This window comes from Schistocerca americana, chromosome 9 (assembly GCF_021461395.2).
Source record: "Schistocerca americana isolate TAMUIC-IGC-003095 chromosome 9, iqSchAmer2.1, whole genome shotgun sequence".
NCBI lineage: Eukaryota > Metazoa > Arthropoda > Insecta > Orthoptera > Acrididae > Schistocerca > Schistocerca americana.
Genome location: NC_060127.1, coordinates 169,600,088 through 169,672,176, shown reverse-complemented (window position 1 = coordinate 169,672,176; position 72,089 = coordinate 169,600,088). Strand labels below are relative to the sequence as shown.

The 72,089-nt window shown below is 44.4% G+C and overlaps 1 non-coding gene across 1 annotated transcript; it reads left to right on the top strand.

Moving 5' to 3' along the window:
* Nucleotides 1–49,359: 49,359 nt before the first annotated feature.
* Nucleotides 49,360–49,433, top strand: Trnai-uau. Its single transcript has one exon. It is a non-coding gene; the product is annotated as a tRNA-Ile (tRNA).
* The last annotated feature ends 22,656 nt before the right edge of the window (nt 49,434–72,089 follow it).

The following is a 72,089-nucleotide window of genomic DNA, read 5'->3' as shown; positions in this document are numbered from 1 at the left end:
GCAACCGCCTCTAAGATCGTATGAAACCCGGTCAGGCTCCGAAATTAATTGTGGACTGTGACTTTCGATTTCTCTGTGTTCTTACTGGAAATAAGTCCGTCACGATAGCTGAGCGGTCAGCGCGGCGGTTTGTCGCGCCAAGGGCCAGGATTCGATTCCCGGCTGGATCGGAGATTTTCTTCGCTCAGTGACTGGGTGTTGTGTTGTCCTCGTTATCATTTCATTCTCATCAGTGGAAGTCAACGGGAAACCACCAAGACGCTCATGCGGTGGACCTCTCTGTTGAAGCTCCCCCATGACAAGACCTGCCGTAAGGCAGAACACAAAGAAGTTTTTACTGCAAATAAAATCGAATTTGTAAAACTTTAAAACATACGTGAGTGCGTACGTGATTTTTGCATAAAAAATCCCACTTGCATTTGTATTAAATACCTTTGTGAAACATTGGGTACATTGCGACGAATGTGAATTGGCACCCCATAGGCGAAACGTAGCCAAACTTGTGAAGTCCAGTCACATTTACGAGGGCCCATTGAAATGTTTATCCTGTGTAATGTGTGGGTAAATCTTTTCGTGCAGTAGCACATGGGGGCTCCGAACTGATATAAAATTTGTGAACAATTTAGAACTTTGATTTTCAGCTAGTTGGTGGGAGAGATAGTATTTGATTTCGTCATACCCATCACATGCACACTGCCATACAACCCGTACGATCGCAATGCTCTACGTTTCGTGGCTCTCGGGATCTAATGGTTAATAGCTGGCTTCAGCTGGATGTGGAATATCTTGTGAGGCTCCTGTTTTGGAGTGTGTTTATTTTGCCACTTTTCACATTTACTGGATCTCGGCAGATAGCTGAAATCAACTTGCTGCCTTAAGCAGTGCTGCGGTACATGACGAGAACGAGTATGAAGCTGTTTGCCACCGAGACTGTGATAATTACTGGCGTGGTTTTGAATCACGATATTTGCCGGAGGAACGCAAACCTTTAGAACGGTTGTTGCTCGTCAGTCAATACGTAGGGGAACCAACGGTGTTCTGGGACAAAATGCGAATTTCACTTTGTTAAACATTAATCGTTGAAGTCTACTTTTCATATAACTGGTACTACGAGGAGCCTAAGGATTAGAGTGCTGCAACGCTCCATGTTTGACCGGTCACGGCTCGCCTGTTGACGGGGGGACCGAGCCGCTCGTGTCCTGCCCCATACGACTCGGCTCGGTCACGTACTCGCCCCGTGTCTGTTGTCCGGATTCCGGACACGCGGATAACCGAGCATGACCGGTCACCGCTGACGTCTCACCTCGCCTCGCCCCGGCTCGCTGCACTGTACTGCACTGTACAAATCCAACGCCTCTCTCTCTCTCTCTCTCTCTCTCTCTCTCTCTCTCTCTCTTTTAATACAAAAGTAACGTTTCCAAGAACGGGTACGTTACACAGCTAAATTCATAGAGCACTTTCTTTTATAGTATTTACTCCCGTCTTCCTAACGTCCGGGAATTTTGTTGTAAATAAAACATTGATCACAAGAGACCAATCTGTGTTAATGTAATGAAATGTAAGCGTCAAATAGTGCACCTGATTATGCGAATCAGTCCACATATCAACTGTCGCAGCACATGTTTTATTAGTAACTTCCGCAATAACAGAAGGCATTATACTGTTTCGTATTGCATCAGCTTGTTCTTTGACATGTCTGCTTATAGTAGAGGGATGTGGCATGGCATCTGCCACGTTAACTTTTCCATAATGCGCATCTAGACGCATTAATTCTTGGCCTAGTTCTCTGAAACCTTCACCGCAAACAGCATTAAAAGGTCTCATATCTTTAGCACACATTGCAACACACTTTGCTGTAATAGTATTTTTTATTACTGCCGGTATTCCTGAAGGAGCTGTATCTTTGTGAGGTTTCTTGCAACTGTGTTTCTTTAAAAGACTGGTTCGCGATTGGAAACACAATAATGTGGAGCAGTTTATGCACGATACGTACCCAGTAGACGCACTGTTTTCGTCTACAACCAACAAAAATATGCTCCGTACTTGGCTTTTTAGACCTTTTCGTCTCTTCAATGTGTAAACATTGGTTTCAATCTTACGTCTTACTGCACTGGATTCCTCGCACTGCATGATTACAGAGAGAGAGAGACACAACAAATGAGAAGCCCGTACTGGCTGCAGTCTCACACGGATAATGACACGTGTAATGTGTTTGAAGTTACGTGCTACGTATTCGGTCACGGCTTCTATGCTCGGTCACTAGAACTAGCGCGGGCAGCCTATCCAGTTAGGGTGTGCTCGCCCCATCTCGTATTTTGTGCTCGCTTACTCGGTCATGCAGGACTCTACTAAGGATCATCGGAGTTTTTCTACGATCAAAAAGTTGTGCAGCAAACCAGTATATTCAGTTAAGAAATTAATATACCGAAGACGTACAGAGAGCTACGAATCCTTGCGATGTAAGCCAGAGACTTCGGCTGCACGCCAATCACACGAGTCGCTGATGAGGCGTACTCGGAACTTGTTCTTGCGCGAGAGACAGCATTATCGTTCGCTCGGATTTTTATTGACCGTTTGACAAGAATCGTTCCATAATACTAAACTGTTACTAATTTATGGTGTTCGCAAGTAAACGCATCGTAATGGCATCCCGAGACTCATTTTATACAAACTTATTGCATTCACATCACCAATTAGAATGAAAGATCCCTTGCTTGCATCTTCTGAAAATCCAAAGCATTACAGAAGTTTCGTCGAGGGATGACATCTACGAGATCTTCACAGGGAACAGTTGGAAGGCAATCATACGACCGATCCACTAACGTAATCCATGAAGGATTAGCTTGTGCAGCGCAGTCTCTGGCGGGAAGTCTTGGTCAGTATACTGTATCCCACCCATACCAGTTTCTGCTGGATCGCGGCTAAGTGAGAAATTTGTATGGAGGTTTAGTAACGCGAGGGTACTTTGCTACCGAACTAAATGTGTGGGCTCTCTTTCTCGCCGAATCCAGGTCACTATGAAGGCTACATGCAGTGCCCCTAGTGTCACCTACGAGGGATTAATTTTTCTGCCTGGCGTGCTTAGCTCTGATTACGTTTTGCTATATGGCCCTGAGAATATGTGAACACAAGTACAATTCCGCACTGTGCATATACTGTGTCGAACTTGTACAACAAAATCTTCTCAATGGGACAAATTCATTGTTTCCTGTACATTAGGTAACATTGCGTTGTACGCTCTGTTCGACAATGACTGTAGAACACCATAGCCACCAAGTAGTTGATGTGATTGCGTGGGATATCATTGTTAACTTTCATAGTTTTGACTGCTTCCAGTACATTGGCGCCAGAAATTACAAGAGCGTTTTTCGGCACAGTTCTACCAACTTACCCCAATACTGGTCCTAAGAATGTATTGCCCAGAATGAACACGCCTTCTTCGGCTCTCAGTCTATGCATTTACATTTTCTTAGGAGTCAGATTATAGTGGTCCAGTCGAGCAGTGTAGCTTACAAACCACCCCCTTCTCGTACATCCATATCAGACTTTGTGCTTATTACAGGATTTAGAAAATACAGCTGGTGTTTCCACACATGTCACATTCACAGCCACTTAAGGATCCCAGCTTAAAGTATAATGCTATGGGTCCCACTTTCAAGATGTCCATAGCATTTGTCAAAGACCAATAAGAAAGTTAAAACGTTTACTTCACACCGTCTGCTTGTTGAAACAATATAATACAATAATTTTCACATATTTTTGCGTATGGAGAGTTCTTCACATTTTAATGCCCGCACGAGGAACTATGTAGACGTAAAACGTATTGGTCTGTTACATGTCCACAGAAGTTTTATCAGGCTCCCTGAAACAGAGAAACGAAATGTTATGTACACATCAGACAGACTTCATACTGCAACACATCAGAAACGTGATAGGCAATGAGTTATACTCTAGTTTTTATTTTTCTTCAAGTATTTCTTCTTTCATCCCAGGTTTACTTATAAGGTATTTAGTGATAAGATGACGCAGTTGATATCCAGTCAAAAACTGAACACAGATAAAGCATGAAAACAAGAAGAAGTTGTACTGAACTCTGAAAAAAAGCAAAATAAAAACAGTGAACTATCCAAGCTTAACAAGTGCAATATCAAGAGATATTGAAGAGTCGCCACGTCGTAGGTAAGTGATCACGATGCTGAACTATAAACCGGACAAGACGTGTTCAAAACTCTCTCGTGCCATTTTTTTTCACAACATTATGAAGTACTCATCTGGTCACTGAAATGTTTCTTCCCTTTCTGTAGTCTTTTTTCGCACTTGTCATACTACTCATGGGTTATAGAATATGAGTCATGCGATAAGAATACGTCACCGTCGCAAGTAAATGCAATATATAGTGAGGGCAGGCAAGATACCACATAGACGTCTCACAGAAATGGAAACAACAAATAAATGGGTGTGTACTATGTTACAACAAAGGAAATCAAGAGTCAGAACTTCCAAAACGGAAAGCAACTTCAAAAACATTAAAAACGAATGTTTTGACAGAACACAGAGATACTGTGTGACTGTGAAACTGTTGTGTTCATTTGTTGCAGCTTATGTGACAAACTATTATGTTTTCATCATTTCCTTGGAAGTGAACACGTTCACAATTCGCATTTATACGAACACCTAAATCGGTCAAGGAGGCATATCTGACTCACTTATAGGCGTACAAATTAGGAGCGTCGGTAAGAGATTCCTGCTATATGACACACGTACTGTCACAAATTCCATGTATGACACACCAGACGCCTTTTCCGGTGGAGGATTCGGTTAACTTGTCGCCTTTCATGCAACGTTTGCAGTTCTGCAGAATCAACCGTCTTTATAGGTCCCTACCTTACACCTCGCTGTTGCAAACGATACATGCAAATTTGAATACAGCGAAAAAAAAATTCATCTTGAGGGAGGTTTGAAAACGGCTCGGCCGCTTGACAGTCCAACACAGTCACCAGAATGAGATTTTCACTCTGCAGCGGAGTGTGCGCTGATATGAAACTTCCTGTCAGATTAAAACTGTGAGCCGGACCGAGACTCGAACTCGCGACCTTTGCCTTTCGCGGGCAAGTGCTTGGGTGCTTGGGTAGCTCAGTCGGTAGATCACTTTCCCACGAAAGGCAAAGGTCCCGAGTTCGAGTCTCGGTCCGGCACACAGTTTTAATCTGCCACGAAGTTTCACAGTCACCATTTATCCAGACGCCGTTGCTGTTCGAGTCTTCTCTTTATAGCAATTCTTGTCCTACTACTGTTCATTGTTTCTATTTTGCTGTTTTCACAGTTCCGTTCACCTTCTTCCAATTTTCATGCTTTATCTGTGTTCAGTTTTTGACGGGCTGTCCACTGCGCCTTCTTACCATTAAATCTGATGGGGATGCAATGGGGAGTTTCCCAAACGAACTACACAAGTAGTTGGGTTGAAATGTTGCAGTGAGCAGGTAGTGCAATGCAACAACAACGTGACTTACCCGAAGCTATGGCATGGAGAGACATAGCGTGGTTGGAAGTGGGAGAGACACAGAGGGAGATGGCTGCGGCTATTGGGATGACCCAAATGGTTCAAATGGCTCTGAGTTCTATGGGTCTTAACATCTGAGTTCATCAGCCCCCTAGAACTTAGAACTACCTAAACCTAACTAACCTAAGGACATCACAGCCATCCATGCCCGAGGTAGGATTCGAACCCACGACCGTAGCGGTCGCGGGAGTGACCCAAAGCGTAGTTTCCGGGACCTGGACGCGATTTCAGACAACAGGAACCGTTGAAAGAAATGCTTGAAACTATTGTCCATGTGAATTAAACCGTTCGGAAATATTTTATTATACTCCCAGAGATCACTCATATAGTGGAAATACAGTATCTGATCAAAGGCATCCGGACACCTATTAGTATACAGTAATATGGGGTGTGTCCACCTTTCGCCTTTATGACAGCTTGAACTCTGCTGGAGACACTTTCAATGAAGTGTCTGAATGTCTGTGGAGAAACTGCAGCCAGTTCTTCCACAAGAGATGAAGCCAGAGAAGAGGATAAGGTTGTGATGCTGGACACCAGCTCTAGAGCAAAGTCGACGTTCTCACTCATTCCAGAGGTGTTCCATTGGGTTCAGGTTGGGATCTGTGTCAGGCAAGTCCATTTCGTGAATATTATTGTCCACAAATGATTGCTCAGCCGTCGTACACCTCTTTTTTTTAACTCCATACGCAGAATCATTGTGTTAGGTGGACTGCTGGCAGCACTTTGTGATCCCTTCCGCTGATTTCGTGCGACGTTTTACAAACATCCTCCATAATGCTAGACGGTCCATGTCCGTCAGATCACGAGGTCTACCTGGTCTTGCTTTATCTGTGATTGTTCCTTCGCCTCTCCACTTCACCGTAGCATTCCCAACAGTCGACGTGGGCAGCTTTTGAAGGGTTAAAATGTCCCTCTTGGATTTGCTACTCTCGTGTCGACCAGTGACTTGTCAACGTTCGAAGTCGATGAGCTTTCTTGACCGACCCATTCTGCTGTTACTGCATCTACACAATACTTCCCGCCTACTTTCATAACGGCGTGTCCGTCCCTCGTGGCATCTGGTGCCATTCTGCATTACGTAATGGTGGTTGGTACGTCTGATCGGACATCGTATGTGTAAATGGTCACTAATGGAAAGTTGTTGGACTACGACATTTTGGAGACTTGCAACAGAAACTCCCCATCGGACTCCACTCTTATTTAGTGATGAATTGGTCCTGCGGACAGCCCATCGAAGAATGAACACAGATCAAGCACGAAAGTTGGAAGAAGGTGTACTGAAATGTGAAAAAGAAACCAAAACAGAAACAGTGAACGATCTCTGGAACAGCTCTGAAGCGAATGCTACGAAGTGGTTCCTTCATCTTCGCAATCAAATCAAAGGCACAAGGACTGAAGTCCTAGGAGTATGGTGGATGGTACACTACTTCCCAATCCCATCGACCGAACAGAGCAGCCACAGCTTGCGCTGTATGTTCCCGCGTATTGTCGTGCAAAATGATGGGTGGATTGCGCAGAAAGTGCGTCTGAGCTGCGTCGTAACACATCGATTTCTGAATTTCTTTCAAGTCATGCGGAACCCATTGTCATACAGTTTTTCGCATGCCCAGGCGTTCCTTCAGGATGCGAACCACAGTCGTATGCGATAATCCGGTTTCGTGGGCGAGCTCACGAATCGTGTGGCGTCGATCACTGTCCACTAACGCGCCAACAGTATGCACTTCTTCAGAGCCGCTAGGACGACCTGCCCGATGCACGTCTGCCACAGTTTGCCGACCTTCGTTGAAGGCTTTTACCCAACGTGCCACTGTTCTGTACGGCAATGCCGATTCTCCGCACGCCTCTTGAAGACCTTGATGACACAGTCGTGCTGTACGATATCTGGCATATTCAGTCTTGATCCATCTCCATTGTTCCTGTTTCGATAACGTAATGACACCGTTACTTTAGACCACTCGCTCACAAGTGACTGTGTTTCCCTCGATTATGCGCACGCCGTTGACGTGGGACGGGCGGTGGTAAGGTAGGTATGTCAACAACGTGTGCTATCAGCGACAATAGTAGATTCCATTGCATATATATATATATATATATATATATATATATATATATATATATATATATATCACAAACTTATGAAGTTTCCGTCCGATCAATGACGTGTCTGTAGGCGTACTCAAATTTGTCTCTGTGCCGTAGGGTAACGTCCGTTTACAACAGCAAGATGTGAGGAAGAGACCTCAAGACGTACCAGTTTTGACTCTTGGCCGGCCGCTGTGACCGAGAGGTTCTAGGCACTTCAGTCCGGAACCTTGCTGCTGCTACTGTCGCAGGTTCGAATCCTCCTTCGGGCATGGATGTGTGTGATGTCCTTAGGTTAGTTAGGTTTAACTAGTTCTAAGTCTAGGGGACTGATGACCTCAGATGTTAAGTCCCATAGTGCTCAGAGCCATTTGAATTTGACTCTTGTTTTCCTTCGTCGCAACATAGTTCACATCCGTGCATTCGTCGTTTTCATTTCTGCAAGAGGTCTATGCGACATCCCGTCTGCTCTCAGTATTCATCACATTTATTTGGAACGGCTAAATATTCTTACACATGACTCATATTCTGTAACCAGTCTATAATATGACAAGTGCCAAGACTACAGAAGGAGAATAGACACGTCATTGAACAGACGGAAAGTTCATAATTTTGTGGAAAAAGAAAACTGGGCACGAGGGAGATGTGAACAGTGATCTCCTGCGTTGCATTGCAATATCGTGACCACACAATCACGACCCTGTGATTTTGGCAATTCGCTCGATGTTGTATATCTTGAGCTAGGACCGTTCTCTGTTTCTTTCTTGCTTCTTTTTCGTAGTTCTGTACATCTTCTTCCTGTTCTCATGTTTGATGTAAATGGAAGGTGGGGGATGGGGGGTGGGGAGGTGGGGGGGAAATCGCTAGGAAACTAAAGCTATTCCTGCTCATAGTATCGGCGAACGTTTTGCCACTAGCCACCGTTTATATACATTAACCTTTGTCACTAAAAGAAATTGCGTGCAGCAGTTAATAAATTAAACATGTATAAAGCAGCTTGGGTTATTGACAACAAGTTCGATTTTTCTAATTCTGCAGTTGTATTGCCAGTTTGTATCTCTTTCCGCCTATCACCGATGTGATGTGTTTCTCTTCCATCAAGTAAACGAAACGAATGTCTCCCCAATCACTTGATCCACATTGACCACGTAATAAACTAACAACCCATTTTCATTCAGATCTGGTAGAGTGTGATAGCTGAAATTTGGCAGCCAAACTCCCATTTCTAGAATCGATATTAGAGTGTTTAGACGACCAACCAAAAGCAATAACGGAAAAGCGGTTGGCGGAAAACTGGACTTCGGAGCCGATGTAAACATAGTGGATGTGTCAGAACAGGAAACCACTTGTAATGTGGCATGCACAGGAGAGAGCGCAATGGTACTGGTTTTGTTGAGAAGGTTATCAGTTATCTCCTGCCCATGCCTGCAGTAAAAAAAGAACAATACGTACTTCTTCAAAATACACTCCTGGAAATTGAAATAAGAACACCGTGAATTCATTGTCCCAGGAAGGGGAAACTTTATTGACACATTCCTGGGGTCAGATACATCACATGATCACACTGACAGAACCACAGGCACATAGACACAGGCAACAGAGCATGCACAATGTCGGCACTAGTACAGTGTATATCCACCTTTCGCAGCAATGCAGGCTGCTATTCTCCCATGGAGACGATCGTAGAGATGCTGGATGTAGTCCTGTGGAACGGCTTGCCATGCCATTTCCACCTGGCGCCTCAGTTGGACCAGCGTTCATGCTGGACGTGCAAACCGCGTGAGACGACGCTTCATCCAGTCCCAAACATGCTCAATGGGGGACAGATCCGGAGATCTTGCTGGCCAGGGTAGTTGACTTACACCTTCTAGAGCACGTTGGGTGGCACGGGATACATGCGGACGTGCATTGTCCTGTTGGAACAGCAAGTTCCCGTGCCGGTCTAGGAATGGTAGAACGATGGGTTCGATGACGGTTTGGATGTACCGTGCACTATTCAGTGTCCCCTCGACGATCACCAGTGGTGTACGGCCAGTGTAGGAGATCGCTCCCCACACCATGATGCCGGGTGTTGGCCCTGTGTGCCTCGGTCGTATGCAGTCCTGATTGTGGCGCTCACCTGCACGGCGCCAAACACGCATACGACCATCATTGGCACCAAGGCAGAAGCGACTCTCATCGCTGAAGACGACACGTCTCCATTCGTCCCTCCATTCACGCCTGTCGCGACACCACTGGAGGCGGGCTGCACGATGTTGGGGCGTGAGCGGAATACGGCCTAACGGTGTGCGGGACCGTAGCCCAGCTTCATGGAGACGGTTGCGAATGGTCCTCGCCGATACCCCAGGAGCAACAGTGTCCCTAATTTGCTGGGAAGTGGCGGTGTGGTCCCCTACGGCACTGCGTAGGATCCTACGGTCTTGGCGTGCATCCGTGCGTCGCTGCGGTCCGGTCCCAGGTCGACGGGCACGTGCACCTTCCGCCGACCACTGGCGACAACATCGATGTACTGTGGAGACCTCACGCCCCACGTGTTGAGCAATTCGGCGGTACGTCCACCCGGCCTCCCGCATGCCCACTATACGCCCTCGCTCAAAGTCCGTCAACTGCACATACGGTTGACGTCCACGCTGTCGCGGCAAGCTACCAGTGTTAAAGACTGCGATGGAGCTCCGTATGCCACGGCAAACTGGCTGACACTGACGCCGGCGGTGCACAAATGCTGCGCAGCTAGCGCCATTCGACGGCCAACACCGCGGTTCCTGGTGTGTCCGCTGTGCCGTGCGTGTGATCATTGCTTGTACAGCCCTCTCGCAGTGTCCGGAGCAAGTATGGTGGGTCTGACACACCGGTGTCAATGTGTTCTTTTTTCCATTTCCAGGAGTGTATTATCAGGTACGTTGGTGGCAACAGAAAGTGTTACACCATGAACACGTTGACCGAACCCCATCAAATTGATACCAAATTATTTATATGGCAATGGGATATGTTTAATAACGATTCGTACTTATGCGAGCTGATTTTCAGAACAGAAGAAAAGGCGTGCCTAGAGACGAAGAGTGGTGCAAGTACGTGGTGGCTGTTGAGTGTGACTAACGTCGCTGTAACTGTCTGGGTGGAGGTCTCATCATAGCATGCCCATATGGAGTGCATCTCAAAACTATCGCCTATCTTTTGGACTTTAGCAAAAGTTGAGTCATTGGCATTAGGATCATGCACAGATACATGAGTGTAGTGAAATGATTCCAGAATTGGCAGTGATGAGATAGATTCAGGACATCGGTATGCATAGAGGTGTCGTCACGAATGTTTCCAGAAAGACGAGTGCATTTTAGGTCTGTATGACTGGCTCAGACAAATAGCCAATGACAACAGTTGAGATCTGGGCAGAGATTGCAGGCAGTGTGTCACCATGAAATGTCGCGAACAGATTACTGCAAGCTGGGTTGACATATGCAGTTGTGTATCGGTGACACCATACCATAGGGCACAGGTATATGCATGGTGTAGAGCCAGAGGCAACTGGGACACTGAGTGGCATTCTGTGGAGTTCAGCTGTAACTATGACTTATGTTTGGGATGTCTCCAGAAGATATGATGAAAGCTCACAGGAAGCAACAACATTGTTGTCACCCACACCCTACAACTCATGGAATCATTGTGGTGTGGGAAGCTGTTGGGTGTGACATTAGGACTCATTTTGCAATTGTTGAAGGGATACGAACAGGAATGGTGAACTGCATTGTCACACTATTCATGATCATTTCACCAAATGGGATATTCTAGCAAGATAATGAAAGACACTATGCAGCAGTTCACCAGAATAAACGCTTTGGGAAGTGTACAAATCCCTGACACATCTGCCTAGTGCCCTGATATGTCGCCAGTGTGTAAAGTACGACTAGGATGCTAATAGAGCACATGTATTTTCATCTTCTAATAATTTCCGGGTATGCATCCGGATCCCGTCGAAATTCTGCCACGATATTTCGGCCCAGAGACGTTCGGCCATCATCAGGTGAGTACACAATTACTGAAGAGCCCAGGTGCAGTCGCGGTATTTATGCCGAATCTCGCGCATGCGAAATGTACTGGCATCCTACAGCGCATGCGTCAGATGTTGACATGCGCGGCATAGCCAAGTTGTACGTGCTGCCCTCGGTGGTGAAAGTAAAAGATCATCTAGAGTATCGAATGACGCTGTCGATTCCGCTGTGATTGTATAATTTTAATAACAGGATTCCAATTTTTATCCAGCTGAAAGCCGTTGTCACGATTTATAAGACGTATTTCCACTGATTCTTTGATTATGGAAACCCAAAATCCGCAAACCGGAGCTAAAATTTTTGTTCCATTGTATTCCATTGAGTGTCCCAAGGAAATACAGTGCTCTGCTACTGCCGATTATGACGGTTGCCGCAGACGGGTGTATCTTTCATGTTCACCGCCAAAATCGGCAGTAGCAGAGCACTGTGTTTCCTTGGGACACTCAATGGAATACAATGGAACAAAAATTTTAGCTCCGGTTTGCGGATTTTGGGTTTCCATAATCAAAGAATCAGTGGAAATACGTCTTATAAATCGTGACAACGGCTTTCAGCTGGATAGAAATTGGAATCCTGTTATTAAAATTATACAATCACAGCGGAATCGACAGCGTCATTCGATACTCTAGATGATCTTTTACTTTCACCACCGAGGGCAGCACGTACAACTCGGCTATGCCGCGCATGTCAACATCTGACGCATGCGCTGTAGGATGCCAGTACATTTCGCATGCGCGAGATTCGGCATAAATACCGCGACTGCACCTGGGCTCTTCAGTAGTTGTGTACTCACCTGATGATGGCCGGACGTCTCTGGGCCGAAATATCGTGGCAGAATGTCGACGGGATCCGGCTGCATACCCGGAAATTATTAGAAGACGAAATACGCCGGGAAAATTTCAGAAGTCACATGTATTTTCATACCAGCCTCAAGCCATGAATTTTCATCAAATGATACAGAATGCATTTCATGCATGCTAAGATAAGCCTCAAGATGAAATCTGAGGAGGGGGTCGGGGTGTCTGCTTCCACACTACAACAAATACAAGAGTGGTCGGGCCTTGGAGGTCACAATTAGAACCGATGTTGACGGACATCTGTTCCAAACTGGGATTAAAGGTTTATCATTTAATACTTGCTACTTCTACAAAGATTAGAAAATTTCGGCCTCGTCCTTCACGGTATAACACTTTCTGTCAATATAGATACGAAAATTAAGTAATATTACCAAACGTTTCGTCAGGGAGTGGCGGCGTCATCTTCAGCAGCACGGCTTGCAGGTAACGCAGCAGGGAACGAGGCGTGGCACGACGACGCTAGGCACGCACGGCACGCACACCCGCACCGGGCAGGGGGGTGGGGGTGGCGACACCTCCCCCACAGGCCAGACGGGCACCAGCGCTCCACACGGCCCGCACACGTTGCACACGCACTGCACGCCACAGCTGGAAGCACGCAGCGGGGCGTCAGCAACAACTGCGTACTTTCCAGGAGACAATACAGGCCGTGCTCTAGACCTGTGGTCAGGCGCCCGCCCGGGGTTTGTGCGGCCTGCGATTCTCAGTCGTGTTTCATAGTAGTACACATTTAACAACCAACAGCCAAATCCAAAAATTGCAACTAACGTTAAGAGCTTCTTAGGAGTGTAGTTTTTTTTAAGACGTCCTTCATTTATCTGACATTGCTGAACTCGCCCGTGAGATAACAAGGGAACCTCCCCATCGCACCCCTCTCAGATTTAGATATAAGTTGGCACCCTCGATACGCCTTGAAAAACTGAACACAGATCAATCGAAAAAACAGGAAGAAGTTGTGTGGAACTACGAAAAAATAAGCAAAATATACAAACTGAGTAGTCCATGCGCAAGATAGGCAACATCAAGGTTATTAGAGCACAGGAGCGCCGTGGTCCCGTGGTTAGCGTGAGCAGCTGCGGAGCGAGAGGTCCTTCGTTCGAGTCTTCCCTCAAGTGAAAAGTTTAATTTTATTTTATTTTCGCACAGTTATGATCTGTCAGTTCGTTCATTGACGTCTCTGTTCACTGTAATAAGTTTAGTGTCTGTGTTTTGCGACCGCACCGGTAAACCGTGCGATTAGTAGACGAAAGGACGTGCCTCACCAATGGGAACCGAAAACATTTGATCGCAAGGTCATATGTAAACCGATTCCTCCAAAGCAAAACGCGTCTGATATATTCTATACGACACTGGTGACGACATGTGCGCCACATGGCAGGAGTATGTTACTGACCCACGTAACTTGTACACTTGGCGAATGGGTAAAAAGATTCATCTACCTTACCCGATTTCGGTTTTCTTGTGGATGTGATAATCACTCCCAAAAAAGTGTTGAAAACATAAGAGTTTGTCACATAAACTGAAAAAAAATTAAAGTTTTCACTGGAGGGAAGAATTGAACCAAGGACCTCTCGCTCCGCAGTTGCTCACGCTAACCACGGGACCACGGCCCTTCTGAGCTCAAATTAGCCTTGACATTGCCTATCTTCGACATGGACTACTCAGTTTGTATATTTTGCTTATTTTTTCGTATTTGCACACAACTTCTTCCTGTTTTCTCGATTGATCTGTGTTCAGTTTTTCAAGGCCTATCCACTGTGCCAACTTATAACTAAATCCGAGAGGGGTGCGATGGGGGCGTTCCCTTGTAAGTAAAGTAGTCCGCTTACCTCAGAGGCAACGAGGCAGCGTGGTAAGTAGTGGCCACCGTCTCCTGTCATTTGCATCCAATAAAATTTATACCCAGAAGAAAGGTCGAGAAAGGGTCCACTGTCCTAACTCTGCGACTTGCCGGCAGATTTTTGAACAAAAATGGTTCAAATGGCTCTGAGCACTGTGGGACTTAACTTCTGATGTCATCAGTCCCCTACAACTTAGAACTACTTAAACCTAACTTACCTAAGGATAGCACACACATCCATGGCCGAGGCAGGATTCGAACCTGCGACCTTAGCGGTCGCGCGGTTCCAGACTGTAGCGCCTAGAACCGCTCGGCCTCCGCGGCCGATTGTTGACAACAGTAAGGGCTTCTTTACTCCTGGCCCTCAAGCTTGCATTCAGTACTGCTCAGTCCAGTCTCTGTTTGGTTTTTCCAGTAGTGTTAGTACGTTATCAGTGATACACAACAGTATGGGTAGGTTTACTCGTGAAGAATCGGCCGATTTGCGTCTCGTCTATAGGTTCACTGAACACAACGAAAAAACTTCAGTACGTTGATATGCTCAGCTGTCCCCGCAGCGACGGCAAACCGTAACAGCAGTTTTGCATCTTTACATAGGCGCCCGCGAATAACATTCTCTCTTCGTGTTATTACTTTTCAGTCATTGCGTATTACAATCTTTTTCATTGTTGTGAAATTACTTTCACAGATGATTCTAGTAACAAAGCCTGTTAAGTCATAATTACATTATTACATCATACGCGCCACTGGAGACATACCTGAACAAACTTTGAAGTTTTGTCGGTGGACTTCCGGTTCATCCCGTATAGGTGGCATAAGTTGTACGAAGCTGCTTCTCTCACTCCTAACGCTACGTGAGCGCGTCCTATGTACGTGATGTAAAACGTGAAAGCAACTGTCTTTATACCGGTCATAATAATTCTACATCTACATCCATACTGGGCAAAACAATTTCGAGTTATTAATATTTCTACCCGTTCCCTTCACGTACAGATTGGGAAAGAATGATTGCGTAAACACCTCAGTGGGCGCTGTAATTATTCTAAATTGTCCTCGCTATCCTTACTGTACTGATACGTAGCGAGCTGTAGTACATCCATAGATTCATAATTTAAAGCTAGTTCTTGACACTTGCTAACTGGGCTCTCTCGTCATAATATGCCTCCATTTTCAGGCAGTTTCATCAGCATCTCCTTCACATCTCCCTCTCTTGTGACAATTAGTGATGTCTTTCTCTTTGTCGTTGAATATCCCCTGTTATTCCTATTTGGTATCGATCTCACACACTTCAGCAATATTCTAGGATGGATCGCGTAAGTGTTTTCTACGTAGTCTCCTTCGTATACTGACTGCATTTCCCTAGTATCCTAATAATGAACCGAAGTCTGTCCCTGCTTTACCCACGACTGAGCCAATGTGATCTTCCCATTTCGTATTTCTGCAAAGTATTACAGCCAGGTATACGTATGATGAGTCAACCTATTTCAATTGTGACACTGATATTGTAGTCATTGGACGCCACGCATTGTTTTGTTTTTGTGGAGAGCGTCATTTTACTTTTCTGAACAAAAAGTACATTTTCAGTCTTTTCATCACTTCGAAATCTTATCAAGACCTAACTGAATATTCGTGCTTTTTTTCAGACAGTACCTCACTATACACTGAGGCGAGTCATAGTACAGCGATATGAACATATACAGATGGCCGTAGTATCCCGTACACAAGGTTCAAAACTGCAGTGCGTTGGTGGAGCTATCATTTGTACTAAGGTGTTCCATCTAAAAAGGTTTAAGACGTGATTATAGCCTCCCGACGGGAATTAACAGACATTGAAAACAGACTGGTGGTTACAGCTAGACGCATGGGACAAAATGGTTCAAATGGCTCTGAGCACTATGGGACTCAACTTCTTAGGTGGCTCTGAGCACTATGGGACTTAACATCTGTGGTTATCACTCCCCTAGAACTTAGAACTACTTAAACCTAACTAACCTAAGGACATCACACACATCCATGCCCGAGGCAGGATTCGAACCTGCGACCGCAGCAGCCGCGCGGTTCCGGACTGCGTGCCTAGAACCGCTAGACCACCGCGGCCGGCAACTTCTTAGGTCATCAGTCCCCTAGAACTTAGAAATACTTAAACCTAACTAACCTAACGACATCACACACATCCATGCCCGAGGCAGGATTCCAACCTGCGAACGTAGCGGTCGCGCGGTTCCAGACTGTAGCGCCTAGAACCGCCCGGCCACCCGGCTGGCCGCATGGGACATTCCATTTCGCAAATCGTTAGGCATTCTGAGATCCACAGTATGAAAAGCGTGCCGATAATGCCAAACTTCAGGAAGTAGCTCTCACCACGGATAACGCAAAGGCTGACACCATTTAACGACCAAGAGAAACGGCGTTTGCACACGGTAGTCAGTGCAAACAGGCAAGTAAAACTGCGTGAAATAACCGTAGAAATCAATGTGGGGCGTACAACGACCGTATCCGTTAGGAGAGTGCGGCAAAATTTTGCGTTAGTGGGCGATGGCAGCAGACAGCCGAGGCTAGTGCCTTTGTTAACAGTGCGGCATTGCCTGCAGCACCTCTCCTGGATTCGTGACCATGTCGGTTGGACCCTAGACGACTGAAAATCCGTGGCCTGCTCAGATGAGCCCCGATTTCAGTTGGTAAGAGCTGATGGTAGGGTTCGAGTGTGGCGCGGACCCCAACAAGCCATGGACACAAGTTGTAATCAAGCCTCTGTGCAAGCTTGCACTGGCCCAAAATGGTATGCGCTGCGTTTACACATGACGGACTCGGTCCTTTGGTCCAACTGAACCAATCATCTGCAGCCATTCACGGACTTCATGTTCCAAAACAATTATGAAATATATATGGGTGACCATGTGCTATGTCACTGGACGACAATTGTTCGTGACTGGTTTGAATAAAATTCTGGACAATTCGAGCGAAGGATTTGGCCACCCAGGTCTCGCAACGTGAATCCCGTTGGGACACAATCGAGAGAAGTCAGTCCGTGAACAAAGTCCTGCACCGGATTGCAAAGGCAAAACTTTCGCAGTTATGGACGACTATCAAGCCAGCATGGCTTAATATCTCTGCAGGGGACATCCAACGATTTGTTGAGTTTATGTCACGTCCAGTTGCTGCACTACGCCGGGCAAACGGAGGTCCGACACGATATTAGGAGGTGTCACATGATGTTTGTCGCCTCAGTGTAGAAAACAACATCATCAGCGAAAAAATGCGAAATTACTAAAATACTGTCCGCAAAATCATTAATATTGAAAATTTAGTTACACATCTATTGATGACTCACTATCTACGGTAACTTTCTGAGTACACTCCACCAAGAAATCCTCAATCCAGTCACAGTTTTCGCCAGATACCCTGTACGATCCCACTTTTGACAGTAAGCGTAGACTACGGAGTCAAACGCTTTTATTGTTGTTGTTGTTGTTGTTGTGGTCTTCAGTCCTGAGACTGGTTTGATGCAGGCGGCTTCCTCTTTCATTTCTTAGCCCCAATCCATATTCACCTTCTATGTTTCCTTCTCTCCCTTTTCCTACTCTCGAATTCCAGTCACCCATGACTATTAAATTTTCGTTTCCCTTCACTACCTGAATAATTTCTTTTATTTCATCATACATTTCATCAACTCCTTCGTCATCTGCAGAGATAGTTGGCATATAAACTTGTACTGCTGTAGTAGGTGTGGGCTTCGTATCTATCTTGGCCACAATAATGCGTTCACTATGCTGTTTGTAGTAGCTTACCCGTACTCTATTTTTTTTATTCATTACTAAACCTACTCCTGCATTACCCCTATTAGATTTTGTATTTATAACCCTGTATTCACCTGACCAAATGTCTTGTTACTCCTGTCACCGAACTTCACTAATTCCTACTATATCTAACTTTAACCTATCCATTTCCCTTTTTAAATTTTCTAACCTACCTGCTCGATTAAGGGATCTGACATTCCACGCTCCGATCCGTAGAACGCCAGTTTTCTTTCTCCTGCTATCGACGTTCTCCTGAGTAGTCCCCGCCCGGAGATCCGAATGGGGGACTATTTTACCTCCGGAATATTTTACCCAAGAGGACGTCATCATCATTTAATCATACAGTAAAGCTGCATGCCCTCAGGAAAAATTACGGCTGTAGTTTCCCCTTGCTTTCAGCCGTTCGCAGTACCAGAACAGCAAGGCCATTTTGGTTAGTGTTACAAGGCCAGATCAGTCAATCATCCAGACTGTTGCCCCTGCAACTACTGAAAAGGCTGCTGTCCCTCTTCAGGAACCACACGTTTGTCTGGCCTCTCAACAGATACCCCTCCGTTGTGGTTGCACCTACGGTACGGCTATCTGTATCGTTGAGGCACGCAAGCCTCCCCATCAAAGGCAAGGTCCATGGTTCATTTGGAGAAATACTGCCATCTACCTGGCTCCCTTGATCCATGGCTTTCATCAAGACAGGTCAAAAACTGTGAGTTGGCTTCCACATGGTGGAAGTTTTCGGAATCCATGTTGTTTGACATGGAGGGGATACCGAATTACATTTAATATCAGAATATGTTCTAAGACTGTATAAGACATTGATGTCAAAGATATTGCACGGTTAAGAGGGGGCTAGCTCAAATGAAAATGCGGTATAGAGTACGATAGCTATTCCATTGAGTGCCGAAGCTTTGTTAAATTCAGCTGTCCCTCAACATCACTGACACTAATATTTGTATCATCACTCTTCGCAGTGGTGCAAGAATTATGTAGGAGCCATACTCCTTGATAACTCTACAGATCATTGTCATTATTGTTGAGGGAAAATATATGAGCATTATAAAAACCTATACTAAATAAGGTGCGCTAAAAGAACACAATATTCTTCACAACTTATATAATATCGCACCTTACATAAGAAAAGAATAAAACTTTTTCAAGATAACAAAGCATAACGATTTTTCCTACGAGAACAAAGTACACATGATAATGCTACCGATGACAGTGCCACTGGAGGGGAGCTACTAAATCCGGTTTCCCGAAATTCCTTCACCAAATAAAACGATGTAAATAGTGCAGGATTCCAATCAAGAACTGCTGCCAACACGACTAACTCATTAGATATCCTTGGTCTAGCAGGGTAACTCGAATCACTTAATGAAGCACGTCTTCCGGTCCATTAGGTTTCTTTCAGAGTATGCTGAAGTAATAGCTCCATATTTAGCGATCGTACGATGGTTTCCCAGAAAGTAATGCACCGCATTTTTTTCTTCATCAATTCTTTATTGAACATAATGAGAATACACACACGAAAGAATGGTATTTTATCTGCAAACTCTATTTTTCCATGAAATCTCCACCCCGTTGTATGGCCTTCACTCAGCGCGAAACAAGAGCGTGTATGTCCTGTCGGTTCCAATCCATGTCCTGATGAGGGAACCAGTGCTTCGCTGTGTGAATTACCTCCTCGTCGTCCTCAAAATGTCTTCCACGAATGGAATCCTTTAATGGCCCAAACAAGTGGACGCTCGCTGCAACATGTCAGGTGGGATGGTCTCCCCGACGGCTGCAAATCGTGGAGCTTCGCCGAACCGCCTTCTGATGAGCTCACCCTCCGTGCCCAGCGACTAACTGTACTTCTGTCGACAGTAGATGCTCCATAGACGTTGCACAACCGTTTGTGAATATTCCCCACAGTTTCTTTCTGCAGCGAGAAATTCAATGACGGCACGTTCCTTGCTTGTAACGTACATCACTTACAGATGCCATTTTGAAACTGCCCTGCAGATACACTGTCTTGGCCCGCTCACTCTGGATACTTCAAATAATACGTACGTAACGTTCCGCATTCGTAGCAATGCTTTCGGCTGAGAAAAAAATGCGGCGCATTACTTTCTGGTCAACCCTCCTACATAACTTCGCGCTCGAAGAAAAATCCCTACCAAAATACGGGGAAGCTACGTAGGTCACACCAGTAATTAAGTAAGGAAGCAGGAGTAACCCGCTGAATAACCCATGTCACAGACGTCGATTTATAGTAGGATTTACGAACATAATTATACTGTGTTCGAAAACTATGAATTACCTCCAAGAAAATGAGACATCGAGACATTGACACACAGTCAGCAGGGATCAAATATAATGTTACTTTTGAAGCAGAAGTAGCTCTCTATTCTCATGAAGTAATGAGAGCTATCGACAGGGTATCTCAAATTAATTCTATATTTCTAAATTTACAGAAGGCTTTTGATACCGTTCCTCCGAAGCGACTTCTAATCAAGTTGCGTGTCTACGGAATATCGTTTCAGTTGCGTGAATGGATTCGTGATCTCCTGTCAGAAAGGTCAAATTTCGTAGTAATTGAAGGAGAGACATCGAGTAAAACAAAAGTGATATCTCTCTTTCTCAAGGGAAGTGCTGTAGACCCACTGCTGCTTCTAATCTATATAAACTACTTAGGAAACAGTCTGAGTATCCCTCTTAGGTTGTTTGCAGATGATGCCATCATTTATCGTCTAGTAAAGTCATCAGAATATCAAAAACAACTGCGAATTGATTTAGCCGAAATATTGGTATCATGCAATAAGTGGCAACTGAGTGTAAATAATGCATATGTGACTGGTCATCTGCATGAGTACTAAAAGAAATGCGTTAAATTTCGTCAACGCGATAAATCACGCAAATGCAAAGGCTGTTAATTCAGCTAACTTGTAAGTATGTAGGCCGGCCGGTGTGGCCGTGCGGTTCTAGGCACTTCAGTCTGGAACCGCGTGACCGCTACGGTCGCAGGTTCGAATCCTCCCTCGGGCATGGGTGTGTGTGTTGTCCTTAGCGTAAGTTATTTTAAGTTACATTAAGTATTGCGAAAGCCTAGGGACCGACGACCTCAGCTGTTTGGTACCACAGTCCTTACCACAAATTTCCAGATTGCTCTTTGTTTCCTAAGTACCCAACGGATAAACATTAAGCGATTTTAGCGATCGTTTGGCTTAAGATCTTACGCCAGTTGGTTTTTACAGATCTTGACTGGGAACGCCCAGTTATTGTGAATGTCGGCAAACAGATTTCACCGGATTTAAAGCAACATTACAGCTCAGATGGCGATCTCTTATGGAGAACTGCTAATATGAGGACGTCCCGAGAGTTTAACGTTCAAAACTGAATCGACCTCTTTTTTTAAAAAAAATAAATAGGGATCAGTCTGATCACATTTGACTTATATGTGCTTTACGACGAGACCTGTATGCTGATATCCAGCAAGGACGCTTGTGATCATGCTGTTGAACTCCCTACATCTAGTAATATCAACAGGAGCGATAGCTGTCAGCTTTGTCAGTAGGTAACAAATATGATGCTCGTAGAAACATCCTGGTTCATCAACATTGCCACTTGTTTGGAAAGTGTACAGATTTTCACCAGCGATATAAGACGATATAGATAAGAAAAAATTCCCTGTCTTGCAACTGAATGTTTTGTTTGTGTCTACAAAGTACGTTTTGCGAATTCTTGCTAGATATCACCATCAGTGGTCTATAATATGAAGAAAAGTATTGAACGATACATATTTTGAGAGGAGATCTGAAGTGATTCTTGGCGGCTCATTTAAATTATCTATTTACGAACTTACGGTTGTGGTAAGAATCACTCCAGGCCTCCTATCAAAATAAGTATAATCAAATTATTTTCTTTATATTATAGACCACTGATGATAGCTAGCAATAACAGGCAGAACATGTTTGGCAGACACAAATAGAACATTCACTTACAAAACAAGGAATTTTTCTTATATGTATGATAAAGCACAATTGAAGTAGCAGCTGAGTAAAAACAGCTACAAAAAGTAACGATTTTTGACGGGTTAAGAGTATCAAAATTCATACTGGAATTTGGGATGGTTCATATTCTTGTTCGTCTTCTCCTGGGAAACCAGACATCTTTCTTCGATTTTCCACTCCCATTACAATATGAGCTACATTCTCCCAGAAAATAAGTCTATGACTATTAGCACTACTCTTATTACTATGCACTCTATCTCCTGCTAGTGCAATCATTCATATTTCCAATGCACTACCACTGTATGACAAAGAAGTGTTTCATAGTCCGACTCTTTCATAAATAAATTGCAGTTTCCTAATACTTTCCAAGTTACCTAAACCTGCGCCTGTTTGATAGCTTCCCAATTTCTGTCACCACATATTTTTACTTGAAATAATATTTGTGACTACCCATGGCATCCTAAACTACGAGCTAGTTTAGAATAATTCCATAAATCTAATATCCGGTCCAGATCTGAGAGGAAACAGCCAGAAGTCTCTACAAACCGCATTACAGAAGACAGTGTTTGGAATATTCTATTCACTTCGAGATGATTGAAGATATTGTGTTTCTGACAGACGCACAAAGGACTTGGAATAGCAGTTGAACGGAATTCACGGTGTCTAGAAAGGAACATCAACAAAAGTAAAATAAGACATATGACACGTAGTTGAATTAAATCAGGCAATGCTGGGAAATTAGATGAGGAGACACTAAAACTAATACATGAGTTTTGCTATTAGGGCAGTAAAATAACTGATAATGGCCATAGTAGAGAGGATATAAAATGCAGACTGGAAATGGCGAGAAAAGCGTTTCTGAAGAAGTGAAATTTGTAAACATAGAATACAGATTTAAGAGTTACGAAGTCTTTCCTGGACGTAATTGTATGGAGCGTACCCTAGTGTGGAAGTGAAACGTGGATGATAAACAGTGTGGACAAGAAGAGAAGAGAAGCTTTTGAAATTTAGTGCTACGGAAGAATGCTGAAGATTAGATGGGTAGATTGTGTAAGGGGGAAAAGAGATTTGTGCTACAAATTGAGTAAAAGAAGGGATCAGTTGATAGGACACATTCTGAGATATCAAGGGATCACCAGTTTAATGTTGAAGGGAAGTGTCGGGAGCGAAAATTGCAGAGGGAGATCAGGAGGCCAATACATTAACGGGATTCAAAAGGATGTGATCCGTAACAGTTAATCGTAAGTCAGCCTATCAAATTACAGCAATCTGCATGCTTTCCATTTTCATTTTATGGCTTTTCACAGTCTGTAAGTTTTGAAGTTTTTACTACTATGATGGCACATATTGATAGCTAGCTCTTTCAAAATAAATTTCAATTTATTTCATTTATCATCTAATTTTCGTAAAATCAGTTAGTCAGATTCTTTAAAATATAAGGACTGAACATAAAATTTAGCTAATATACTTGCAGAGATCCAACGTTCAGAGAAAAATGTATAGATGTATTTTTGTGTTCTATTTTGTAAAAATAGTGGTTTACCGATACACTGAACATCACATAAAAGGGAAGTCCCAAACATCTTTTTTCCAAAAAATCCTTTAAGTGTGGGCTGTGACACAGTCATTTTTTCTGTTATACTGAAAATTTAAGTCATTTTTAATCCTGGTGTTCCACACAATATGGTACTTCTTCAAAGATTTGTAAAACTATTCTTTTTACAGTTTTTTTGTTCTCTCTGGTAGCGTTCTTTTCAACAAATAGTATGTTATTTAAGACCTATGGGGCAAGTCACCACAGACATGTTCATCGAATGATCATTTGTCAGCAGTCAATTTGAAACGTTCTGCATCAGATGTGTATGAAAGACACTGAAATTTTAAATGGCTGAATTTATAAAGCATCCGTCTCAACCAACAGCGACGTTTAAAATAATTTTAAAAAATTCTGATTTATTCATTTTTTTAAACAAAGCCATGTAATTTTACGGAAATGTGCAACAGCTATATTTTTTGTGGACAGAGCACGTACTGTACTCGTCCGAAAACTGGTAAATTGTTCCAGTTGATGTTTTAGAAGGTTCAACAATAGTAGGCATATGAGAACTTAACATCAGGCAAATATTCTCTCATTTGAGCCAATGGAATGATGGTGATAGTTCAGAAGGTAAATGCAATAGTAACATAGTGTTTTATTGTACACTACTGGCAATTAAAAATGCTACACCAAGAAGAAATACAGATGATAAACGGGTATTCATTATACTAGAACTGACATGTCATTACATTTTCACGCAATTTGGGTGCATACATCCTGAGAAATCAGTACCCAGAACAACAACCTCTGGCCGTAATAACCGCCTTGATACGCCTGGGCATTGAGTCAAACAGAGCTTGACGTGTACAGGTACAGCTGCCCATGCAGCTTCAACACGATACCACAGTTCATCAAGAGTAGTGACTGGTGTATTGTGACGAGCCAGTTGCTCGGCCACCATTGACCATACGTTTTCAATTGGTGAGAGATCTGGAGAATGTGCTGGCCAGGTCAGCAGTCGAACATTTTCTGTATCCAGAAAGGCTCGTACAGGACCTGCAACATGTCGTCGTGTATTATCCTGCTGAAATGTACGGTTTCGCAGGGATCGAATGACGGGTAGAGCCACGGGTCGTAACACATCTGAAATGTAACGTCCACTGTTCAAAGTGCCGTCAATGCGAACAAGAGGTGACCGAGACGTGTAACCAATGGCACCCCATACCATCACGCCGGGTGATACGCTAGTATGGCGATGACGAATACACACTTCCAATGTGCGTTCACCGCGATGTCGCCAAACACGGATGCGACCATCATGATGCTGTAAACAGAACTTGGATTCGTCCGAAAAAATGACGTTTTTCCATTCGTGCACCCAGGTTCATCGGTGAGTACACCATCGCATTCGCTCCTGTCTGTGACGCAGCGTCAAGGGTAACCGCAGCCGTGGTCTCCGTACTGATATCCCATGTTGCTGCAAAGGTCGTCGAACTGTTCGTCAGGTGGTTGTTGTCTTGCAAACGTCCCCATCTGTTGACTCAGGGATCGAGACGTGGCTGCACGATCCGTTACAGCCGTGCGGATAAGATGCCTGTCATCTCGACTGCTAGTGATACGAGGCCGTTGGGATCCAGCACGGCGTTCCGTATTACACTCCTGAAACTACCGATGTCATATTCTGCTAACAGTCATTGGATCTCGACCAACGCGAACAGCAATGTCGCGACACGATAAATCCGAAATCGCGACAGGCTACAATGCGACCTTTATCAAAGTCGGAAACATGATGGTACGCATTTCTCCTCCTTACACGAGGCATCGCAACAACGTTTCACCAGGCAACGCCGGTCAACTGCTGTTTGTGTATGAGAAATCGGTTGGAAACTTTCCTCATGTCAGCACGTTGTAGGTGTCAGCACCAGCGCCAACCTTGTGTGAATGCTCTGAAAAGCTAATCATTTGCATATCACAGCATCTCCTCCCTGTCGGTTAAATTTCGCGTCCGTAGCACGTCATCTTCGTGATATAGCAATTTTAATGGCCAGTAGTGTAATTAGTTCGGCGATGATCCAAAAAGGCCGAAGACTGTAGCATTTCAAATTACTTGTCTTGATGGGAGAAAATTTTTCTTCTCACAAGGGATGCCAATCTATTCACTTAGTTTTATTTCAGGGTGGTCTCTGCATCACTACTGGTAGTCCTTGCTCCCAACTGTCCCAAACAATGTAATCGTTTAACATGATGCAAACTTCTGGTTCTTGGAAGAGATTTATGTTCAGTGCACAATATCTGCATGAGAACCATTTGCTTTAGTGATGTTCACTAAACTGAAATAAATCTAATGAAGGTAATTGATTTTGTAGAGATCGTTGTAAACTGTACTTTTAACTGTCTCTCCTATAGTATCCCATTCAGTTTCACCTTGGGCTATGAAATTTCACTGTTTCCTTTCAGGACACAAACATTATGGTTCGTCACTGATAAAGTCACTATCAGCTACCGGGGCGCTTATTAAAATCTACCCATCGTTCGGGAAAACGTGCGTACGATACACTTGAAATACTCATTCACTGTTTCTAACAGCGGTGTGGCTATTTAGTAGTGGGATGAGTGTATTTAAATCTACGTTACTGCTCTTTCCAAGATTTTTCTTGAATAGTGGGGTAAATACCTTGAAAAAGTTTCTTTCTACAAAAATGTAGGGTAGTGGAAAAAATTCGTGATTATGTTAATATATCCACTCACAATGGCGTCTTCGTAGATGAGTAACACTGACTTACGGTATTACTTAATGGTACCATAATCAGCTGAGAAAAATTGTGAAGTAGCATGCTATACGTGTGGTGGGGGAGGAGGAGGTGGTCGGAAGGGGGGTTGACCACTTAAAAGGAACAAGAAGGGACCAAGCCAGCATTCTTCGTAGGAGTCGCAACACTTCACTGTTGTCAGCTATGATGGCATATGGGTCTCCAGTCATACATGTAGCAAAAATGCGTTTAAATTTGTTGTACAAAAAGAGGTATTCTACACTATTGGATCATCCCGTTGGTGAAGGAAGCTGAATGTCAGTGGACAAGACCCTGTTCCTACGAGTTATATCGTTTACGTCAGTATCTGCGCATATTAATAAAATATCCGGACTCGTTTCTCTAGTCTGTGTGTGAAGGCAAACCTCACGTAGGGATTTTTATACGGTTTCCATTAACAGATTTATTGATTCACGTGGAAGATTTGTGTATGTCACTAAATATTACAATTAAGTCCTGTGGCCGTAATCACACTGACGGAAAAAACCGTAACACCGAGAAGCGGTTGACGGAGGAGATAGAGAAGATCCAAAGAAGAGCGGCGCGTTTCGTCACAAGGTTATTTGGTAACCGTGATAGCGTTACGGAGATGTTTAACAAACTCAAGTGGCAGACTCTGCAAGAGAGGCGCTCAGCATCGCGGTGTAGCTTGCTCGCCAGGTTTCGAGAGGGTGCGTTTCTGGATGAGGTATCGAATATATTGCTTCCCCCTACTTATACCTCCCGAGGAGATCACGAATGTAAAATTAGAGAGATTCGAGCGCGCACGGAGGCTTTCAGACAGTCGTTCTTCCCGCGAACCATACGCGACTGGAACAGGAAAGGGAGGTAATGACAGTGGCACGTAAAGTGCCCTCCACCACACACCGTTGGGTGGCTTGCGAAGTATAAATGTAGCTGTAGATGTAGATGAAGCGGCTGTACAACGAAAGTTGGTAGGCATGCTTCTACATCTGGAAAGTCATGTCTATTCAGTTTTGGGCACCAGTCGCTTAGGAGTGGAGCTAGTACCGCACCTATGAGGATGTAAATCACGTTTGCTTAAAGTACCGCGTGATCAAAAAGTTAGTATAAATTTGAAAACTGAATAAGGTTCAAATTGACACACATGCTTGGAATGACGTGGGGTTTTATTAGAACCATAAAAATACAAACGTTCAAAAATGTCCGACAGACCAGATCAGAGTAGCAATAATTAGCATAACAAAGTAAGACAAAGCAAAGATGATGTTCCTTACAGGAAATGCTCAATATGTCCACCACCATTCCTCAACAATAGCTGTAGTCGAGGAATAATGTTGTGAACAGCACTGTAGAGCATGTCCGGAGTTATGGTGCAGCATTGGCGTCGGATGTTGTCTTTCAGCATCCCTGGAGATGTCGGTCGATCACGATATACTTGCGACTTCAGGCAACCCTAAAGCCAATGCTTGCACGGACTGACGTCTGGGGACCTGGCAGGCCAAGCATGACGAAAGTGGCGGCTGAGCACACAATTATCACCAAACGACGCGCGCAAGATATCTTTCACGCGTCTAGCAATATGGGGTGTCATTCCAAGCATGTGTGTCAATTTTTACCTCTCTATCTACGTTATTCCGTGGTTTATTAAGTTTTCAAATTTATACTGACTTTTTGATCACACGGTACACGCTGTAATGTCGTGAGCGTTAGTTATCTTTGAGATTAGGCGTGGTGAGTGGATGTTAGTCAACGGTGTCTTTCAGGCGACAAAGAAGCTCTTATCAGCACCTCAGTGAGTTTGAACGAGATAGTGTAATAGGGCTACGAGAAGGTGGATGTTTCTTCTGCAGTATTGCGAATAGGCAGGAATGTAGCCACTGTACATGACTCCTGACAGCGGTCGCAACCGTTGTCTTCGTGCTAGACACACCGGACCTACACATAAAGTTAGCACTCTCATGGCTATGCCACTGCACATTTGTACGTCAGTCCGGTGAATCGATCTGTTATGCTACCATTCATGAACAGAATTCCAGGGAGTGTTTTCCTACAAGATACCGCTCGCCTGAAAACCGATTTTGTAACCCAACATGCTCTACAAAATGCCGACACCTTGCCTCGGCCTATTCGATCACCAGATGTGTCTCCAATAGAGCACATATGGCACATCATCGGGCAACGACTGCATCGTCATCCACAAACAGCATTAACTGCGCCTCCTCCAACCAACAATCATCCGGTATCTATCCAAAACAGCGCATGCATGCAACATTGCGGGGGTTACAGCGGTTATTAATGTACCAACATTTCACGTTTGCAGTGGTTTATCTCGCGCTTGCTCTGAGAATAGGCGAGTATCGGTAATCACTTAAATGTTGCCTAGACAAATATAATTCCCGAAATTTCATTATTCAACATCAATTTTTTTTTTGGTGTTGTGACTTTTTTCCCCTCAGCGTACTTAGTGCTACCTGTACGAAGGACTGGTCGCCAGTTTGATACCTAGATCTTAGCTGCCTAGTTGTGAGAAGATGCTAATAGATCTTCGTGTTGCGTAATGTAAATCAGTGAAACTAAATCGCCAGGACAGACATTTGCCTATCATAATGACACCAGATCGTAAGATGAGAAATGAAGTCAGAAATAATCGAATCTGTTTCCCAAATTTGTTTAATCGGAAAGAACGACATAGTTCATACTTTCAGTCGTTGTACGAATACAAAATTTGTGATGCTGGAGAAAGATATCGCGGAGTTTTTAAGCAAAACAACACACTTAATATCGGAATTGCAGTTGTCAAAAGGAAATGTTCATTTTATTTTAGACATATGCGATGGTTACGTATTATGAAGATATGGTATTTCAGCTCTTCTGAAGAGGATGTGACGACAGTTCAGGGTACTGCATGGCGAGGAAACAGCACCAGATATGTGCATTACGTTCTGCTGTATTACTATATACCTTACAGAATGGTAAAATTTAATTCAGGAAATGAAAATTAGAGAGAAACACCAGTTTTTCGGCAAACGTCATTTCTACATTCTTTGATATTGAAGAGGTATCAAAATTCCATTCTATACAGTTAGGAGTCAAATCTTAATGCAAATTGTGTTTGATATTCCTTTGGAAAAGCACGTCGTAGTCATGAATTGTCGTCAATGAACTGGATAAAAGGCAACAACAATATGATGAAGTTATGTGTTTGTGCTGTAGATCTGTTACAGTTCTTTGAGTTGGACGACGAATAGTAAACATTCCTCACATTAGTAAACTATGTGCCTAGAAGCATCACGTCATTTGTGATCATCACTTTGCCACATGTCGACAGAACCCTTAGTAATCATAAAATATGTCTGTCAATAACTCAGTTTTGGAAGCGATCATTCGTATAGTCTCTAACCCAACACGAGACTAAAGTAATGGCCGGCCGCGGTGGTCTCGCGGTTCTAGGCGCGCAGTCCGGAACCGTGCGACTGCTACGATCGCAGGTTCGAATCCTGCCTCGGGCATGGATGTGTGTGATGTCCTTAGGTTAGTTAGGTTTAAGTAGCTCTAAGATCTAGGGGACTGATGACCACAGCAGTTGAGTCCCATAGTGCTCAGAGCCATTTGAACTAAAGTAATGCTCTGTTCTATGGTCAACTTAACAACAGTCGAACTAAGTGTTTTTCTTTATCGGTGTATTTTTATGTCACCTCACGCAGAACAACTGAAATGGGAAATCACCATCGGAGCCTTTCTTACAAAGTGTCACAGATGTTTCCATGACAGTTCCTAAAAATCCTTATTTGGTAGCAATTCATATTCCTATCGGAAATCCAAACAAAATTGCACACTACACAATTGAGGAATTAAGTTTCGCCAGATATGAGTAGCGGGACTCGAGACCACAGCGGCCTCACTCATTCTTGTTCACAACGCTAAACGTTACACGGTGTTTCTCTGGCAATGCACGAAGACCTGGCCATATCTCACGGCATGACAGCCTTGCGTTCGATATATTTCGTCGTTCGATATATGAGGTCTATTAAAAAAGTTCCGGAACATTCCTAATTTCGCGCCAGTGGTGTGTTGGAGCAAAATTCAGCCGTCATCTCTGCACACAACTGTGTTTAGTGTGTAACTGCTGAGAGTTTCGTTGTATCTCTGTTAGTTTTTGTTCAGTGCTGTATTGAGAAGAACGTCACGTCGCACAGTTCGCGAATTTCGATATGGCAGAGTTAGAAGAGCAACACGTCTGCCTTAATTTTTGAGTGAAACTCAGAAAAGTCTTTACAGAGACACACCAAATGATGCAGGAAGCCTACAGTGACTGATGCTTAAGCCGTAGTCGGTGTTAAGAATGGTTCAGACTGTTTAAAAATGGCCAGACGGAAGTTAAAGATGAACCTCGTTCAGGACGCTCTTCGACATCTACCGACGACGCTCGTATTAAGAACATCAACGAAATTGTGCCCATCTAAGACTGACTGTCTGAGAGGATGCAGAAGAACGTAACATTTCAGTTGGATCATTTCTGTAATACTGACACAACGTCTTGAAATGCATCGTGGTGCCGCTAAGTTCGTCCCACTGCTTATGAGTCAAGACCAGAAAGACCATCGCCTCGCAATCTGTGAAGATCTTTTGGTTCGCGCAAATGAGAACGAGATGTTCCTTAACACAATCATAACTGATTATGAGGCGTGAGTCTCTGGTTATTATGTACAGACCTAGGATCAATCTTCACAATGAATCGGGAATGATTATTCAAGACCAAAAAAACTTCATCAGATCAGGTAAAATGCTAAAGCCATACTTATGGTTTTCTTTGTCTTTGAAGAATTAGTTCATCATGAATTCGTGCCACTGTGGCAAAGGGATAATCGCTGGTGCTATCGAAACGTGTTGCGACGCCTGCGACAAATATGTGAGAACGAACCGGCATGAAATGTGGCGAGATAGTTCATGGCACCTGCACCACAATAACGCACCCACATACTCATTCCTGTTGGTGGGTAACCGTTGCACAAAAAACGAAATCACTTAGCTGTTTCAACCTTCATACTCTCCAGACCAGCTCCGTGCGAACTTCATTTCCAAAAGTTGAAAGCCCTGTTGAAAAGACGAAGATTTGCGACGATAGATGATATAAAAGAAAATTTGCAGATGGCGCTTCGAGCAATCCAGCAAGAGGCGTATCAAGAGTGCTTCCTCAAGTGAAAACGCCGTGGTGGAGGAAAATATTTCGAAGGAGAACATGCACAATAAGTAAAAGGTAAGCATAGAAAAATTTTGTCGACAAAGTTCCAGAATTTTTTCAGACAGACCTCGTATATCGTTCGGAGCCCGCGCTTCCGGTAGTCGAATCTTCTTAGGAACACATTAACCTATTTGTAAAGTAAGCAGACTTTTAATGCTGTTTTATACATGGCAGGGCGATTCTTTAAATATCGGGGATTGGTGTGTGTGTGTGGGAGGGGGGGGGGGGCGAAGTGAGGGGTGAATTGTAGGTCTAAATAATTGTGTCATAACGTACACTCCTGGAAAAAGACATACTGACCGAGAAGGACTGAATGCAAGCTGCCGGTCGAGGAATAGAGAGGGCATTTCTTTTGTCAATAGCCAGTAGCGTTATATAATTAAGCAAGGACTTTTTTTTTTTCAAACAACACAGTGCATATAGCCGAAATTTGCAACGTCCGACATGCACTTATTTTCCGTACAACACTGATGCAATGAAAAATGGGGAGACGTAATTAAACTAAATGCAATCACTCTGCAATGAGCCGCCGGGTCCTTTACACCAAAATACTCAGAAAATGTCCCTCAACAACATCTCAAATTTTCTCGTCTAATCTGTTTGTATGTATTGATTTGATTTCTCCAGAAACAATTCAGTAGCCCACGCATACGTGATACTTAATTTCAAAGAAGCTAATATATAGGATGGTGCAATATTGAAGTGTGATTATCGTTGTCTGTACATATATAAACCATTGTTAGGCTTCACTACCACAGTGCCGGCTAGATGGAAACTTTAATTCGAAAACCAGTAAAACCGAGTCATACTAATCTACTGAGTGATGTCAGCGAAAATTGCAATTCATTTCAGTTTAAGGCTAATTTATCGTCATTAAATCGACGTAAGACTTCACAAATCTTACTTACACAGACATGATTGACTACGGTGACACGGTTGATGTAAATGCTACAAGGGATTTTGAAATGTGGTAACGCCGTCCGACACTCCAAAGACGTGGCCCTGCTTCGTACTACACAGATAATGGCGGAAAAACATCTGAAAACGGCAGCCTGAGAATACATATTTCATCTGAGACGCGGAATCGCTTGTGCTAACGGCGGCGATGTTAATGGCGGGACCTGTAGAACACAACAGAAATCATGTTCTTAACAATTATTTATAACCGGTGCTTGTTGTTCTAATTACGATCGAAAATTTGGCTAAACTTAATTGTATCTTCAATGAAAAAAATGCTGACTAGGCGTCTGTATTTAATGTATCACTCTAATATTCGAAAGCATTAAGTGACATATACGCAGAGATCATAAAAGATAGAAAAGAAAGTTATGTGTTAATTTCTAATTTACAAAGATGAAAACAAAAGATATTGCTTTTATTTTGACGTGTATTTCATTTCGCTTATCTAGTTCCAGTCGACTTACAAATTAACTATGAACCAAAGAAGTTATATATTTGGTACGAAGTGTATAATCTATGCGCTATTCGTACTTTTAATCTAGGTCGTTTGTGTTCTACAATTTATCGTTTACAAAATAGGGTTGCGAGTATCTTGTAAACAACAGTTTTTCACATGTTAAGCCTCATTTCAGATAGATAGTTTTCTTTTTCTAAATAAATGGCAGCGCCAAACTTTCGGCAAAATATCAACAATTCCGGTCGGTATCTTCAATTTTGCTTTGTATCATTCTACATAGTATTCTTTGCGCCTCTCTAAATGTTTAGAGTACTTAAGAAACAAATTGTCCTGATCGGCACTTCCATATTCGTTGCTTAGCTCTGTATTCAGTTTCGTAAACAGCGGTATGCATTTTAATAGTGCTAACACAGTCTAATATTTACAGTCGCGACACACTGTGCTGCGAAATTTGTTACTGTTTAACAGCTGGAACGATACTAGTGCTCCACGCAGTCACAAAGCAGACAGTCACATGCGTGATCCGTTTTCTAGGCGATTTACGAAATATTCCCCTTTTCCCTCCAAGAGTTTGTGTATTTCAGAAGACTCGGACGATTCTAAAAAAAATGGTTCAAATGGCTCTGAGCACTATGGGACTTAACTGCTGTGGTCATCAGTCCCCTAGAACATAGAACTAATTAAACCTAACTAACCTAAGGACATCACACACATCCATGCCCGAGGCAGGATTCGAACCTGCGACCGTAGCGGTTGCGCGGTTCCAGACTGTAGCGCCTAGAACCGCTCGGCTACTCGGGCCGGCTGGCACGATTCTAAAATAACCGCAAATAGGGCTAAGACTTGAATCAAATGAAAGGCTACAACGTATTCGTGAAGAAATATATGTGACGTTGGATAGAATTTCAGCCTACCACGTTGGTACCAAAAGGATATAAACGCACAGATTCACGCGTTGAACCAAGGATATGTGTGTCCACGCGCAAGACGGATCGACACCCCGTTTTTCGATTCGCTCTGTGTTTTAGTCATTGGCGTAGGGTTACGACATTCCCAAATGAAAAAACCTGGTGGTTTACAAACACTCTTTGCGTAGAACCACAATGGGTTCCTTCTTTTACAAAGTCATGTTTCTCCCTTCCTCGAACATTCTGCATTAACTCTTTCTTGGATCTGATGGTATCGTAGCACTGAGAACAATTGAGATCTTTATAGTTTAAATTTGCGTTTATGATTACCTTAAGGCATATTCGAAACGTTCTCCACAATCACAACAGCTAATATCAATGACGACGCCACGACTACTGCTGACTCGATGTGCGGTGTGCTACTCTTAAGAGGAGTTTATTGTTTCGTAAATTTACAATCGGGTTGGGGGGAGGGGTGAAACAGAGCATTAAAAACAGAGTGGAAGTGGATAAACTGATTTGGTAACCGTACATTGGCGTCTGTTGCCATAACTACGACCTTCATCTTTACGTTATTCTGTGTGGAACAAGCGACTGCCAAATCACGGTAGAAATATGTTAGAAACATCATGGTAACAAACGATCTGTCAATGAAGAAGTTTGCTTCAAAGTGTAGCGAACAAAATTTCTTCTTATTATATAAGCAAACAGAGCCGTTCTCAATGGAATCATCCCTTCTGCTGTTCACTAACCAATTTTTTACTCCTAAAAGGAACATTAATCATTAATAAACGTATATAAGTTACAAGCGGATACTGACGATACAATTCAGTAATGTGATGCTGTAGACTCCTGAGTCCTTAACAAATGTACAAAAAGACAAATAAGGTGTTGTTTTTGCTGCAATTTATTTCGTTACTGATGCTCCCGTTTGTAAAAAGCCATTCTGCAAACCAATATAAAGAGTTACGATTCTCTTTCGCGTTCACAAGATCCCGCCGTAGTCTGTAGTATCACCTGCTGGCAGCATGGAGCGCTACAATCTCCGTGGCTAACAAAATCGAGACGGGGTTTCGCGACTGTTATGTTAGACTGTGATGCTGGTCTATAAATCCGTTTCTTCTGGTGTTGCGACTTTCCTGTCTCCAACAGCATCGTCTGCGAGTTGCTTCAAACGTTATCCACTACAACATTTATAGATATAAATAGTTGCGGCGCTAAAACACTCCACTGGGATATTCAGCAAATTACCTTTACAGTTTGTCTATTTTGTTCCAGTAATAACAACGTGTTGAGTTCTGTCGGCAAAGATATACTGTGGAGCAATCGACTCCTGCAAAAGCGTCATAATGCTTGAAACACGTTCCATCATTCTGCAACAGTACATGAAAAAATTTTAGTAGGGTATTACCTGTTTACGGAAAAACGTGACACTCTGTCTATGGACGGAAGTGATCAACGTGTTACAATGTAACAATAATTAAACAATATGAAATAAAATCGTCATAACTTCTGAACGCTTAGCGTTAAGACGTTCAAAGTACGTGGTTGACCACGTTGCATGGTGGAAATAATATGTGGTGTATGGTTTAGTTTGAAACGTCCCCTTAGAAAAATTACGAGTGACTGTGCTGGTAAACCTCTACGTTATTTGATTTTCAAACAGAGGAGCGAAACTGAACGTACTCGGACATTTCTTATTCTGATCAACAGTAAACTGATACACAATTTTTTTTTCCTTTTTAGCGCAACGCAATCTTTCAATAATCCCTAAAAAAGAATGGCCCTGACTAACAATAACCTATACCCTTCATGAATCACTAAGCCTCACAAAAATCTTCGTTACTCGCACTACTGCAATACAGCGAGCGCCAATACTGCCAGCTAAATAAAAGATTCAAACTACTGAAGGCACTAACTACTGATGTGTACCACATCTGTAAGCCGTAGGGGTGATTTGTGTTCCGAGGGTGTAACAGCGTGCACGGGGGAAGATGTGTGGTGTGGAAGCGTGAGGGGAGGTAGGTTACTGGACTGCGTTCACGCACTTCTCCCCTTCATAGGTCTGCAAAGTGAATGACGAGCAGGGACTCCCCTCTCTGCTACCCCACTACTCGTATATCACAAGAAGAAACTACACGGTGTTGCACAAAGTCCACAGCGCGCCTTATGATTCACTGGCCACGCAGACATGTCCAGTGGTTGATTATTTTGCACAAAATGCGCGAACAATGTATGGCATGCAAGTATCAATTACTAATAACGCAAGAACAGGTAATTCATATGGGCAGATTCTACGTTAAACTCTGCTCAAAATTCTGTTCTGCTGGAGGAAAAATTGATTCTTTTTCAGTCTTCGTTAACTGGGCTAAATATTCAGTTGCTATTTGTAAATTCACACAGTGTGTGTGAACAAGGCTTTCTTGCGAAAGGTTTTAATGTCGCACGCACAGCCTAAACTAATTTCATTCACTCGCTGTATTAATTTTCAAACCGCAGGAAGTATATTAGGTTATTAGAATTGTTGATTAGAGTGATTAAATGGATATTCGTAGTTTAATTAATACTATGGTTAGGCCTAACACGTGTAAACAGTAGCAATTTTATTCCAAAGAACAACGTAATACACTCCACGACAAAAAAGAAAAAAACGACGCACAACGAAGCACTTATCCGAATGCGACGTAAATCGATAGATATGATGCACATGTACAGGCAAGCAATTGGTTACAGTTTCAGAAAAACTGGATGATTTATTCGAGAGATTGGGCAAGTCAGTGACGCGTTGCTACTTCTTGCCCTTATGTAACCAGTTATTGGGCTTCGCATTGATTGACAAAGTTGTCGGGTGTCCGCTAAAGTGATATCGTGTCAAATTCAGTCCCTTTGGTGGGTTAGTTCCCAGGGTGTATACGACCCGGGAGATCCGGGAAAAACCCGGGAATTTTTTCATCCGGGAGAAAACCCGGGAATTTTTTAGAATTCCGGGAATTTTTCATTGTTTTAGTTTTCAGTTAAATTTTTGTGATTTTGACTGATAAGAACCAGTACTCTAACAAAGGGTATTACTGTATCCCGCTACTGCAGAATAATACTGCAGCAATAAAACATGAACAAGAGAAAAAAAAACGAAAATAAAACTTAAGTTGCAAACAACAACAAAACAGTGCTCATACAAGCGTCTGCCAACAGCAAAGTGTGTCAAAGGCTTTAGCAAGACTGTGTAATGTATTGTAACAACAAATTGCCTCCGATGAGCGTGGCGTGACAACTCTTCAAATTAGATTCGTTTGAGCAGTTGCGGACGAGCTCTTGCGCTTGCGCAGTTGAGCCGCGTGGGCGCCACTACGTAATATCGCCCCGGTTCGGAAATTAGTAAATCTGGGGCTGATGCACAGAGCAGTCTGAGTTGTGGTGGGGAGGTGGGTCGTCTCCATGTGACCTGTGTTTGCGTTCAGTGATCTTGTTGTTTCCTCTTCGTTTACTGCTCTCACGTTAAATGATAACAAAACGGATTTTTGTGGCCGGGAGCTATCAAATGAATTAAAATACGGAAGGCTAAAATATGTTATTAGTTTTAGATTTTATTTCCACCTTTCTGACAGTCAAACATTAATCGCCTTACAGAACAATGACGTTATTTTTGCCGTGAATGCTATGTACACTAATTCAAACCACTATCTTCTCTTATTTGTGTGTTCGCGCTACTTAAGAGTGATCTTAACGGAAAAAGTGCATTTTCGCCCGGGAGAAAGTGTATTTTTAACCGAGAAATCCGGGAATTTTATTTCCTTGTCCACGTATACACCCTGAGTTCCTCAATATCCCGAGATGGTGCCCATAATCCTCCAAAAATTGTCAAATGGAGAGAGATCTGTCGACCTTGCCAACTTAGGGTTTGCAAGCGACGATCCACGAGAGAAAGTCTCTTCAATATCGTGTCTTGTTTGACAGTAGACGTCCTTTTTCCACCTCTTCCTTTCTCTAGATCAACATACCCTTTCTCCCAGCATTTTTTTTTTTTTTTTTTTTTTTTTTGTAGCCTCGAAATTGTAGACTGATTGAAACCTTCAGCCGGCCGGAGTCGACGAGCGGTTCTAGGCGCTGTAGTCTGGAACCGCGCGACCGATACGGTCGCAGGTTCGAATCCTGCCTCGGGCATGGATGTGTGTGATGTCCTTAGGTTAGTTAGGTTTAACGGGGGTAGGACGTCAAACGGGCCACCTCGGGACAGGAGAGGCACCACAAGACGTTTTAATTTTCACTGTCCATACTTTTACAATTAAATTCATAAAACGTTGTCAACATGACCAGGAAGGACTCAGGATTCACACTCGTAGCAGTGGAAGTTGATAAACTTAACAAAATAAATTTTATTTGCATGTGAAATTTCATCATTTTTCTCACTTAGTATTGGTTGCATTTGTTGCTATAGCTACACTTTTCTTCATAAGTAAGAGAGATTCTTCGATGAATTTTGCACAGCATAGAAACCATACTTACAGGTGCATGAAACTCTAGAATTCCTTTAATTTACGAAAAAATGAATCAGCTGTTATATTTCAGATTTCATGTTCAGAAAAAATTCAAATTCTATTGTTAATTATCTGAATTTTTACCGCAGCTTTTAATAGATTTGAAAATTCTAGAGTTTCATACACCTGTAAGTATGGTTTATATGCTGTGTGAAATTCACCGAAGAACTTCTCTTACTTATGAAGAAAAGTGTACCTATAGCAACAAATGGAGCCAATAGGAAGTGAAAAAATGATGGAATTTGACATGTAAAAAAAATATTTCGTTATGTTTTTGAACTTCCACTGTTACGAGTGTGAATCCTGAATCCTTCCTCGTCATGCTGACAATGTTTTATGAATTTATTTGTAAAAGTATAGAAATTAAAATGTCCTGTGGGGCCTCTTCTGCCCCAAGTCGGCCCGTTTAACGTCCTGCCCCCCTTAAGTAGTACTAAGTCTACGGGGCTGATGACCTCAAATGTTAAGTCCCATAGTGCTTAGAGCCATTTGAACCATTTTTAAGGGTTTGCAAGCGCGAAGACAAACAATAGAAACTCTCATCGTCTGATGGAGGGTATTGTCTTGCTGAAAAGTAAACCGAGGATGGCTTTCCATGAAGGTCAACAAAACGGGCTGTAGAATACCCTCGACGTACCGCTGTGCTGTTTGTGTGCCAAGGTTCAAATGGCTCTGAGCACTATGGGACTTAACATCTATGGTCATCAGTCCCCTAAAACTTAGAACTACTTAAACCTAATTAACCTAAGGACATCACACACATCCATGCCCGAGGCAGGATTCGAACCTGCGACCGTAGCAGTCGCGCGGCTCCGGACTGAGCGCCTAGAACTGCTGGACCACCGCGGCCGGCTTGGGTGCCAATGATAACAACCAAAGCGGTCCTGCCGTGAAAACAAATGGCACGCAAGACCATCACTCTTGGTTATCAGGCCGTATGGCTGGCGACAATGGGGTAGTATCCCAACGCTATCTCCGGACACGTCTTCGGCCTGGAGTATAATTGTCAGCAGTGATGAGCCCCACTTCAAACTGAGGCCCCAACCTTTCTCTCACCATACGGCCAGGCAACCAGTAGTGATGCTCTGGGATGGCATTTTTTCTCATAACAGGACACCTTTCGTTATCACCCGCAGCACCCTTACAGCATAGCGATAAGTCGACAATATTCTATGCCCGTTTTGTTGCGCTTCGTGGAAAAGCATCCTGGGCTTACATTTCAGCAAGATAACACCCTCCCGTACATGGCGAGAGTTTCTACTGCTTGTCTTTGTGCTTAATAAACGAAAGAATAACGAACTCTAAGCCGCTCACAGGACTGAGTGAGTTTGCGAGTGTCAAGATCTGTGACATAAATAGCCGTATATTTTGACTGCATTGACCTAGCAGTTTAATATTTTGACACTACCAAAGGACTACAGACCTCAGAATCTGATACAAAATTCCACTGGATACGTCTAACTATCCCTGAGACAAACCAGTCCAGACAGACGGACGAATAGACGACAAAAAAAAATTTTGGTGTGATATGATCACAAATTAACATATTCAGACTTTTTTTAGTTTCTTGTAATGTTAAATCTTGCTTCTGGCCAAATTTCGTGATTGTAAGTCAACTGAAAATACGCTGTAGGTTTTGACGAGTGAGTTTGCGAGTATCAAAATATGAAAGATATGGGCATATCTTTTGACTGCATTAATTCAGAAGCTCTACTCTTTTACATCGCCAGTAGACTTAGACCTTAGTACGTGACGTAAATTTCAACTTAATACGTCTACTCGTTTCGGAGAGAAAGAGTTGAGAACAGTCGGACAAACAGACAGATAGACAAAATGGTTCTGAGCACTTAACTTCTGAGGTCATCAGTCCCCTAGAACTTAGAACTACTTAAACCTAACTAACCTAAGGACATGGCAAACATCCATGCCCGAGGCAGGATTCGAACCTGCGACCGTAGCGGTCGCGCGGTTCCAGATTGTAGCGCTTAGAACCGCTCGGCCACCCAGGCCGGCACAGATAGACAGACAACAAAGTTATCCTATAATGGTTCCGTTTTTACCGATTGAGGTATGGAACATTAATAATCTGATATAATCAATTATAAATGATTCTGAAAGCCTGCGACTGTGAAAACATTAGGTTTGTTTTATAAATAATTCATCTGCTACCAGTCACCATTTTCTTTTATTTTTCGCACGACGCGTTTACGGAAATGATTCCCATTTTCAAGCGCGTTTTTAGTGTTTGTTATGTCATTCCTATGTGATGTTGTCGACGTGTGAGATTATGCTTCATTTCGTTGACTTTACTGTATCCCAGTGAGATTATGCTTCATTTCGTTGACTTTACTGTATCCCAGTAAAGTCAACGAAATGAAGCAGAATCTCACACATCGACAACATCACATAGGAATGACATAACAAACACTAAAAACGGACTTGAAAATGGGGATTATTTCCCGAAACGCGTCGTGAGAAAAATGAAGTAAAGAAAATCGTGACTGGTAGCAGATGAGTTATTTATAAACAAACCTATTGAACCTTAATAAGTTGGTAATAAAGGAAAGCGTGTGATCAGGTAACACTGCAGACCAATGGTCAATGCGAGATCCGTAATTGTCTACGAACGATCGGTCATTTGGACAGCTCACTGCTAAACCAAACTGTACCGTTATAGACTCTGCGCAGGGTACGGTGGGCGGTGCAGAGTGACCAGTTTTCGTCCAGCATTCGTTTGTTCGGAAGGGAAGGTTAACAGTATATGCTCGCGTCCGGCCGGTCGGCGATTATAGAATCTAGGCGCTCGCTCTGCTATCTTGCTCAAACATTTTTACAGGAACTATTCGACAAAAAAAATCATTTTTGCATTACTTATAGCTTTACGTGTCAGCTCCACAATGATGTATCCCTCATTTCGTTAGTGGTCATAGTTACTGTAATATTTATATGGAAGTAAGACACTACGCGAAATTCGAAAAAGTTTGCAGTGAAAAATAGGGGTCGCTATGATTTTGCGTTTGTTGCATACAATATAATACGTTGCTGCATTTGAAATTTAGCTAACATATCGAATTTTTCTTTAGACTTGGGTGGACGTCTCTGTCACCAGTGTCGAGAAAACGGCTCTGATGTAAGCACATTCATTTACGATTACACTGAGCCAGCGATGAAGCCAGAGTCAAATATCAACTACACTCCCCACATTTCACCAACAGTTTGTGATTCTGAAATGAGATTTTGGCAAATGATAGCACGCAAAGAGGAGAGTATTTTAGCGTATGGTTACTATGGAAACTTCATTATGTACCGTGTTATTCCACAAACTACAGAGTTATTGGATGAAAGAATGTAATTTTTAATTGCCATCGACAGCTGATGAAACGAGAAATGCTATAGGTTTTGGAGCAACGTAAGCGAAGACATTACATGTTTATTTTGTACTGAGAATATGCTTTTTATACGGTACTGACCCTACTTTTCCTCAGTTTTGTCCGCAGCTCGTGGTCGTGCGGTAGCGTTCTCGCTTCCCACACCCGGGTTCCCGGGTTCGATTCCCGGCGGGGTCAGGGATTTTCTCTGCCTCGTGATGACTGGGTGTTGTGTGATGTCCTTAGGTTAATTAGGTTTAAGTAGTTCTAGGTTCTAGGGGACTGATGACCATAGATGTTAAGTCCCATAGTGCTCAGAGCCATTTGAACCATTTGAAACTGAGTTTCTCATTTAATAAGCTGCTGTTTCAGAATTCTCTCGAATTGCATCTGCAGCTGCCTCGAGATGACTGGATGTTGTTGTGTCGTCTTCTTCATCATCATTCATCCCCATTAACGGTCGGAGGAAGGCAATGGCAAACTACCTCCACTAGGACCTTGCGTAGTACGGCAGTGCGGGTCTCTTGCATCCCCTACACTCTGTCTATGAGTATGGGACTTCATCATCAACGTATTACTGAGGCGAGACTGTGTTAACTCCGCCGTGTTTTGGCAAAAGAAGAAATTTTAACATGGGAGCGAGAGAAATGTGGTTCAAATGGCTCTGAGCACTATGGGACATAACATCTGAGGTCATCAGTCCCCTAGACTTAGAACTACGTAAACCTAAGGACATCACACGCATCCATGTCCGAGGCAGGATTCGAACCTGCGACCGTAGCAGCCACGTGGTTCCGGACTGAAGCGCCTAGAACCGCTAGACCACTGCGGCCGGCTAGATATGTGCAGGTTCACACAAAATTCGTACTCGTTACGCTTTTCTGAAAGTTACGAGTGGTTAACAAGCCAGGAGAAACTAAACTGCTGCATTTTCACCGCAGTTCTTTTTAGATACTAACCAAAGCAGAAGCGATAAACCTTTTTGGAGGGTCAACACCCAAGTGTCGGCGTGATGGGGTTACGCTTAATATTCACAAAAAAATGTGAACACAGACTTCGGTTTAGAACGGCATTTCCCCTACAGTGCCTGCCCGTAACCCCCGCCACTAACACTTTCCACAAACGCACCCCGCCGACTGCGCAACTGCCGGCCCCATTATTCCGTGTGAACTCTAACTGGATTCCAGTTGTAGACTCAGAGAAACAAAGACGCCCCTTGGCACAGCGTTATCACATTACCGAGCAAAGTGGCGAGGTGTTTGTCACAGTGGACTCGCATTCGAGAGCGCAACATCTGAAGCTCCCGTCCGGACATCCAGGTTTGGGTTTTCTGTGGTGTCTGTAAATCGCTCCAGGTTCCGCGAGGTCGAATTAAAGGAAGAGGTGGAAGCAACTCAGAGGCAGGCTGCTACCAGCAGGTTGGAACAACACGGAAATATTACCGAGATGCTTCGGGAACTCAAATGAGAATCTCTGAATGGAATTTTGGAGGAGCACTGTAGAGAAAATCTAGAAAACCGGCATTTGAGGCTGACTGTAGAACGACTCTACAGCCGCCAACGTACATTTCGGGTAGCGACCAATAAGATTGGAATAGAGAAATAGGGCTTGCACATAGGCATATAGGTAGTCATTTTTCCCCCACTCTGCAGGGCTATTACAAATGATTGAAGCGATTTCATAAATTCACTGTAGCTCCATTCATTGACATATGGTCACGACACACTACAGATACGTAGAAAAACTCATAAAGTTTTGTTCAGCTGAAGCCGCACTTCAGGTTTCTTCCGCCAGAGCGCTCGAGAGCGCAGTGAGACAAAATGTCGACAGGAGCCGAGAAAGCGTATGTCGTGCTTGAAATGCACTCACATCAGTCAGTCATAACAGTGCAACGACACTTCAGGACGAAGTTCAACAAAGATCCACCAACTGCTAACTCCATTCGGCGATGGTATGCTCAGTTTAAAGCTTCTGGATGCCTCTTTTAAGGGGAAATCAACGGGTCGGCCTGCAGTGAGCGAAGAAACGGTTGAACGCGTGCGGGCAAGTTTCACGCGTAGCCCGCGGAAGTCGACGAATAAAGCAAGCATGGAGCTAAACGTACCACAGCCGACGGTTTGGAAAATCTTACGGAAAAGGCTAAAGCAGAAGCCTTACCGTTTACAATTGCTACAAGCCCTGACACCCGATGACAAAGGCAAACGCTTTGAATTTTCAGCGCGGTTGCAACAGCTCATGGATGCGTTCAGTGCGAAACTTGTTTTCAGTGATGAAGCAACATTTTTTCTTAATGGTGAAGTGAACAGACACAATGTGCGAATCTGGGCGGTAGAGAATCCTCACGCATTCGTGCAGCAAATTCGCAATTCACCAAAAGTTAACGTGTTTTGTACAATCTCACGGTTTAAAGTTTACGGCCCCTTTTTCTTCTGCGAAAAAAACGTTACAGGACACGTGTATCTGGACATGCTGGAAAATTGGTTCATGCCACAACTGGAGACCGACAGCGCCGACTTCATCTTTCAACAGGATGGTGCTCCACCGCACTTCCATCATGTGTTCCGCATTTCTTAAACAGGAGATTGGAAAACCGATGCATCGGTCGTGGTGGAGATCATGATCAGCAATTCATGTCATTGCCTCCACGCTCTCCCGACTTAACCGCATGCGATTTCTTCCTGTGGGGTTATGTGAAAGATTCAGTGTTTAAACCTCCTCTACCAAGAAACGTGCCAGAACTGCGAGTTCGCATCAACGATGCTTTCGAACTCATTGATGGGGACATGCTGCGCCGAGTGTGGGAGGAACTTGATTATCGGCTTGATGTCTGCCGAATCACTAAAGGGGCACATGTCGAACATTTGTGAATGCCTAAAAAAACTTTTTGAGTTTTTTGTATGTGTGTGCAAAGCATTGTGAAAATATCTCAAATAATAAAGTTATTGTAGAGCTGTGAAATCGCTTCAATCATTTGTAATAACCCTGTATTTGCGAGTGTACCAGAAAAGGAAATGACTAGGAGTGGTATAGGGTAATCTCTGCTGCGGACCTTATGGTTGCTTGCGAATCATGTGGTTCGTTTTAAAAGAGCACGCCCTATTTCCTTGCCATTCTTTCCTAATCAGAGCTTGTGCTTCGTCTGTAATGGCGGCGCTGTCGACGGGACGCTAAAATATAGTCTTTCTTCCTTCTTTCGACGCACAATGGGTAATAAACGACCCACCGACCGAGCTAGCTATACCACGCCGACGTATACCGACAACCCACATGATCCGGCAACTTTAAACTGTCTCCCAGGTAAATTTTTACGGGGTGTTCGAAAAGCCTCTCCGAAGTGCAGTATGATTGTTAGCCGCGCGTGCCGTGTGATATTTCCGATATAATGTCCACGAGTCAGGACAAGTCAGTAAGAATACTCGCCCAGGAAATCGATGTTAGTGTCGGAACGGCCCACACAGATGTAAGGAAAATATTAGAACTTTTCCCATACAATGTGACAGTCGTGCAAGAACTGAAAAATTCTGATCATGCCAACATACTGTATTATTGTCAATGGTTCAAAAATTTCGTTCAACCAAATGGAAGGGATATTCTTAATGAAACGGTTTTCACTGCTGAGCTGAGGTTTCATTTATCAGGGTACACGAACGCGCAAATTTCTCGTATGTGGAGTACTGTAAATCCATTGTGTATTCATGAGGGACTACTTCATTCTGTGAAAATAGGAGTGTGGATTGCAATTTCTAGACGTCGGATTGTGTGTCCCATATTTTTCAACGAAACAACAAGCGCACAACGATACTGCAGTGATATTCTGTGCCCATTCATGGGAGAGCTTGTGTTAAGTGAAATACTGAACGCTTATTTTCAACAAGATGGTGCAACCGCGCACATAGCTCGCGTTTCAGTGTCACTGCTTGCTGATGTTTTTTGTGACACAATAATTTCACAGGGGCTTTGGCCTCCACGATCGCCTGACCTAACACCACCTGACTTTTTCTTCTGGTGTGCAGCAAAAGCAACTGTCTATAAAAACCGCCCAAAATCCATCGATTAATTTAAAACTGCTTTATCCACTTTCCCTGCTTCTGTTACAGAAGAAATGCTACAGCTTGTGTTTGGAAACATGATTAGGCGAATTAAATTGTGTATTCAACAACAGGGGGGACACATTCAACATTTATTGTGAAGATTTGTAAGTAAAAATGAATATTCAATAAATTAATAACTTGTATTTCACTGCGTTTGATTTCAGTATATTCACTGTGGCATACCGCACGTGTGGCTAACAATCATACGGCAGTGCGGAGATACTTTTTGAACACTGCGTAGTATCAATGCGTATGTTAGTTAATATTCACTCCAAGTTTTTATTGTTATTCACGTCAAATATATAGTTTTGTGAGACGGCATGAACTTTTCGAATCCCCTTTACTGCAACACAAGGAAAAAAAATCACGAGCTGGTTGGAGGGGCCTGCCGATAATGCTCCAAATGTTCTCAGTTTTGGAAATTACTGTCCAAAATTGAGTTTCTCAAGCACAAAGACAAGCAGTAGAAGCTCTCGCCATGTGCGGGAGTTTGTTATCTCCATGTTATCATGTTATTGTACAACCTGCAGTCATTATACATAGAACAGATGTCCTCAATCAGATGGTAGTTTACACTGAATATTTACAAAGGTATGCCTACGTTAAGTTGTTCATGACGTATTTACATACCGCATGTGTGTCTGATTGCAATGTCGTTCCTGTTGTATGTCATCAACAGGTACATATTTGACAGCTGGTTCTAGACTCATGGCCGGCTGCAGTGGCCGTGCGGTTCTAGGCGCTGCAGTCTGGAACCGCGAGACCGCTACGGTCGCAGGTTCGAATCCTGCCTCGGGCATGGATGTGGGTGATATCCTTAGGTTAGTTAGGTTCAATTAGTTCTAAGTTCTAGGCGACTGATGACCTCAGAAGTTCAGTCGCATAGTGCTCATAGCCATTTTTTTCTAGACTCATGTTCAGAAAAAACTGAACACCTTGAACGACTCATTAAATGTTTCCCTGAGACATTTAGGTCTGTTTTTTTATTATCTACGATAATGATCCAAGCAGATGAAATGAATTAAAATATGTATTGCAGCAGGGACTCGAATCCGGATCTTCTTGCTTGCAAGGTAGAAATGCTAACCATTACATCACCTCAGAACGATAGTCTACGTCGCTGCACTGACTACCTTAGCTGAGTGCCCTCCCCAACACAAACTTCAATTCATTTTTCCCTTACATATTATCACTACTGCAAGGGCTCTCCGATATTGGCAAGTACCCAAGCATTGGACGAACTTGCAGCAATTTAGGGCATCGTACTGCAGTGGTGTAATGGTTAGCATTTCTGCTAAGTAAGCAACACGACCCGGGTTCGACTCCCGGCTGCAGCACAAATTTTAACTCATTTCGTCTGCTTCGATCGTTATCGTAGATAATAAAAAGAGACTTAAATGACTCAGGGATAGATTTAATTATCTCTATAACAGGGGCGGGCAAACGCAGCACGCTGAACACACAGCGCTGCCCGTGTGCTGCTCGCGTGCAATCGTCGAACGGGACAGTGCCGACAGCCGGCAGGTTGCGGCAGTGTGGTGCCAGGCTAAGCTGCGGACGTTGAAGCGAAGCGACCACTACGTAGTGAACGTTGTATTTCAAGAACCGGAAAATGCAGAGTGAATCAAGGAAACGGAGAATTGGACATTCGCTATCTTTTAAAAAGGAATGGGAGAATCATTTGTTCTCTGTGGAAAAACGTGAAAATTGGAAATGTATAATATGTGACAGTATTGTCGCTGGTGAGCGGAAGTTTAATATTGAACGCCATTATAATAAATTTCAGTATGTTGCCGTTCTTATTGCAATAAAAGAGGAATTTCTCAAGCGATTTGGGGATATATCTTACTTATCCCAAGGTTTTGAATAGTTCTCGAGAGATTCTGGTTTCTGTAGGTGATATTCATCTCAGTTTGCAAATGGAATTAATAGATCTACAGTGTAATTCTCGTCTGAGAGACAAGTTCCTTTTGGCAAGACGTGTAATAGATTTTTATCACGACTTTCCACATCAAGAGTTTCCTCGTCTCCATCGTGAAGCCATGAAGATAGTCAATGTTGGGCTTGACATACTTTTGTGAGAGATTTTTTTCTGTTATGAAAATTAATAAGTCTCGGTTAAGAGCAAACATCAGTAATGAAAATTTACGTAACTGTTTGCGTTTGTCTGTATGTAGAAATTTTGTTCCAGACATTAAACGTATTGTAAACTCCACCTGTGATAATTAAATAAAACGTATCGTAGGTAATAGGTACTCTTTCAAACCATGATTTCTTTCAAGCACTCCTACTAACCTTATTCCTTCATTTAATAAAGCAGGCCAGGAAACAAAACGCATTACAGAGGAAGGAGCGGAGAGACGGTATGGTGGGCAGGGGTGAGAAGCGGGTGGCCAGCTTGCCCGTGTGTGCACGCAGAACGCATGTTAACTGCACACGTGCATGTGCACCGCACACGTGCAGAATTCCTGCCCGCCCCTGGTCTATAAGATCACCAATGGTACAAGGACGTCCCATTACGTCCCATACTGGGATGCTTGCCAATATCGGAGAGCCCTGGTAGTAGTAACAACATGTAAGGGAAAAATTAATTGAATAATGTGTTGGGGGAGGGCACTCAGGTAGTTCGTGCTGCAATGTTGACCTTTGCACTGCGGTGGTGTAATGGTTAGCATTTCTACCTAGCAAGCAAGAAGCCTCGGGTTCGAGTCCCGGCCGCAGCACAAATTGTAATTCATTTCGTCTTCTTCGATCATTATCGTAGACTAGAGATAGGGCTTTCATATTCATAAGACGTGTACATTATCATCTTCTGCAGAAATGATTAGCATTTGAGCCATGTCGGCGCGCGGTCTCAAAGTCCACATCGATATCGCTGCGCAACATCACCTTTCAGTAACATGTGCCTACGGCTCTCGTTGTCGCTATAAACGTAAAGTAACGGTTCAGTGTGACTTGAGCAGAGGTGCAGCATGCCTCGCAGACGTATGAACGAACTGCACCAGCAATTCATTGTGTTTGAAAGAGGACGCTTTATATATACTAAGATGGTATCTGTTCTTTCGGATATGTCCGAAAGAACAGATACCATCTCAGTATATATATAGTTATGGCTCACCGGCCACTTGACCATCTTCTTATTCTGTGCGAATGCACAGACAGTGCCCGAAGTCTTACGGGAATCGGCAACGCGCCGCGAGTAATGAGTATAATGGGTGGGGGCACTACGAATGTAGTGCGGGACAATACGTTGAGAATGTGGGTGTCGCAGGAGGCGTGTCAGAGGTAAGTCCCTGCAGTCGAGCTATCCTCTGTGCCCTCGGTGGCTCAGATGGATAGAGCGTCTGTCATATAAGCAGGAGATCCCGGGTTCGAGTCCCGGTCGGGGAACACATTTTCATCTGTCCCCGTTGACGTATGTCAACGCCTGTAAGCAGCTAAGGGTGTTCATTTCATTGTAAGAGGACGCTTTATTGTCATCAGAGAATGCGATGCATCATTCGGAGAAATGGCTGCTAGCGTAGGACAAAGGGTTTCGGCAGTGCAACGGGTGTGTGGCGAATGGTTAGAAGGCCGTAGAATACGACGAGATGGGTCAGGTCGCACCACCCAGACCTCTCCCCGAGAAGATCGGCACGTCATCCGAATTGCACTTCAGGACAGATCTGAAGCCTCCTCAGCTGTGGCGCGACAGTGGAGCAGTGTAACACACAGTACACTATCAGGTGTGACAGTCCGTCGCCCTTTATTACGGCACTTCTCCGCCTGCCTTTGACGAATGTGCAGAAACACGCTAGACAGGAATGGTGTATGAATGACGCTGCTAGGGACAGACAGTGTTTTCGGTCGACTCCAGGTTCAGTTTATTTGAAAATGATGGCCTCGTTTTGGTTCGCCTCAGACAGGGGAGCGTTATCACAGCGACTGCATTCGCACAAGATTATATAACGCCAGCTCAAGGCCTTATGGTGTCGGGTGTTATTGGGTACAACCTCGAACTACAGTTGGTGCATGTCCAGGGCACTGCGTGACCTACGAGTACTACATCCTGCGGCCCTTTCTACACAACGCACCAGACGCCATTTTTCAGCAAGACAGTGCATGACCATTTGTTTCTGCACGAACACATGCCTTCGTGGTGTCACTGGGTGTCAGCCTTTTGCCCTGGCCCGTCAGATATGTTGCCAAACGAAAATCTGTCGGATATGGTGAAACGATGGGTCCAGCGCTGTAACCCAGTGCCAATCACCACAGACGAACTTCCATCAACGAATCCAACTGATTAATACTTACATCCTATCACGGGCATGGTACGTAGCACAACTCCTTACGCTACCGAAGGAAACCGGCAGAGCCATCTCAAAAACAGTATATTGGCTCTTGTGGCGGCATGCACTGCCAAAGGTCGATGGTGGCCTTGGACTCATTGACTTTCCCCGCAAATGTGCGACCCTCCTGATTCACCGTATCGCCACCTTGCGTGAAACTGACCCAGGTGGGACAACAGCGGTTCTCTTCGACCGTTATCGCCCACGATCGGCGCGTGCACCAGTCTGTTTGACACATATTCCGTTCCGGATGACGACAGTCAAGGACTATTACCTCAATCAAAGTTATGTCCCAACAGTGGCCACTGACAAGGCACGCACGTCGAAGCGCCTTTACCAGGCTCTTCGAGGCCAGCCCACACCACATAAATTAGAGGACAGACGACCGTCGGTCATCTGGCACCAAGCTTGGGCTAATATCAACAACCCAGCCCTTCCCACGGAAGTTTCAGCGCTATGGTATCGTGTCGTAAACAATTTAATACCCACTAATCATCGCTCGGCGGGCATCCGCCTACGGCCATCGGCTGCTTGCGGCCGATGTGGTGACGTCGACACCAGAGAGCATCGCCTCTTATGCTCCCACGTCACAGAAGTGTGGGACCTTGCACGTGTGCTCATAGCGCTGATCGGTGGGACGACACCAGACAATGTGTCCATCGACTGGCTCCTTACCCCTGATATTCAAGCCCACCCCCGACCAAGACGTAACGCAATGGTGTGGCTCTTGGGCCACACCATTTCAACGATCTATGACCTTTCCCTCACCGATGCTGTCTCTTTCATGGACTACCTGTGGAGCCAGCATCGCCAGGCGGAATCTGATCGGAAATATACGACTACCTTTGCACGATTTCTGAAAGTTGCAATGGTCCATGGTTATCAAAAGGTGTTCCGGGTTGACTAAGGCACCTCGTCCAGGAATTACCTGGGTTTACCCCTGGATCTTTGTCACTCGGACTTTGCAACTAACTTTGACTTGACTTTACCTAAGATTCGACATTGGAAAAATTATTGCCAAACATTATTGGAAACTTAGGAAACACGCAATCATCTTAGAAGATTAGTATTTCGTTAATTCTATGGGCGATGGGATTATCTCGCCAGCTTACTTTTTATTTGTGTGTGCTTCCGTCCCTGTTTTTTAATTTGCCTTCATTTCTGTCTTTATTTATTTCTTCCTTTTTAGTTCTCAAATCACCACTTGCTTCACACCTGCAGAAAGAGCTGTCTTTCTGAGTAATGTGTCGTCGCCCCTGAGGCATAGCAGAGTATGCCCCAGCTTCTATTTTCGTTTTTATGGCAAAAAGTCTTGCTACTAACAGCACCCTGCTGTACAAAAAAGAAAAAACAAAAAAACAATAAAAATAAAAAAAAACTTTGCAACCAGGTGAATGCAGCATGTATGGCTATACCACAGGACGCCAATCGCGCCTTATACGCGTCGATGCCATCACAAACGGTGCAAGTTATCAGCGGTCATGGCGGACCCTTTGCCTTCTAGGCAACAGGACACATGCTGAACCGAGGTGACTGAAATGCTAATCATTTCTGTGGAGCATACTAATGTACATGTTTTGTGAATATGAATGTTGTATCTGTAGTTGTTTAAGGTGCTCCGTTTTGTCTGAACATGAGCGTATTAACTCGATCCATGTTGACTTAACGTTGTTATGCCGTATTTAAATACTGGATTTGTACATGGTCGTAATTTACTTGCTCTCTTACATTGCGAATATTTCTCGTAAGAACAGACAGTTGGATTTACATTGACAGCTTTGTAGCTTTACCCATATCCGCTGTATCTTTACATTTGACTATATACTTCATACGGAGAATACATCATTGTTCATCATATGAGACAGCAAGGATATAGCGAGCAGACACAGATGCAGTATGTACATACGTTGTGAACAACTTAACGTAAATGTACTTCTGTATATTATATTCTATGTAAACTACTATCTAATTGACGACGTCTGTACTATGCATAATGATTGCAGGTTGTACAAGAAACTGAGGATAATGCCAAAATAAGCTCGTAGTACAAAAAAATAATAAACTCTAAGCAGCTAACAGGGTCTAACTATGGATTAAAATGTCATACTGTGACTACACTATATTACGCTGCTGGGCCTGCAATGCGGAAATCACTCATTAAAACCTACAGGTCACTTCCCCGTGACATTGAGTCACGAAATTTGGCAAGCAGAAAGGATTCACAGTGCAAGTAAAGGAAAATAAATGACAAAATTTTTAATTTGTTACTACACCACACGAAAACTTTTTTCCTTTGTGCTTTGTTATCCGACTTCGAACTTAAAAATATTTTCGAAAGTTTTGCAAACCCTGTGACCGTCAGTAAGATGCACAAATCGACGAGTCTCCGTAACTATTTTGTGGCACCTGAAGCTTTAGGCTTACAAACTAATCGTGCAATAAATAAGCAATTACTGGCAACTGAAATGTTCAAATGTGTGTGAATTCTTAAGGGACCAAACTGCTGACGTCATCGGACCCTACACTTACACATTACTAACTAACGTAATCTAACTTATGCTAAGAACAACACACACACACACACACCCATGCCCGAGGGAGGACTCGAACCTCCGGTGGGAGGTGCCACGCAAGTAGTGACATGGCGCTTCAAACCGCGCGTCCACTCCGCGCAGCCTGGCAACTGAAGCGGATGCTTTATTCTGTCCATATGTTCCTCAGTTGGACATGTTCGCCTTATCAAATATTTTGTACACTTGTAAAATCATACATATTCCATATCAGGTGATTTTCCGTTTCGTCCGCGTATTTAAGTACCTAGTCAGTTATATAATTAAACTTCTGAAGTTGGTATAAACGTCACGAGACTGAGAAAAAATCACAGCAGTATCAAGATTGGTGCCGTGTACTCTTTTCAACTTATTCGTCGACGCTCGCGAAGCTGCGGTCACTATTGAGTCATATACCAGTACAAACGTCCATCACTTGCACAGAAGCTAGGACAGATACGTACACGCTCTGACAAAAACTGAATCACTCAGAATACACGGTGAGATGACAGCGTAACTTCGTGCATGCACACATCGTCAGCGAGTGTGTGAATCATTAGAGCTACAATTCTATGTAACAGATCACTGTGGAAGACATGTAGATGCCGCGTACTCGTGTGAGACAGCGTTATCAGCAGCACCTGACAGTTTGGAACGGACCTCGTTGTGGGTCTCCCTTAGGCCGGTTGGTCGCATCGAGCAATATCCAAATTTCTGAGGAATATGCTGATGGTGGACTGCATGGAGACGTGACGACAGACGTCAGGAAAGGCATAATCGTTTTCAACGTTCCGCTCGATCACGTTCGGTGGCCACGATGGAGGATCGCCGTTCTGTGCATAAGCTCGTCGTAACCTCTTTCTGTCGGTACCTGTTACCTGAAACAAGCCAATGCCCTCCCTGCAACATTTAATTCGTTCTACACAAATAGTCGGAGACTAACAGTGACAGACTGCGGAATTATCGTCCCATGAGCAGGTCGCCGTTAACACAACAACACTAACGGCTCCGTTTGGAGTGGTGCTGTGAACGGGAAGCATGGACTGCTTGTGTTCTATGATGAATCGCGGTTCTGCACTACTCCGGATGACCATCGACGGCGAGGGTGTCTGCGACCTGGAGAGATGTCCCATTCTTCCAGTGTTTTGGAGAGTATTACTCTTGGCGTCATTGTGGGAGCAGCCATTGAGTGTGATTTCACATCATGCCTGGTAGTGACTGAGGGAACTCTGACACCACAACGATACATCATGGGCATCCTGAGTCCCCCCCGTGTTACTTCGCATGCAACAGTACCGTGGAATTATTTTTCAATACTACAATGCTCATCTACACATGGTATGTGTCTCTTATAAACTGTCTACACGTTGTTGAACTACTTCCGAGGATAGCAAGATCCCCAGATCTCTTCTCGATAGAACTTGTGTGTGGCAATCCGGACATCAACTCAGTCCCAGTTGCGGTATGCGGGATATCTGCGACAAGTTGCAAGAGTTGTGGGCCAGCTTTCTTCACGAGCGGACGCAACTGCTTTATGTTACCCATCCCGACCGAATGAGCGTAAGCACCCCTGCCAGATGGGGTGCAACATCATGGTGAAAAGTGGGCTCATCTTGAGTGTTCATTGTAAATTGGCTAGATTTCGTAAGCACTGAAATATGATTACATAGCGGTACCACCACAACCTGTGTAGTTACACTTCTTTCTTTCTCTTTTTCTGGGTGCTTCCCTATTTTAGTCAGGCAGAGAACGAGGACTGTTCAACAAAAAAAAATCCCGGAACTGTGTCCACAGAATATTTCTACGCGTACCTTTTACTTTTTGTGCATGGTCTCCTTCGAAATGGCCTCCTCCACAATTCATAACCGCTTCCGACGGCGTTTCCACTTCCGGAAGCAATATTGGTACGCCTCTTACTGGATCGAGTGAATGGCCGTCTACGAAGTTATCTCGTCTATCGTTCCAAATCTTCGTCCTTTCAACGGAGTTTTTAACTCTGGAAATAGAAAAAGTCCGCAGGGGCCACGTTTGGAGAGCACGAAGGATGAGGCAGCACAGTGATTTAGTTCTTTGTGCAATACTCACGCACCAACAGGTGTGAATGTGCGGGTGCGTTGTCGTGGTGCAACAGCCACGAATTGTCTCGCCACGTTTCAGGCTGTTACCTTCTCACATTTTCGCGCTAGGCGTCGCACCACGTCCCGATAGTACCATCGGCTAACAGTTCGTCCCCTGTGGCACGAATTGATGAAGAACTAAACCTACAAAGTCAAAGAAAACCACCAGCATGGCTTTGATATTTGACCTGGCCTGACGAGCTGTTTTTGGTCTTTGAGAACCTCTCCCGACCCACTGTGAACATTGAACCTCGGTCTCAACATCATAACCGTAGACCCACATCTAGTCACCAGCTATGATTCTCGTAAGAAACATCTCGTTGTCATTTGAGCGATCCAAAAACTGAAAGTTTTTCTGGTCTTGACTTAAGAGCCGTGGGACGAACTTGGCGGCAACACGATGCATTCCAACATGCTGTGTCAGGTTTCCATGACGTGATCCAACTGAAATGTTACATTCTTCTGCAGTCTCTCGGACGTTCCGTCTTCGATTGGCACGCACAATTTCGTTGACATTCCTGACAAGAGCGTCATCAGTAGACGTCGAAGGGCGTCTTTAACTTCCGTCCGGACGCTTTTAAACAGTTTGGACCATTCGTAACACCGAGTAAGGCTTCAGCACTCACGGCCGTAGGCTTCCTGCATCGTTTGGTGTGTCTCTGGAAAGGTTTTCTTGAGTTTCACGCAAAATTTAATGCAGACGCGTTGCTCCTCTAACTCTGCCGTCTCGAAATTCACAAACTGTGCGACCCAACGCTCTACTCAATAGAGCTCTGCACAATTACTAACAGAAATACAACAATGGGACTTCCGGTAGTAACACATTAAACATGAGCGTGTGCAGAGATGCCAACCGCATTTCGCTCCAACACACCACTGGCGCGAAATTACGAATGTCCCGGAATTTTTTGAACGGGCCTCTTACATGAAATTGCTGATTGAATAAAAAGGTGTGGAAACAAAGTGTAGAATGCTAAGGCAGCACAGAATACAATCATTACTTCAAAAAATTGTTCAAATGGCTCTGAGCACTATGGAACTTAAGATCTATGGTCATCAGTCCCCTAGAACTTAGAACTACTTAAACCTAACTAACCTAAGGACAGCACACAACACCCAGTCATCACGAGGCAGAGAAAATCCCTGACCCCGCCGGGAATCGAACCCGGGAACCCGGGCGCGGGAAGCGAGAACGCTACCGCACGACCACGGGCTGCGGACTCATTACTTCAAATGATATATCACTGTTCTTGTGTCGACATCAAAGAAAACTCCTCCCCCGTACTTTATTACGAATGTGTTTACGCCAGTATCTCCGCGCGGGATTAGCCGAGCGGTCTAGGGCGCTGCAGTCCTGGACAGTGCGGCAGGTCCCGGCGGAGGTTCGAGTCCTCCCTCGGGCATGGGTGTGTGTGTTTGTCCTTAGGATAATTTAGGTTAAGTAGTGTGTAATCTTAGGGATAGATGACCTTAGCAGTTAAGTCCCATAAGATTTCACACACATTTGAACATTTTTTACGCCAGTATTACTTCGTGAGAATGAAACAGAAATGGCTGCCAGAGCGATTGCCGTGGACTGTGTTGATAAACTAGTGCGTCTGTTGTAGTGTCTCTCTCTCTTTACTGTCCGCCTGCTTCACTGGATGGTAACGTGCTTGCCTCCCATGCACTGGGTCTGGGTTTAGTTCCCGGCCGGGTCGGAGATTTTCTCGACCCGTGGACTGGGTGTTGTACTCTCCTCATCATCATTTCATCCTCATCATCGGCCGCAAGTCGCCCAATGTGGCACCGAATAAAATAAGACTTGCAGCCGAACCCGAATGGGACATCCCGGCCAACAATGACATACGATCATTTCATTTCTCTTCACTGCGAGTCAAGTATTAGTTTTTTTGTAAGTGCTATTCGCGGGATTTAGCATCTGGGTCTGGCCTCAGTCCCCGCCCCCTCCCCCCCCTCCTCGCCCTCACCCCCTCACCGCTATACTTAATACTGGATTTATAGTGGTGGCTGTTCTATTTCTGGAGACATGAGTGTTTTAAGAGGTCGCTATCAAATTTTGGTGGTCACCAAAATATCTTCCGTCTCTTCCGCATCAATGTGTTTGCCCATTAAGAAAACATCAAGTTTGTTCTACAATGGTCTCGAGCTTGTACGAACATTGTTGAATGTTAACGAATGTTTTTGAACATTATAGAACATTCTTTAATGTTTTAAAATACAACTTATAGACTGCTCATGTCGCCTTAACCGATCAGTTGCGCAAGGTAATAAGGACGGAGGAAAAGTGTGTCCGCTTATACTCTTACAGAGGAATGCGTGAATCATGAATGGTTGTGTCAGCCAACTATTTTAGTAGCAAACAATACCTAGGTTCATAAACAAATCAGTGAAAACAGAATATGAAACGAGGGAAAAATAATGTAGTTAAATCCATTGGTGCAATGATCAACGACGAAGAGCGTCTAAACCTCCCAACGGAAGTCGTAAATTCGGTCTATGTTCCTGACATGCCCGCTCAAAAAAGCTTCAAAAGAACATCACGGACGCGTAAATGTTAACAATAAAGGTGAAAGGCAAGTCTGTCGTCATATCATGAACTCCATTTATTTCAATCAACTTAACGTTCGACTTCAAGAGTGCAGAATCTACTTTACGATTAGTGTACAGTGCAACTGTCAATAAAGCACAAGACCAAACATTCCAGTGTTGTGGAATGAATTTAAAAGAATACTGTTTTTCGCACAGATAACTGTGTCTAGCATGCTGGTGTGTTGGATAACCACAGAATTCATTCGTCTTTGCACCCGAAAGTGAAACGTGAAAGGCAGTATTATAAGAATGTACGTTGAATAAGTTAGAATACAAATTCCATCGTTCTTCGAGAATGTCAAGTCCATGAATGGCTGAAAATCGTTTCTAGTCAATGATCGGTTTAGTTGAGCCACAGGACCAGTCCATTCCATGTAAACAAAGTCCACACCATTGTGGAGCCACCAACAGCTTCTGCAGGGTGTTCAAAAAGTCTCTCTGCAGTGCCGAATGATTGTTAGCCGCGCGTGTCGTATGATTTTTCGCCTGCCTGTGCTACTTCCCTTCGAGTACACTCTCCCTGCACTCCACTGTTTAGTTTATCTCAGCCAGCGTCAGTAGCATCTTTGGTGTGTGTCGTTACGTGTTGATGTGAACGTTTAAGTTTAGTTCCCTTGTTCGTTTGTTTCGTTTTTGTCCCTGTTAAAATGCTAACCATTGAAGATCGTGTGTTTTTAGTCGAACAAGTGTTCAAAGCTGGCGGTAAATACACAGTTTCAGTTCGTCAAACATTTAATTCAGTTTTCCCGGAGACAACACTCCCACATCGCGATACTGTGCGAGATTTGACTAACAAATTTCGAAGTACGGGTTCAGTGACAGATGCACCGAGAAGTGGTCGTCCTAGCGTTTTGTCTGAGGATAAACTACTCGATATTTCCGATAAAATGTCCATGAGTACGAACAAGTCAGTAAGAAAACTCGCCCAGGAAATCGATGTTAGTGTCGGAACGGCCCACACAGATGTATGGAAAAAATTAGAACTTTTCCCATACAAAGTGACAGTCGTGCAAGAACTGAAAAATTCTGATCATGCCAACATACTGTATTATTGTCAATGGTTCAAAAATTTCGTTCAACCAAATGGAAAGGATAGTCTTAATGAAACGTTTTTCACTGATGAGGCGTAGTTTCATTTATCCGGGTACATGAACTAGTAAAATTCTCGTATGTGGAGTATTGCAAATCCATTGTGTATTCATGAGGAACCACTTCATTCTCTGAAAATAGGAGTTTGGATTGCAATTTCTAGACGTCGGATTGTGGGTCCCATATTTTTCAACGAAACAACAAGCGCACAACGATACTGCAGTGATATTCTGTGCCCATTCATGGGAGAGCTTGTGTTAAGTGAAATATTGAACGGTTATTTTCAACAAGATGGTGCAACCGCCCACATAGCTCGCGTTTCAATGTCACTGCTTGCTGATGTTTTTTTGTGACACAATAATTTCACAGGGACTTTGACCTCCACGATCGCCTGACCTAACACCACCTGACTTTTTCTTCTGGTGTGCAGCAAAAGCAACTGTCTATAAAAATCGTCCAAAATCCGTCAATTAATTGAAAACTGCAATATCGACTTTCACTGCTTCTGTTACAAAAGAAATGTTATAGCTTGTGCTTGGAAACATGATTAGACGAATAGGAATTGTGTATTCAACAACAGGGGTGATACTTTCAACATTTAATGTGAAAATTTGTGAGTTAAAATGAATATTCAATAAATTAATAACTCGTATTTCACTGAGTTTCATTTCGGTATATTCACTGCGGCATACGGCACACGCGGCTAACAATCATACGGCACTGCGGAGAGACTTCTTGAACGTATAGTGGTTTGTTGGCAACTTGGGTCCGTGGCTTTGTGGGGTCTACGCCACACTCAGACACTACCATCAGCTCTTTCCACCTAATATGGGGACTCATCTGATCAGGTCCAGGTTTTCTAGTCGTCTAGGGTAGAACCGATAGGGTCACGAGCCAAGAAGAGGCGCTGCTGGAGTTGTGCTGTTAGCAAAGGCACTGCACTCGCGTCATTCGTCTGCTTCCGTAGCCCGTTAATGCCAAATTTCGCGGCACTATTGTAGCGGATACGTTCGTCGTATGTCCCATTTTGATTTATGTGGTTATTCCACCCAATGGTGCTTGCCTGTTAGCACTGACATCTCTAGGTAATCGCCGAGCTTTTAGTCATTAGGTGAAGACCGTCGGCCACAGCGATCTCTGTGGTGAGAGGTAATGCTTGAAATCTGGCATTCTTGGCATACTCTGTGTATCTTAGAATTCCCTAATAATTCCCGAAATGTCGAAATGTGACATCCCGTGTGTCTAGCTACCATTCCGCATTCAAAACCTATTAATTCCCATCATACAGAAACCTTTTCACATGAATCATCTGAGTACAAATAACAATTCTGTCCATGCACTGTCCATTTATAACTTATGTTTGCGATACTGTAGCCGTATGTACATGTGGATATCGCTATCCCATAACGTTTGTAACCTAAGTCTCATAGAACTAGCATTTCGCGTGCAGGTTCTCCCACAAATGTGTACAGCAGATATATTGCACCCATCTCCTCCATCCTCTCTCTCTCCATCTCCTCTTCCGCCTTTCACTCTTTCCACCTCTTACTCCCATCTCTGTCCACCTCTTCCCGTTCCCTTCCTCTGTTGATCTCATCCTACCCTCTCACACTTCATTTCCTCCACATCTCCCTCTCTCCTTAGTCCTGAACACATGCGTGTTGAGCTCCTGCAATGAATTCTACTGGTACCCACACAACACATGCAGGGTAGCTTAGGCAGCAGGTGTTACCAGCCCTTATTTGGATCCCCAATGTCATCCCTATCGGAGTTAGATGGTAATTACTCCCACAGAACTTCTTTCCAGATGAAAATTAGTGTATGTGTGAATTTGGTTGATATTGTTTCACTGGTTTAGACAGAGATGTGCAACACACACACACACAACAACAACAACAACAATAACAACAAAAATTTTGAATCACCCTGGTTCCGAGAGTTCCGGAACCTGTACAGAAAATTGGAATAGACCTCAACATAAACATCATTTCTGCCCTTTTTATTGCTCATGAAAACCACATATTGCGTGTTGTACGACCCTACATGGAACCCTTCAGAGGTAGTGGTCCAGATTCCTGTACACACCGGTACCTCTTAATACCCAGTAGCACGTCCTCTTGCACTGATGCATGCCTGTATTCGGCGCGGCATTCTATCCAAAAGTTTCTCAAAGCACTGTTGGTCCAGATTGTCCCACTCCTCAACAGTGATTCGGCGTAGATCCCGCAGAGCGGTTGGTGGGTCACGTCGTCCATAAACAGCCCTTTTCAATCTATCCCAGGCATGTTAGATAGGGTTCATGTCTGGAGAACATGCTGGCCACTCTAGTCTAGCGATGTCGTTATCCTGAACGAAGTCATTCACAAGATGTGCCCGATAGGGGCGCGAATTGTCGTCCATGAAGACGAATGCCTCGTCAATATGCTGCCGATATAGTTGCACTATCGGGCAGAGGATGCCGTGCACGTATCATACAGCCGTTACAGCGTCTTCCCTGACCGCCATTGGCATACGTCGCTCCCAAATAATTCCACCCCAAAACAGCAGGGAACCTCCACCTTGCTGCACTCGCTTGACAGTGTGCCTAAGGCGTTCAGCCTAACGGGGTGCCTACAAACACGTCCAACGACTTTCTGGTGGAAGGTACAGCCGACAGTCATCGGTGAAGAGAACTTGATGATAATGCTGAGCGGTCCATTCGGCATGTTGTTGGTCCCATCTTTACCGCGCTGCATGGTGTCGTGGTTGCAAAGATGGACCTCACCATGGACGTCGGAAGTGAAGTTGTCAATCATGCAGGCTGTTGCGCACAGTTTGAGTCGTAACACGACGTCCTGTGGCTGCACGGAAAGCATTGTTCAGCATGGTGGCGTTGCTGTCAGGGTTCCTCCGAGCCATAATCCGTAAGTAGTGGTCATCCACTGCAGTAGTAGCCCTTGGGCGGCCTGAGCGAGGCATTTCATCGACATTACTTGTCTCTCTGTATATCCTCCATGACCTAACAACATCGATTCGGTTCACTGTCCGCAGCTCGTGGTCGTGCGGTAGCGTTGTCACTTCCCCCGCCCGGGTTCCCGGGTTCGATTCCCGGCGGGGTCAGGGATTTTCTCTGCCTCGTAATGACTGGGTGTTGTGTGATGTCCTTAGGTTAGTTAGGTTTAAGTAGTTCTAAGTTCTAGGGGACTGATGACCATAGATGTTAAGTCCCATAGTGCTCAGAGCCATTCGGTTCACTCCGAGACGCCTGGACACTTCCCTTGTTGATAGTCATTCCTGGCACAAAGTAACAATGCGGACGCGAGCGAACCGCGGTATTGACCGTCTAGGCAGACAACACGAGCCGTGTACCTCCTTCCTGGTGGAATGAGCGGAACTGATCGGCTGTCAGATCCCCCCCGTGTAATAGGTGCTTCTCATGCATGACTGTTTACATCTTTGGGCGGGTTTAGTGACATCTCTGAACAGTCAAAGGGACTGTGTCTGTGATACAATATCCACAGTCAACGTCTATCTACAGGAGTTCTGGGAACTTTTTTTGATGTTTGTATATGAAAACATGATAATTATTACGCGAGGTTAAGACTGAGTGAGGAAGCGTATGTGTTCAGCATTGTTTACTTTGTTTCAACAAGAGAAGAAAAGCTGATCTACAAAACCTGTTTGCCGGCCGAAGTGGCCGTCCGGTTAAAGGCGCTGCAGTCTGGAACCGCAAGACCGCTGCGGTCGCAGGTTCGAATCCTGCCTCGGGCATGGATGTGTGTGATGTCCTTAGGTTAGTTAGGTTTAACTAGTTCTAAGTTCTAGGGGCCTAATGACCTCAGCAGTTGAGTCCCATAGTGCTCAGAGCCATTTGAACCATTTGAACAAAACCTGTTTTAGGTCAGTTGATTTCTGAACATTGGGTGCTCCAAATTTCTTATTCTCCACGGCATACATTTGTCTGTCAGTAAGTGGCGCTAAAGTGGAGACCGTGGGAGTTCCGCCCTAGCCCCGGTAGGCACAAATAACGACGGAAGGTGGGTCGATGGAATTCTGCGACTGCGAACAGCAGGTGGACCGCGCCCGTGTTCCCGCAGGAGCACTTCCGGGCTGGTGCGTCGCTGGAGGAGGTTGTCGGGCAGATGTGACAGCGAGGCACGGCGCAGCGCCCGTGAAATGTGGCGGCGGCGGCGGCGGCGTTTAATCTGTGACGGCCGGTGTCAGCGGGCGGAGGGCTCGCGCTGTGGAGTGGGCGCCCACCCGTCATCGCGTGTTTTAATCAAGAGGTGCGGGGAGAGGCAGGGCTACGGAGTATGCCAAGTCCGGTACGTGGGGAGACAGCCCGAGTTATTCCTCAAGAGGTGAGTGTGGGAACTGGCGAGGGACCGGCTAAGTGGACTGAGAAGAGCGGGTGTTGGAAGCAGTGGCATACCTCTTCAGAAACGTTACTGTGCAGATATACACTACTGGCCATTAAAATTGCTACACCAAGAAGAAGTGCAGATAATAAACGGGTATTCATTGGACAAATATATTGTACTACAACTGACATTTGATTACATTTTCACGCAATTTGGGTGCATAGATCCTGTGAAATCAGTACCCAGAACAACCACCTCTGGCCGTAATAACGGCCTTGATACGCCTGGGCATTGAGTCAAACAGAGCTTGGGTGGCGTGTACAGGCAGCTTCAACACGATAGCGCAGTTCATCAAGAGTAATGGCTGGCGTATTGTGATGAGCCAGTTGCTCGGCCACCATTGGCCAGACGTTTTCAATTGGTGAGAGATCTGGAGAATGTGCTGGCCAGGGCAGCAGTCGAACATTTTCTGTATCCAGAAAGGGCCGTACAGGACCTGCAACATGCGGTCGTGCATTACCCTGCTGAATGAAGGGTAGAGTCACGGGTCGTAATACATCTGAAATGTAACATCCACTGCTCCAAGTGCCGTTAATGCGAACAAGACGTGACCGAGACGTGTAGACAATGGCACCCCATACCATCACACCAGATGATAACGCCAGTATGGCGATGACGAATACACGCTTCCAATGTGCGTTCACCGCGATGTCGCCAAACACGTATGCGACCATCATGATGCTGTAAACAGAACCTGGATTCATCCGAAAAAAATGACGTTTTGCTATTGCACCCAGGTTCGTCGTTGAGTACACCATCGCAGGCGCTCCTGTCTGTGATGCACCGTCAAGGGTAACCGCAGCCATGGTCTCCGAGCTGATAGTCCCAGTTCGTGCAGATGGTTGTTGTCTAGTTAACGTCCCCATCTGTTGACTCAGGGATCGGGACGTGGCTGCACGATCCGTTACAGCCATGCGGATAAGATGCCTGTCATCTCGACTGCTAGTGATACGAGGCCGTTGGGATTCAGCACGGCGTTCCGTATTACCCTCCCAAACCCACCGATTCCATATTCTGCTAACAGTCATCGGATCGCAACCAACGCGAGCAGCAATGTCGCGATACGATAAACCGCAATCGCGATAGGCTACAATCCGATCTTTATCAAAGTCGGAAAGTGATGGTACGCTTTTCTCCTCCTAACACGTGGCATCACAATAACGTTTCACCAGGCAACGCCGGTGAACTGCTGTTTTTGTATGAGAAATCGGTTGGAAACTTTCCTCACGTCAGCACGTTGTAAGTGTCGCCGCCGGCGCCAATCATGTGTGAATGCTCTGAAAAGCTAATCATTTGCATATCACAGCATCTCCTTCCTGTCGGTTGAATTTCGCGTCAGTAGCACGTCATCTTCGTGGTGTAGCAATTTTAATGGCCACTAGCGTATTTTGCATTTGGGAAAACGTCACCCTCTTCTGCATAAAGGCCGATTCAAAATTCTGCCTAACATTTCAACAGGAGGGCATCCTGAACGGATTGTTATGAGATAAGACGGTAGTTCTCACCTTGTGCTTGCTAACAGAAGGAAAACTTAATGAAAATCAAGATACTTTCATTGGATATGTCGACCCACAAAAAGCGTTCAGCACTGTATAATGGTGCAAAATGGTTGAAATTGTCTGAAAGAAAATAATTATCGGCGACGCTCAAATAGTTTCCGTTCGAAAGCTGCACAGTCCAGAATCGGCATGCCAGTCACGTAAAATCGCCGCGAGCATTGAGGTAATCATGCTACAGACGTACCAGGCTGAAGATATCCATTTGGCAAAACACCCCGACCTCCATAACTGCCTGCTGCACTTCCTCGTCCCACAGGAATCGTCGACCTTTGAAGGCCTTTTCAAAGGATCAAAGGCGTCCTAATGGATGTGAACAGATTAGGAGGGCAGGACGGGTGTTAGAGTCTCTCCCACGCCTGTTGGTGTAACTCCTGCATTATGACATTTGCGAAATGGGGGACGTGCATTATCATGAAGGAGCATCACACCTTGTCGGTGGTTTTCGACGGACATGTTGCCCCACGCACATGTTTCATTCCCTGATTTACACTCCTGGGAATTGAAATAAGAACACCGTGAATTCATTGTCCCAGGAAGGGGAAACTTTATTGACACATTCCTGGGGTCAGATACATCACATGATCACACTGACAGAACCACAGGCACATAGACACAGGCAACAGAGCATGCACAATGTCGGCACTAGTACAGTGTATATCCACCTTTCGCAGCAATGCAGGCTGCTATTCTCCCATGGAGACGATCGTAGAGATGCTGGATGTAGTCCTGTGGAACGTGCAGACCGCGTGAGACGACGCTTCATCCAGTCCCAAACATGCTCAATGGGGGACAGATCCGGAGATCTTGCTGGCCAGGGTAGTTGACTTACACCTTCTAGAGCACGTTGGGTGGCACGGGATACACGCGGACGTGCATTGTCCTGTTGGAACAGCAAGTTCCCTTGCCGGTCTAGGAATGGTAGAACGATGGGTTCGATGACGGTTTGGATGTACCGTGCACTATTCAGTGTCCCCTCGACGATCACCAGTGGTGTACGGCCAGTGTAGGAGATCGCTCCCCACACCATGATGCCGGGTGTTGGCCCTGTGTGCCTCGGTCGTATGCAGTCCTGATTGTGGCGCTCACCTGCACGGCGCCAAACACGCATACGACCATCATTGGCACCAAGGCAGAAGCGACTCTCATCGCTGAAGACGACACGTCTCCATTCGTCCCTCCATTCACGCCTGTCGCGACACCACTGGAGGCGGGCTGCACGATGTTGGGGCGTGAGCGGAAGACGGCCTAACGGTGTGCGGGACCGTAGCCCAGCTTCATGGAGACGGTTGCGAATGGTCCTTGCCGATACCCCAGGAGCAACAGCGTCCCTAATTTGCTGGGAAGTGGCGGTGCGGTCCCCTACGACACTGCGTAGGATCCTACGGTCTTGGCGTGCATCCGTGCGTCGCTGCGGTCCGGTCCCAGGTCGACGGGCACGTGCACCTTCCGCCGACCACTGGCGACAACATCGATGTACTGTGGAGACCTCACGCCCCACGTGTTGAGCAATTCGGCGGTACGTCCACCCGGCCTCCCGCATGCCCAGTATACGCCCTCGCTCAAAGTCCGTCAACTGCACATACGGATCACGTCCACGCTGTCGCGGCATGCTACCAGTGTTAAAGACTGCGATGGAGCTCCGTATGCCACGGCAAACTGGCTAACTGGCTGACACTGACGGCGGCGGTGCACAAATGCTGCGCAGCTAGCGCCATTCGACGGCCAACACCGCGGTTCCTGGTGTGTCCGCTGTGCCGTGCGTGTGATCATTGCTTGTACAGCCCTCTCGCAGTGTCCGGAGCAAGTATGGTGGGTCTGACACACCGGTGTCAATGTGTTCTTTTTTCCATTTCCAGGAGTGTATGTCTAACGGGCGTTTGTCACCAGACGATAAAGACGAATTAACAAAGGCTTAGGCAAGATATATGCATGAAGTACAAAGTGACAGTTGCTTAACAATTCTTTATCGAATATAAGGAGAATTACACACAAGAAAGAATGGTGTTTTATCTTCACACTTTATTTTTCCACGTAATCTCCATCCCGTTCTATGGCCTTCCTCCAGCGCGAAACGTGGGCGTGTATGCCAATCCTTCTGGTGGCGGAGCCAGTGTTTCACTGTGTATGAATCACCTCCTCATCGTTCTCAAAATTTCTTCCACGTATGGTGAAAGGTGGCTACACTGAGCCACAGCGCCAGAGATTGCGCCAAAGAGTATTATTCCGCCGCCTCCACTGGCAGTGCTTGTCGAGAACTCGTAGTAGGCAGTGCTTGTCGAGAACTCGTAGTAGAGAGTGCTTGCTGAGATGTCGTAGTGAAAGGTTCTTGTCGAGAAGTCGTAGTGGAGAGTGCTTGTTCCATGTTTTATGCAGTTGTTTGATGGGATAGACAGCAGATGTTGTTCGAATGGAGATATTGTAATGATCAGAGTACCTTTCGTCAATATATATGAAGGTAAAAAAAAATCCCTTTTTTTTCATTATTTCAGTGTCTTAAATAATGCGTCATTACAGGTTCAGTCAACAAAGCATCTGGCTTGTGTTCTTGTATTAGAGTGTAATTCTGGTTTTCTTGCGCAATTATAGTATTTCTATTTTTTTTAATTACTTCAGTACAAATGATATTTAAAATTTCTTGTCTTATTGAAGAAGAACCGTGCCAGATGTGTACGTTGAATCACACTTCCACACACAGAACAGTTACACTTGTGCTTTGTTGTTGCGTACGTTTTATAGCTGCTGGGGACTTAATTAATTAATTGTGTTAACGGAAATTTTCTTTCGTTCTTTGTTGTTATTCTATGCAGTCAGATTGCGTAATAATACTAGTCAGGGCCAACCGTCTACGAGACTTCGTAATCGGACATACAGTTACTAAATCAAAAAATTAAAATTATTTGCATTTTATATAATTAAGCCCCCATGCAATGGGATCCTTTAATGGCCCAAACAAGTGGAAGTCCGAGGGGGCTAGGTAAGGTTTGTCAGGTGTGACAGCCGTGGATGGTCTCTCTGATCGCTGCAAATCGTGGAGCTCCGCCGAACCGCCTTATGATGACGTCACCCTCCGTTTCCAGCGACTAATTCTACTTCTGTCGACAGCAGATTCTCCATAGACTTTGCGCAAGCGTTTGTGAATATCCCCCCACAGTTTCTTTCTGTGCAGTGCTTGTAACATACATCACCTACAGACGCCATTTCGAAACTGTCCTGCAGCTACGCTATCTGTCGGAAGTGACGGAAACTTGGGGCGCTCATTCAGGAGATGCCAAATAATACATACGTCACGGTTCACATTCGTAGCATTGTTGTCGTCTGAGAAACAAAATACGGTACATTACTTTCTGGGCAACCATCGTATACCTGGGTAGGTACAAATTACTCGCGCACCGAAGGCTCCTTACAAACTTAATTATGTATGAAGATATTTGATACAAGCGAATATTATTGGTTAAAACAGTTGTTTATATTATTAGGGTTAAAATATAAATTTGTAAGGTGAAATGTTAAAATTTATTTGTAGCTCTTTTTATGAATCTGTGAAATTTAAATAATAAACTAGGATTAGATACCCTATTACTTTAAATGTTAATTACATTTACCAGGGTACTATTAGTTAAGGTCTTTAAATCCAAAGAATTTAGCGGTATCTCATTCCATTCAGAGGAACCTACCCCGTGATTGATAATCCACGATTTACTCTACTTAATTTATTTGTTTGTATATCTCCGTTATCAGAGAATCTTTATACGGATATAATTTTTCCCATCCCAAGAATCAAGAATTTCCACGATTTTTGCATGTATCGATTTTGATACTGGCAAGATATCAAAATATGTGACATGAATGGCCGTATCTTCTGATTGCACTCAATAGGAGCTTAGGTTTTTTACGCCACAAAGGGACCGTAGACTTCAGTATGTGGCACAAATGTCAAGGTTATACGTCTACCCGTTTCTGAGAAAAGGTGCCTTAGTAGACGGACATCCTGACAGTCGAATACCAAGACAAAAATATTTTTTCGTCTGTGATATAATTACAAATTAACGATTCTAGAACTTCTTCGTTCACTTTCATTGCGAAACCTCGCTTCTTGCCAAATTTCACGATTCTAGGTCAACGGGAAGCACGCCACGGTCGTTGGTGAATGAGTTTGCGAGTATCGAAATCTGCGACGTAAAGGGCCGTAGGTTCTGATTGCATTGACTTATAGAGTTAATTTTTTTTTACATAGCCAAGTGTCTGCTGACCACAGTTGTTGTTGTTGTGGTCTTCAGTCCTGAGACTGGTTTGACGCAGCTCTCCATGCTACTCTATCCTGTGCAAGCTGCTTTATCTCCCAGTACCTACTGCAACCTACGTCCTTCTGAATCTGGTTAGTGTATTCATCTCTTGGTCTCCCTCTACGATTTTTACCCTCCACGCTGCCCTTCAATACTAAATTGGTGATCCCTTGATGCCTCAGAACATGTCCTACCAACCGATCCCTTCTTCTGGTCAAGTTGTGCCACAAACTTCTCTTCTCCCCAATCCTATTCAATACTTCCTCATTAGTTATGTGATCTACCCATCTAATCTTCAGCGTTCTTCTGTAGCACCACATTTCGAAAGATTCTATTCTCTTCTTGTCCAAACTATTTATCGTCCATGTTTCACTTCCATACATGGCTACACTCCATACAAATACTTTCAGAAACGACTTCCTGACACTTAAATCTATACTCGATGTTGTCAAATTTCTCTTCTTCAGAAACGCTTTCCTTGCCATTGCCAGTCTACATTTTATATCCTCTCTACTTCGACCATCATCACTTATTTTGCTCCCCAAATAGCAAAACTCCTTTACTACTTTAAGTGTCTCATTTCCTAATCTAATTCCCTCAGCATCACCCGACTTAATTCAACTACATTCCATTATCCTCGTTTTGCCTTTGTTGACGTTCATCTTATATCCTTCTTTCAAGACACTGTCCATTCCATTCAACTGCTCTTCCAAGTCCTTTGCTGTCTCTGACAGAATTACACTGTCATCGGCGAACCTCAAAGTTTTTATTTATTTTCCATGGATTTTAATACCTACTCCGAATTTTTCTTTTGTTTCCTTTACTGCTTGCTCAATATACAGATTGAATAACACCGGGGAGAGGCTACAACCCTGTCTCACTCCTTTCCCAACCACTGCTTCCCTTTCGTGCCCCTCGACTCTTATAACTGCCATCTGGTTTCTGTACAAATTGTAAAGAGCCTTTCGCTCCCTGTATTTTACCCCTGCCACCTTTAGAATTTGAAAGAGAGTATTCCAGTCAACATTGTCAAAAGCTTTCTCTAAGTCTACAAATGCTAGAAACGTACGTTTGCCTTTCCTTAATCTTTCTTCTAAGGTAAGTCGTAAGGTCAGTATTGCCTCACGTGTTCCAGTATTTCTACGGAATTCAAACTGATCTTCCCCGACGTCGTCTTCTACTAGTTTTTCCATTCGTCTGTAAGGAATTCGTGTTAGTATTTTGCAGCTGTGGCTGACCACAGTATGTGACATAAATTTAAACTTCATACCTCTATCCGTTCCTGAAAGAAAGGAGTTTAAAGAGTCAGAGAGACAGACAGGCGGAAAACAAAGTGATCATGTATGAGGTCCGTTTTTGCTAATTGAGACACGGAATCGTAAAAATGGTAAATGATAAATACCAGTGCGTTCTGAACTTCCTGTTGTATTAAATATGCGACAGCAGTCGGTGAGAAGTTTCTGTTGCTGCCCTAAGCAAGAGCGATGGCCTAAATAATGCACAAGCTCCACGCATCTCTGGAGGGAAATAGGGCGGAAGCTTCCAATTAAAGAGCAGATCGAAGGAACCGAAGTTCTTCCGTAGACGAAGCTGCCATCAAGTGCGGGAAAGTTTCCATGCCCGGAGTTTTCCGTTCTTCTTGCCCACGCTCTCAATATCCTCTCTGTGTGACAGGAATCTGTTCTCCTCGATCAAGCTTTGCGTACATTACACTCTTTTGAAACAGTTTCCGGGACATCAATTTTTGATCGTGCGACATACCGAAGTACGTTTCCACGCGGAGCACATTTACGGAGAGCACTTTTCTATGCAACGCTACGAGCGCTTCCGACAATGGAGTGTTATTACTGTCATCTACCGAAGCCTCTCACAAATTTCATGCTAACACCTGAGTAATCGTATTAACGCGAAGAACATATTTGTGTTTTTTCCGCAAGGTGAGTGAATTTTGTTTGTTAAATATCGAAGCCCCTAGGGAAAACAACTTCTGAAATTGAGAATCGATAAATGCACACAATATGATCAAAAGTATCCGGACACCCCCAAAACATACGTTTTTCATATTAGAAGCATTTTGCTGACACCTACTGGCAGGTACTCCATATCAGCGACCACAGTAGTCATTAGACATCGTGACTGAGCAGAATGGGCGCTTCGCAGAATTCACCGACTTCGGACGTGGTCAGGCGATTGGGTGTCACTTGTGTCATACGTCTGTACGCGAGATTTCCACACTCCTAAACATCCCTAGGTCCACTGTTCCCGATGTGATAGTGAAGCGGAAACGTGAAGGAACACGTACAGCACAAAAAAAATGGTTCAAATGGCTCTGAGCACTATGGGACTCAACTGCTGTGGTCATAAGTCCCCTAGAACTTAGAACTAATTAAACCTAACTATCCTAAGGACATCACACACATCCATGCCCGAGGCAGGATTCGAACTTGCGACCGTAGCGGTCGTGTGGTTCCAGACTGTAGCGCCTTTAACCGCTCGGCCACTCCGGCCGGCACAGCACAAAAGCGTACAGGCCGACCTCGTCTGCTGACTGACAGAGACTGCTGACATTTGAAGAAACTCGTAATGTGTAATAGGCAGACATCTATCCACACCGTCACAGGAATTCCAAACTGCATCAGGATCCACTGCAAGTACTATGGTAGTTAGGCGGGAGATGAGAAAAGTTGAATTTCATGGTCGAGCGGCTGCTCATAAGCCACACATCATGCCGGTAAATGCTAAACGACGCCTCGCTTAGTGTAAGGGGCGAAAGCATTGGAAAACTGAACAGTGGGAAAACGTGTGTGGAGTGACGGATCACGATACACAATGTGCCGATCCGATGGCAGTGTGCGGGTATGGCGAAAGCCAGGTGAACGTCATCTGCCAGCGTGTGGAATGCCAACAGTAAAATTCGGAGGCAGTGGTGTTATGGTGTGGTCGAGTTTTTCATGGAGTCCTTGCATCCCTTGTTTTGCGTAGCACTATCACAGCACAGGCCTAGATTGATGTTTTAAGCACCTTCTTGCTTCCCACTGTTGAAGAACAACTCGGGAATGGCGATTGCATCTTTCAACACGATCGAGCACCTGTTCATAATGCACCGTCTCTGGCGCAGTGGCTTCACGA